We start from the raw sequence: 67,115 nt of genomic DNA, 5'->3' as shown, positions 1-67,115 counted from the left end.
TTTTACAATTTTGACCACTGTCCCTTTATGAGGTTATAACTCTGGAACGCTTCAACGGATCCCGGTGATTCTGACATTGTTTTCTCAAGACATATTATACTTCATGATAGTGGTAACATTCCTTTGATATTACCTGCGTTTATTTGTGGAAAAAAATGGAAATTTGGCAAAAATCTTGCAAATTTTGCAATTTTCCAACTTTGAATTTTTATGCCCTTAAATCACAGAGATATGTCACACAAAATACTTAATAAGTAACATTTCCCACATGTCTACTTTACATCAGAACTATTTTGGAAACAAAAGGGAGTTATAAGGGTTAAAAGTTGACCAGCAATTTCTCATTTTTAAAACACCATTATTTTTTTTAGGGACCACATCACATTTGAAGTCATTTTGAGGGGTCTATATGATAGAAAATAACCAAGTGTTAAAACTGCACCCCTCAAGGTGCTCAAAACCACATTCAAGAAGTTTATTAACCCTTCAGGTGTTTCACAGGAATTTTTGGAATGTTTAAAAAAAAATGAACATTTAATTTTTTTTCACAAAAAATTTACTTCAGCTTCAATTTGTTTTATTTTACCAAGGGTAACAGGAGAAAATGGACCCCAAAAGTTGTTGTACAATTTGTCCTGAGTACCCCGATACCTCATATGTGGGGGTAAATGACTGTTTGGGTGCCTGGCAGAGCTCGGAAGGGATGGAGCGCCATTTTACTTTTTAATGCAAAATTGGCTGGAATTGAGATGGGATGCCATGCTGCGTTTGGAGAGCCCCTGATGTGCCTAAACATTGAATCCCCCCACAAGTGACACCATTTTGGAAAGTAGACCCCCTAAGGAACTTATCTAGATGTGTGGTGAGCACTTTGACCCACCAAGTGGTTCACAGAAGTTTATAATGTAGAGCCGTAAAAATAAAATTAATATTTTTTCACAAAAATGAACTTTTCGCCCCCAATTTTTTATTTTCCCAAGGTTACTAGAAGAAATTGTACCCCAAAAGTTGTTGTGCAATTTTTCCTGAGTACGCTGATACCCCATATGTGGGGGTAAACCACTGTTTGGGTGCACGGCAGAGCTCGGAAAGGAAGAAGCTCCGTTTAACTTTTCAATGCAAAATTGGCTGGTATTGAGATGAGGACGCCATGTTGCGTTTGGAGAGCCCCTGATGTGCCTAAACATTGAAACCCCATACAAGTGACACCATTTTGGAACGTAGACCCCTAAGGATCTTATCTAGATGTGTTGTAACTTGTGAGAGCTTTGAACCCTCAAGTCGTGAAAATAAAAATTCTTTTTTTTTCCACAAAAATTTTTTAGCCCCCAGTTTTGTATTTTCCCAAGGGTAACAGGAGAAATTGGTCCACAAAAGTTGTTGTCCAATTTGTCCTGAGTACGCTGATTCCCCATATGTGGGGGGGAACCACCGTTTGGGCGCATGGCAGAGCTCGGAAGGGAAGGAGCGCCATTTGGAATGCAGACTTAGATGGATTGGTCTGCAGGCGTCATGTTGCATTTGCAGAGCCCCTGATGTACCTAAACAGTAGAAACCCCCCCAAATGTGACCCAATATTGGAAACTAGACCCCCCAAGGAACTTATCTAGATGTGTTGTGAGAACTTTGAACCCCTAAGTGTTTCACTACAGTTTATAACGCAGAGCCGTGAAAATAAAAAATCATTTTTTTCCCACAAAAATGTTTTTTTAGCCCCCCAAATTTTTATTTTCTTAAGGGTAACAAGAGAAATTGGATGCCAGAAGTTGTTGTCCAATTTGTCCTGAGTACGCCCCTCTTTGGGCGCACGGGAGAGCTCGGAAGGGAAGGAGCACTGTTTTACTTCTTCAACGCAGAATTGGCTGGAATTGAGATCGGACGCATGTCGGGTTTGGAGAGCCCTGATGGGCCTAAATAGTGGAAACCCCCGAATTCTAACTGAAAACCTAACCCAAACACACCCCTAACCCTAATCCCAACCCTAACCATGACCCTAACCACACCCCTAACCCAAACATGCCCCTAACCCTAATCCCAACCCTAACCACACCCCTAACCCTAACACACTCTTAACCCTAATCCCAACCGTAAATGTAATCCAAACCCTAACCCTAGCCCCAACCCTAACCCTAAACCTAGCCCCAGCCCTAACCATAGCCCCAACCCTAACCCTAACCCTATTGGGAAAATGGAAATAAATACATTTTTTTAATTTTTTTTATTTTTCCCTAACTAAGGGGGTGATGAAGGGGGGTTTGATTTACTTTTATAGCGGGCTTTTTTGCGGATTTTTATGATTGGCAGCTTTCACACACTAAAAGATGCTTTTCATTGCAAAAAATATTTTTTTGCGTTACCACATTTTGAGAGCTATAATTTTTCCATATTTTGATCCACAGAGTCATGTGAGGTCTTGTTTTTTGCGGGACGAGTTGATGCTTTAAGGGTATGTACACACGTTGCGGATTCTGCTGCGGATTTTTCCGCAGCAGATTTGGAAAATCCGCAGTGCAAAACCACTGCGGTTTTCACTGCGGATTTTCTCGCGGTTTCTTCTGCGGATTCCTCTGCAGGTTTTTCAACTGCACTTTCCTAATGGTGCAGGTTGAAAACCGCTGCAGAATCCGCACAAAGAATTGACATGCTGCGGGAAATAATCCGCTGCGTTTCCGAGCGGATTTTTCCGTAGCATGTGCACAGCGGGTTTTTTTTTCCATAGGTTTACATGGTACTGTAAACTTTGGGAAATCTGCTGCGGATCCGCAGCGTCAAATCCGCTGCGGATCCGCAGCAGAATCCGCAGCGTGTGCACATACCCTTATTGGTAACATTTTTGGGCACGTGACATTTTTTGATCGCTTTTTATTCCGATTTTTGTAAGTCAGCATGACCAAAAACTAGCTATTCATGAACATCTTTTTTTTTTTGGGGGGGGGGCATTTATACCGTTCCGCGTTTGGTAAAATTGATAAAGCAGTTTTATTCTTCGGGTCAGTACGATTACAGCGATACCTCATTTATTTGTTTTATGTTTTGGCACTTTTATACGATAAAAACTATTTTATAGAAAAAAGAATTATTTTTGCATCGCTTTATTCTGAGGACTATAACTTTTTTATTTTTTCGCTGATGATGCTGTATGGCAGCTCGTTTTTTTGCGGGACAAGATGACGTTTTCAGCGGTACCATGGTTATTTATATCTGTCTTTTTGATCGTGTGCTATTCCACTTTTTGTTCGGCGGTATGATAATAAAGCGTTGTTTTTTTGCCTCGTTTTTTTTTTTTTTTTTTTACGGTGTTCACTGAAGGGGTTAACTAGTGGGACAGTTTTATAGGTCGGGTTGTTACGGACGCGGCGATACTAAATATGTGTACTTTTATTGTTTCTTTTTTATTTAAATAAAGGAATGTATTTATGGGAACAATATTTTTTTTTTCGGAATTTTTTTATTTTTTTTTTTACACGTCTAAATATTTTTTTTTACTTTATAACATTGCCCAGGGAGGGGCATCATGTTATAAGGTCAGATCGCTGATCTGACACTTTGCAATGCACTATGTCAGATCAGCGATCTGACGTGCACTGCTCCTGGCTTACCAGCGCCTGCTCTGAGCAGGCGCTTGGTAAGCCACCTCCCTGCAGGACCCGGATGCAGCCCCGCGGCCATTTTGGATCCGGGGCCTGCAGGGAGGAGACTCTCGGTACAAGGTGAGCACATCGCCTTGTACCGAGGGTCTCAGGGAAGCCCGCAGGGAGCCCCCTCCCTGCGCGATGCTTCCCTGTACCGCCGGAAGACTGCGATCATGTTTGATCGCAGTGTGCCGGGGGTTAATGTGCCGGTGGCGGTCTATGACCGATCCTGGCACATAGTGCAGGATGTCAGCTGCGATAGTCAGCTGACACCTGGCCGTGATCGGCCGCGCTCCCCCTGTGAGCGCGGCCGATCGCCATGATGTACTATCCCGTCCCTGGGAATTAAGTCCCAGGTCACCTTGACGGGATAGTACGTCATATGGGATTAAGGGGTTAAAGAAGAAGTTACAGGTGTGCGAGAGCCAGAAATCTTGCATGTTTTTAGGTGACCAAATACTTTTTTTCCACCATATTTTGCAAAATAAATCTTGCCAAATCAGACAAGGTGATTTTCTGGATTTGTTTTCTCATTTTGACTCCCATAGTTGTGGTCTACCTATGATGTCAATTACAGGCCTCTCTCATCTTTTTAAGTGGGAGAACTTGCACAATTGGTGGCTGACTAAATACTTTTTTCCCCCACTGTACATGCATAATCCACAAGAATTTAGTCCACATTTATAGGACCCAGTGGTGGATAACCAATTTCTCCCGTTTGCACCATTTTTTTTTACCTTTATTCGTGTGATCTCTAGAGGAAACATAATTACCAATGGTTGTACCACGTTTAGAGACAAATTTACATGCTTTCTGCGAAATATTTTTGAGTGCTTCAGCCATATATAAAATGGGTAAATTGCTCTTTAGGGTATGTACACACGTTGCATCCTGGTGTGCGGATTTTTCCGCACTGTTTTTGATAAATCCGCAGGGCAAAAACACTGCGTTTTTCCTGCGGATTTACCGCGGGTTTTGTGCGGATTCTGCTGCGGTTTTACACCTGCGTTTTTTTAATATGGAGCAGGTGTCAAACCGCTGTGGATTCCGCACAAAGAATTGACATGCTGCGGAAAAAAAAAACGCAGCGATGCCGCGCGGTTTTTTCCGCAGCATGAGCACAGCGGTTTTTGTTTTCCATAGGTTAACATTACTGTACACCGCATGGAAAACTGCTGCGGATCCGCAGCGTCAAAAACGCTGTGGATCCGCAGCAAAAACCGCAACGTGTGCACATGCCCATATAATGTTCACAATCTGATAATAATTACTGGTTTGTTATCCATGTAGGTTAGTGACATGACAACCCGAGGTCTGCAGCAGCCCCTGTGGTTGTCATAGCCGGACTGCAGTCGGAGCTCATAGCAAGTGAGCATTTCTTCTACATAGAGCAGGGCTGAATCCCTGCTGTGTGTAGCACAAGCGATCGGATGATCACAGCTTCTAGTCTCACATGTCCTCCTTACCCTCTCCCCATGTCAACTTTAGCTAAAGGGGGGAAATTTCTTTCACCACAAATGTTACTCCAATCTCTGAAAGGAGTAATAATTCTGGCAAAGAGTACAGAAGCACAGTCTACTGAGAAGGTGAGTCAAACGTATTAAGTGTCGTGCGCCTGGTAATGAATTTGGCTCATCTTATTTCAGGAGCGGTGATGGATGCTGCAGGAAGTGAGTGCAGCACCAGCCTCCTGTGACGTCCTATTCCAGGAGCGGTGAAGGATGCTGCAGACAGTGGGTGCAGTCCCAGCCTGCTGTGATGTCCTATTCCAGGAGCAGCAATGGATGCTGCAGAGAGTGAGTGCAGCCCCAGCCTCCTGTGACGTCCTATACCAGGATCGGCGATGGATGCTGCAGAGAGTGAGCGCAGCCCCAGCCTTCTGTGACGTCCTATTCCAATAGCGGCGATGGATGATGCACCCATAGGGGTGGAGCCGCATATTCATCACTGTAATGAGTGGTACCACGTGACCGCTCATACAGGACAAGCTGCGGCGCTGAGAGGAAGCATCCCGGTGAGCTGGGTGAGTATTTTAATGCCAGCGGGCGGGCGCACAGGGGGTGGGAGGAGGGAGGTGACCGGGAACTTTATTTTAAACACAAAATTTTTTTAAAAAAACATGATTTTTCATTCCTTCTCTCCAGCGAACGCTGCTGGGGAGAAGGAATGAATGGCGGCTTCAGCACCACACGCTGGGGACAGCGCTTAACTCTAGCGCTGTCTCCTGCACTGTCCGTGTGGTACTCAGTCGGCACACGGCTGCCGCACGTGTGCCACACTGATGTGCCACGTGAGCTCACGGACACCTCCGCTACCGATTTTTCCGGGACCGGAATTATCTGGACGTGTGAGACTGGCCTTAGGGATTAGACAGGGAAAAGTGTAGGGTATTGTGTAAAAAGCAAATTACAAACGTGGTTAGGGTGTAAAGATAGATAGTGAGAAAATGCATTTTAGGTGCCGGATAACCCTTTAATGAATTGAGGCCTTAGGGTATGTGCACACATAGAATGGTCCACAGCAGATTTTTCTGCAGCGGATTTGATAAATCCGCAGGGCAAAAGCACTGCTTTTTTTCTGTGGATTTATTGCGGATTTACCGCGTTTTTTGTGCGGATTCCAATGCGGTTTTACACCTGTGGTTTTCTATTATGGAGCAGGTGTAAAACCGCAGGGGAATCCGCACAAAGACATGCTGCGGAATGTAAACTGGTGCGTTTCCGCGCGTTTTTTTCTGCAGCATGTGCACTGCGAATTGCGTTTCCCATAGGTTTACATTGTACTGTAAACGCATGGGAAACTGCTGCGGATCCGCAGCTGTGGAAACGCTGCGCATCCGCAGCAAAATCTGCAGCGTGTGCACATAGCCTGCTAAGGGTATGTGTCCACGATCAGGAAACGCTGCGTGTTTGACGGTGCGTGGGGCCGCAGCGTCAAACACGCAGCGTCCAGATGTTCCAGCATAGTGGAGGGGATTTTATGAAATCCCATCTCCACTATGCGTGGTAACACGCATCCGTCGGCCCTGCGACTCCGGACATGCTGCACGTCTTTTAAGATCGCAGCATGTCCGTGTTCCTTGCGGCGACGCTGCGCCGCCGCAAGGAATAACACAGGGCCCTATGCGTGGGGTGCGATGATGCCGGATGTGTGCAATGAACACATCCGGCATCATCGCGTCCCAGAAGGGGGCGGGGCTTAGCGCCGAGCGGGTTTGCCGCTCCGACGAAACCGCCGGCCATCCTGATCGTGGACACGTACCCTTAGTGTTCATTCTGTGGACCGTGACAAAATGGTATGTTTCTTTTAAAGGTAGGACTACATAAGTGACATTTTTGTAGTCAGCTGCATTATCCGGTCAGACAGGCTTTATGTCTTTATCTTTGCAGCAAAGCAGCCATCCACAATCAGAAAAAGGGTACGTTTGCTCTTACTTTAAAAGCTATGCCCCCATTATTAAAGATGCTCATTTTCCCTCCATGCATCTGGGTGTATGCCACAAACCTCTCTGTGGGCATTTGCTTTTACTTATCTAATTTTGGCCAATCAGAAAACAATCGTGCACTGCGTTTTACCTGCGGATTATCACGGATTTTGTGCGTTTTTTGTGCGGATTTCACCTGCGGTTTTAGGGCTTGTTCACACTTTGCGGAATTAGCTGCGGATTTTTCCGCAGCAGATTTGCAAAAACTGCGGTGGTTTTCACTGCGTTTTTTTGTGCGGTTTCTACTGCGGATTCCACTGTGGTTTTCCAACTGCACTTTCCTATTGGTGCAGGTGGAAAACCGCTGCGGAATCCGCAGAAAGAATTGACATGCTACTTTTTTTCCGCAGAAAATCCGCGCGGATTTTCCAGCGGAAAAACGCAAAGTGGGCACAGCGGTTTTTGTTTTCCATAGGGTAACACTGTACTGTATATGCAAAGAGAAAAAAAAACAGAAAAAAAAAACACTGTACTGTACCCTGCATGGAAAACTGCTGCAGATCCGCAGCAAAAACCGCAAAGTGTGAACATAGCCTTACACCTGTGGATTCCTATTGAGGAGCAGGTATAAAATGCTGCAGAATCCACACAAAGAATTGACATGCTGAGGAAAATACTACGCAGCGTTTCCACATGGTATTTTCCGCACCATGTGCACTGCGGATTTGGTTTACATGGTACTGTACAACGCATGGAAAACTGCTGCAAATCCGCAGGGCCAATCCGCTGCTGATCCGCAGGCAAATCCGCAACGTGTGCACAGTGCACATACCCTAAAGGATTTACCAAAACTAATGCGAAGACTACATGATGGTGCAGTGACAGCTAGAAAGCAGGTTTCTCCACACTTTTACAAAGGATTCTACTTTTATTTCTTTACCTTGTTTTAGTTGATTGGTGCAGATAGAGACACATTGAAGCCCAAGGGCGGGATTCTACACGAGTGATTGCTTTAATTTCATGACATAGTATCCCTGCACAGCCGGCATCCAGCCACTAGAGGGAGCGCTAGACTGCTCATCACACTTGTCATTAGTAAAAGCAGCTGTGGCGCGGATAGAGCAGTCCTAGGATCGCCTATTAATGACGTCATTACTGAGCGTCTAAGCATGATGACAGAAAAGCGAGCAGATCCCGACTGATTTCTGCATGTGAAAGTGAGCAGCGGTGAGGTCGGCATGGCAGAGCTGGAGATCGGGCAGCACTGTGGTGTGGAGAACTGCGGGCAGCTGGGTAACTGCTGGGGTCACCATGCTGTGTATATATATGGGGGAGCAGTGTTTGTTTAGTCTCCTGCCTGTATAGGCACTGTAAAGCAATGGTGTTAACCACTGAGCCACCGTACAGTGCTAACTTGACAATGGGGGAAAAAAAGAGGAAAGTAGATTGATCGCATTAATGATTCTAGATAGATGTGGAGTGGTTTTCACTCTAGTGTCAGACCTGATGGCCTCAGTCTCGGAGCTCATCTACCTGTTAGCACATGGGATCACTATGTGATTCCTTGCAGGTATTGTGATCCACCAGGTGGTCCACAGTCCTGGGAAACTCCCCAGACTTGCACTCACTGCTCTCAGGCCCAGTGCCCCTGTGTGCAGCCTGCAGCCCCTCACCACACCGTCTGCCTATACTAACATTCGGGCCAGAATGGCTGGTGGTAACCGTCTCACCGTTAGCAGCGCGGTCACTGATGTAACCAGTCAGTTCATGAACTGTCTTAATTTCTAAATATTCTCTTATCAAATGTGAGTGGTAGTAAACTGTGTGAGGAACAGCAGCAGCGCAGCCACGAGGTGACAGAACACTAAATCTTACAGCTCCGGGATACTGAGTGCCGAGGCTCCTAGTGCAGACATGTCTCCAACACCCTGCTGCCCCAATAACTGCAGAGTCCAGGCCTCCTCTGGCATTAACATCACCTGTGCTCTGGGACATGGGATTCCATGGCTGACCTTCTGCATGGAAGCTTTACATCACAAAGCCAAGTGTCGGATGGAGTGGTGTAAAGCCACCAACACTGGACTCTGGAGCAGCAGGAGAGACCATTACCTGGCAGACTGCATTGTGCCAACTGTAAAGTTTGGTGTAGGAGACACAATGTTTGGGGATGTTTTGGACTGGGCCACTTAGTTTCAGTGAAGGGAAATCTTAAACCTTTAGTTATAAGAAAACATTTTGGATAATTCTATGCCTCTGATTTTTCTGGGAATAGTTTGGGTACGGCCCTTTTCTGTTCTCTATGACTGCACAAAGCGAGGTCCATACAGGCACAGTTGGGCGAGCCTGGTGTGGAGAAATGTGACCGGCCAAACAGAGCTCTGACCTCAATCCCGACCAGTGGAGACTGTGAGCCCGGCCCCCTCCTCCAACACCAGTGTCTGACCCCACAAGTGCTCTTCTGGATGAATGGGGTAAAAAGCCCCACAAACGCCCTCCGAAATCTAATGTCTTTATAATGGTATGTTATGAACGCCTGTGTAGGTGTCCTAATATATTGGTCTGTAGTGCGCAAAATACTAAACACACAAAGTGCACATAGCAAGGTCTTCAGTAACTCTTCAGCTGAGTATCTGTATTACAAAATCATTCAGGATGGCACCCAGCTGTGCTCAGACACCCAAACCCTGACTAGCGTCATGTGGTGAATGGACGGTACAAACAATGGTCACGTATCAGTCGGCCTGCGCTTGTCTGATTTGTTCAAACAATTTTGACAATTGCTGCTGATGTCAAATAGGGAAAAGTCATGGCAAAAACGCATTGACGTCAGTGATTTTTCACATATGTAGAAAAAGTCCCAATTTTTCACCAGTGTTCGCACAGCTTCAGTTTTTACCATCAGTGATTTTCATATATGGATAAATAAATGACAAAGCTTCTCCTACACATTGCAATGTTAATCACGGACAGCACACGGATTGTACACTGACGCCGTCCGTGTGCTGTCTGTGATCTTCACAGACCCATAGGGTATGTTTCCACATTTGGGATACGGCAGCTCTTTGGAAGCAGCACATGTCAGCTCTGTCCAAAGTGCTGCTGGCTTTTGTATGTGCGGTGATTCCGCCTGTGTTCATTGAACCATGCAGAATCACCGCGCCCTATACATTGGACGGTGATATTTATCTTGCGAAGACTGAGCGTCTCTGCAAGATGGACATTCTGCGGTCTAGAAAGACGCGCCGCATGTGCGTATACACAGGGAAGCCGGAGATGTCTGTGGGCACATAGTGGAGATGGGATTTCATAAAATTCCCTCCACTATGCTGTAACATCTGGCTGCTGCGGCTTTAGACCACATTCAATCTGCAGCGTTTACTGACTGTGGAAACATACCCATTTTATAAGGGATTTTAATTTATCAATCTAATTTTAAAAAGTCGCTTTTTTTTTTTTTTAATTTGACACTTGGCCCTCAAAAAAAAATAAAAAAAAAAAAATGACAAGACTGACAGGCACTGCCAAATCGGGAAACTAGTGCAAACTAAGAACAGCCATCTCTATACATAACAAAGTTGCACTCTGTAGTTCTAAATCATGTTAATATGTAATATGATTAGCATTACTTCTCTAGATAATAAGAGAAAATGGAGATACTTGGCACATAACTTGGCCAATTCCTGCATGCCCAGCAGCCAACCACAAGGCGATCTCCAGTCTTGCTGGGAACCTAGTAAGCTAGTGTGAGCACCTCTCTAATGCTACAGCCTACATTTGTGGGTAATTAGGATCCTGATGCAACTAAAACTGCCACAGGCTGGAGGGCAGAGTGCTCGGTCAGAGAGCTGATATTTGTGGCAGTTTTAATTTCAGCCTTGGAGAGGTGTTCACACTAGGTAAGTTCCCAGCAAAAGTGGAGGTCGCCTTGTCGTTGGCTGCTGGGAATGCAGGAATTGGCTAAATTATGTGCTAAATATCTTCATTTTCTCTTAGGCTGCCGTCACACTAGCAGTATTTGGTCAGTATTTTACCTCAGTATTTGTAAGCCAAAACCAGGAGTGGAACAATTAGAGGAAAAGTATAATAGAAACATATGCACCACATCTGCATTTATCACCCACTCCTGGTTTTGGCTTACAAATACTGAGGTAAAATACTGACCAAATACTGCTAGTGTGACGGCAGCCTTACCTAGAGAAGTAATGCTATTCATATTCACATGCTTTTCACTACAGAGTGCAACTTTGTTTCTCAAAAAATCACAGACCTGTGAACAGCCCCATAGACTGGTAACATGTTCTATCCGTGAAAAATCACAGAACACAAACACAATTCGCAGACGTCTGAATGAGGCCTTACGGAGATGTCTGTAAGCGTTAATCCTCAGTAGACGGTAATGCCACACTGATACCGCTGTTGGGGGAGAACACAAGCAGCCTAGTTCCTTCACTTTTGTCTTTTCTCCACAGAAATCAGTAGGAAAAGGTTTGTATATAATTGGAGAGAGCGGTATAAGGCCATGTTCACACATCTGGTAATTGGTCAATATTTTACCTCAGTATTTGTAAGCCAAAACCAGGAGTGTGTGAGAAACAGAAGTGGTGACCTGTTTCTATAAGGGCTTGTTTCCATTTGCGAGAAACACGTCCCTGTCTCGCATGTGGAAACCAAGCTCTGGTGCCGGCACTTGGGAGCGGAGCGTGCGGCCGCATAGGAACACACGGAGCTGCACGCTCCGCTCTAGAGTGCCGGCGCCAGAGCTTGGTTTCCACATTCGAGATACGGACGTGTTTCTCGCAAATGGAAACAAGCCCTTATACTTTTCCTCCGATTGTTCCACTCCTGGTTTTGCCTTACAAATCCTGAGGTAAAATACTGACCCAATACTGAACGTGACCTAAAAGTGGGGAAAAAAAAGTACATCTTTTTCTATAGACTACACTTGTAAAAATATTTAAATTGTGTTAACTCACTTCACTGTGTTCATTTACAGATTTTCTTCCCTTCGTGTGTGACGGCTGCTCCCGAGTCTTCTGGTCAGTGTGTCCCTTTTTATTTTACAGCCCTACAAGTGTCACATCTCCGAAAAGTATAATGTTATAACTTTTAGATCACACTTAAAAATTACATCATAATGTCATAATAAAAAAAAAAAAAAATCAAAGTTAATCAGGGGAATACAGACCATAAATGCAGACATGCATGGGTTAGGATATCAAATTACAAGCACACAGATCTGTCAGTTAATATGCAGTATACTATTATACAAGAAAACCTAGTAATGACATGATTACAAATATTAAAAATGGAACAAACTTACCCAAATACCAATGCACCTCAATTCATGTTTCGCCTGCTGCTTTCTCAAGGGGCAATGTTATGTGCATAGCAAAAAAGGCCAGAACCACTGACAATAGAATCAAAACATACTGAATACGTACAAACTAGCATCAATAGAAGGATGGCGTGTAAAAATAAATTATCCAAATAGAGAGAATGTCACAGCAAAAAGCTCAATATTTTATTAGAAGACAAACTACTGGACCATAACATATAATGGTACCAGAAATGTATGTGGTCAAGCAGCGTCTCTTCCCTGATGTGGTGGTTGTACTCTATAGAGTGCCCCTGAAACCCGAACCCAAGGTACACAGCTCCCTAGTGTGCAAGGCAGCGTAAACGGATAATATGCATAAAAGGTGAAATGAATATGAAAAACATGTAGTATCTAGTGATGAGCGAGTGTACTCGTTCCTCGGGTTTTCCACAGCATGCTTGGGTGACCTCCGAGTATTTTAGTGTCCGGAGATTTCATTTTCATCGCCTCAGCTGCATGATTTACAGCTGCTGGCCGGCCTGAGTACATGTGAGGAATGCCTGTTTGTTAGGGGGTTCCTACATGTACTCGGCCTGTCTAACTGTTGTAAATCATGCAGCTGAGGCGATGGAAAAACCCAAGCAACGAGTATACTCACTCATCACTAGTAGTATCTGATCTAGAGAGAACTCTTATCTACACCTTCACAGTGCAGCCCATTCTGTTATGGCTAACCACCGAAACACATCTGTAATGAAAATTCATAACTGAAGGTGTCAGACCTGGGACAAGTTGGGTGAGAGAAGGGGGTCAGTGTGTGACCTGCACGTTTCACAGCTTCCTCAGAGGTAGAGGGGAAGTTATAAACAGTAGGACTTATGAAAAGATCACATGACTACTTTTGTTGAGAGGTGGGACCTGATCGGCTACTTGGGAAGCTGTTCTATTTTTATTTATATATTTAATTTTTTTTTTTTTTGTATTTTTCAAGTTGTAGTCAGAACGTTACTCACAGATTACAGGCTGCAGTAAAACTGTTCCTATAAGGCTACCCCAGTAATACATTCCCCATCCTTGCCTGAATCCCCCACTAGTGAAAATTATATTTCAGTGACAATTGTTGGGGAATTGCCTATACTGAAGTTCACTCATAACTGGCACCAAAATAGGCTTCCATGGGTCATGGCCCCATCATCTAACCGATCACACAAGGGATCGATCATACAGCTGTCTGGAGGTCTGTGTAGTTTTGTATTTCTTTTTGGACTACGGTAATTATTTCTTGTTTTCTACAGACTTTCCTGCTGCATTGATTGATATGAGACCATGTTCTAATAATTTATTTTTTATTTTTCTAAAGCCTCGCACACAGAAGCCGGGATTCCCATGGCTGCCCCGAGGTAAGGGACATTGTTTTCCTAGAACGTCAAACTGTTTTTCTTTCTAGCCTTAAAGGAGGTGTATGGGGATTGACATATTGATCTTTTATCCTTAAGATTGGTCATCAATATGAGATCAGTGGGGGTCCGACCTCTGGATTACCCACAGATCATTGGAAAACCAGACCTGCAGCTGCTGGAAATGAACTTGCAAATACTGGGATTTCATCAGCTCACCGACCAGGACGTACTATAATCCAGTTCTCAATAGGCGAGGGCAGAATGCGGATCACCACCAAGTTCCTGCCGGCCGACTCCCAGGTGAAAATGCAAATCACTCACTTGTCCAGCTCATGCAAATATTGAATGGAGGAGATGAAAATAGAATAAAATCTTGTCCTTTATTAATGCATCATAAAAACAAGCCGACGCGTTTCAGGCAGTACTGCCCTTAGTCATAACAGAATACAAACACAATATATAAAGGCACATAACAAATGGGTACTCAGGTGTTTTGTGGTTTCCGTATACATAACTGAAGAAGGTTCATGTTGAACCGAAACGTTTTGAGTATACTGCAAAATAAATTCTTCTGTTCCAGCCTCCTAAGTTGAGTGCTAAGTTTTATGTTGATTAAGTATATGGCGTGGGAGCCTAACTATAGCACCACTTCGTAGCTGTGCTCATGGTCTTTTCACTTTTGTGGTTAATTGACGTGTATTGTGATTGGTTGTAGCCTCTTGCTATGTGCCTTTTATATATTGTGTTTTTATTATGCTATGATTAAGGACAGTATTGCCTGAAACTCATCAGCTTGTTTTTACAATGCACAAATAAAGGACAAGATTTTTCCCTTCCCCATGACAGCACCGCACTTTGAGAGATGGTATCCGTCCCCCAGGAACAGGAAACCTGTAGCAGAGATAAAAAGAAGGGGGCGGCACCTCTCTCCTCCGTTTTGGTCTCCTGTTCCTGCAGGTGGATGCCTGTACAGATATACCTTCGGAGGGATCCCCCTCTGATGTTCCGGTCTGGAGACTGAGGTCCGGGGGGAGGCTGCAGCTGGGCGCGGTGGTGCGCATCTGTGATCGCGGCCAGACAGCTCCTCATGGCCGGGCTCGTCCCCCTTCCTAGACTACCCGGTGTCCATCAACTTGCAAGTGGCCACTTTAAGTAGCGTTTCTCATGATTGCATAAACCTAGCTATGAAGTTCAAAGCTCAATGAGGTTACAAAACCAAAAAAAGTGCTTTAGTAAGTCAGTAAAAAGTAGGCAGGAGTATTTAAAACAAGAAAATAAGGGTGCCCATACTTATGCACCTGTCAAATTTTGTTTGAATGCAGATTGCACATTTTCTGTTAGTACAATAAACCTCATTTCAAGGCAGAAACATTACTGTGTCCAACAGTTATTAGATATATGAAACTGAAATAGCTGTTGCAAAAAAAAACAATTTTTATAAAACATTAAGCTTAAGATTAATAGGGGTGCCCAAATTTTTTCATATAACTGTATACTCCTGGTCCCCTATTTAGACGACTTTCTTGTTGTAGCAGACAACAAACAAAAATGCGGGAAGGCTGTCGCAATGGTGCTAGAAATACTAACAAATCTGGGGTGGATAATAAACTTCAAAAAGTCAAGATTAGATCCAACCCAGATACAGGAATTCCTGGGAATCCAGTTAAATTCGATCAAACAATGTGTTCTCCCAGATGAAATAGTCCACTCCGTCCTTCAAAAAATACACCAGGTACAGACGACTCAACCCATTTCTCTAAGGTCCGCGATGTCACTGCTAGGAGTCCTAACAGCAGCAACAGCAGTAAAGTGGGCACAAGCCCATACAAGAGAACTACAACACCAGATATTGTCCAAACAGTCAGTGGTTCCATGCAATCTGAATCGGAAGTTTTTTCTATAACCGCAGGTGCAAGAATTGTTAGTGGTGGCTGAGCCTGCAAAATGTAAAAAATGCGGTACCATGGTCAATCCAAAACCTGGTAGTACTAACTACAGATGCAGGGCCATTAGGTTGGGGAGCACATCTGTCAGACCCAGTTCTGCAGGGTCTGTGGGAACCCTCAATGAGAACAGCATCCTCCAACCTAAAAGAATTGACAGCAGTAAGGGTATGTCTCCACGGTACGGATGGGCGGCGGTATCGCGCAGCGGCGAAGCCGCTCGGCGCTAAGCCCCGCCCCCTTAATGGGACGCGATCATGCCGGATGTGTTAACTCTTCACATCCGAGATGATCGCTCTGTCCCATAGGGCCCTGTGATATGCCTTGCGGGGACGCTGCGTCCCCGCAAGGTGTACGGACATGCTGCGATCTGAAAAGACGCGCAGCATGTCCGGAGTCGCAGGGCCGCCGCGTGCGGGTTTCCACGCATAGTGGAGACGGGATTTCATCAAATCCCCTCCACTATGCTGGAACATCTGGATGCTGCTTGTTTGACGCTGCAGCGCTGCGCAGCGTCAAACAAGCAGCGTTTCCTGAACGTGGAAACATACCCTGAGGCGAGCACTTCTTCATGCAGGCAAAAGAGTCAAAGGGAAACTCATCACAATACTATCCGACAACAGTACCACGATGGCTTACATAAAACATCAAGGGGGAACAAGATCAACATCCCTGATGTCAGAAGCCAAACAACTGTTCGAATGGGCAGAAAGCAACCTTTTGTCCTTATCAGGAATACACTTAAAGGGAACAGAGAATCTGGTGGCGGACTTCTTAAGCCGTCATGTATTACGCCAGGGGGAGTGGTCCCTGAACCAAGACGTGTTTGGGAAAATCTGTGGCATGCCGGAAATAGATTTATTTGCCACAAGAACAAACTGATAGGTAAACAGGTTCTACTCCCTCAATCCAAAAGAACACCTGGAGGGAGTAGATGCACTGCTGCATCGGTGGAACTTTCACCTAGGGTATGCATTCCCTCCAATTCCACTGATTCCGATAGTTCTAAAGAAGATTTGAGAGGACAGGGAGCGGATAATCCTTGTGGCACAGTTTTGGCCGAAAAGTGCATGGTTCACATGGCTCAGACCCATGTCTATCTCAGACCCATGGATCCTGCCGGACATCCCAAACCTCATACACCAGGGCCCGGTCCTATATCCTCAAGTGCACAGACTCCATCTTACCGCCTGGAACTTGAGAGGGGACTATTACTAGCAAACGGTTTCTCAAACTCTTTCGTTGACACTCTGCTCACCAGCAGGAGAAAAATAACATCAGACAAGTACCAAAAGATATGGGAAAAGTTCCTGGAATTCTTGGGATGACAGTTGTCCAATACGAGCCAAAAAGTCCCGCTGAAAGAGATACTAGAATTCCTTCAAAAAGGGCTAGAAAAAGGGTTATCAACTAACACCCTAAAGGTACAAGTCTCTGCCTTGGGTGCTCTCTGACCAAAAACTTGCAGATCACCCCTGGGTCTATCGGTTTATCCGAGCCTTATTTGCAGCGAGACCCTCAAAATTGTTACCAAAGGTGGCTCCCTGGGATCTAAATTTAGTCCTAAATGCCTTAATATCTCCTCCTTTCGAGCCTCTTGCTTCTATTTCAGAGAAGGCCTTAACTTTAAAAACAGGGCTCCTGGTTGCCCTGACGTCGGCTCGGCGTATCTGCGAGCCATTTCGGTAAATCCTCCATATACTACCTTTTATGGAGGACAGAGTAATCATAAGAACTGACCCAGCCTTCTTCCCAAAGGTCAATTCAAAATTTCACAGGGACCAGGAAATAATTCTACCTTCATTTTGTGCAAATCCAAAATCTCAGAGAGAACAAGCCTTCCATTGCCTTGACGTTGCCTACTCCAATACATAGAAATGTCAAAACCATGGTGACAGTCATCCCTTTTCGTCTGCTTCCAGGGGGCAAACAGGGGTAAGAGCCTCAAAATCATCTATTGCACGGTGGCTTCGTATGGCTATTTCACTATCTTACTCTTCCTCAGGTCAGACTCCCCCACTCTGTATAAGGGCTCACTCTACAAGGGGCATAGCCACATCTTGGGCTAATGCATCTGTGGAACAGATTTGCAGGGCAGCAGTATGGTCCTCATCATCCACTTTCTTCCGCCACTACAGGCTAGACCTAGGACCCTCAAATCAAGGCTTTGGTAGGAAAGTGTTATCTGCTGTTGTCCCACCCTAGGATTCTATTTCTTCCTCTCTATGTGCAGTGCTGTCATGGGGAAGGGGAAAAAATAATTACTTACCGGTAATCTGATTTTCCAGAACCATGACAGCACCGCATTAGTTCCCACCCTATCTTGGTGATGGTTGTGTGATGCACAAAAAAAACAAAACATATGTATATAAAAAAAAGTGTATAAAAGTGACGTTGTTAATAAAATACTGAAGTACTAATTTGGCGGTTACCTTGCATACTCTGAAACAAAAACTGAGGAGAGAGGTGCCGCCCCCTTCTTCTATCTCTGCTACAGGTTTCCTGTTCCTGGGGGCGGATACCATCTCTCAATGTGCAGTGCTGTCATGGCTCTGGAAAATCAAATTACCGGTAAGTAATTATCAATTTTTTTATTTATTTTTTTTTCTATTGTCATCTCCTCCATTCAATATTTGCATGAGCTGGACAAGTGAGTGACTGGCTGGAAATATGCATTGTATAGGCAGAACACAGCACAGTGCCGAGAACTGCGCTTTCTCCTATTTGTTACATAATTCTGTCCTGAGCAGTTTTCAGCTGATTAGTGGGTGTAAGACCTCATATTGCTGATCTATTGTACGGATGGCCCACACAATATATGTAACTGCCCTTTCATAGAAATGTAGCCATGTATTAGACATGTCAGAAATGTCTACCTGCAAGGGTCAGGGTGCTGAGATCCTAACTGATCACTAAAAGATGCCCTGCTCTCCCTGGGACTGAAGACAAACTTTCTGTGAGCCCGTTGTCTGTCAGTTGGGCTCTTCTGCCCCTTTTTTTTTTTTTTTTTTTTTTTTTTTTTTTCTTGATCGGTTCTGGTCTCAACTCAGAAAGTCGCTGATGAGAACTTCTGACATATCTCTATGCCATGTTTAAAGTTTCTATAATGGAAGCTAAAGATTAAAGGGAACCTGTCACCCCCAAAATCGAAGACGAGCTAAGCCCACTGGCATCAGGGGCTTATCTACAGCATTCTGTAATGCTGTAGATAAGCCCCCGATGTATCCTGAAAGCGGTTAGATTATACTCACCCAGGGGCGGTCTCGCTGCGGTCGTGGTCCAGTCCGGGGCCTCCTATCTTCTTACGATGACATCCTCTTCTTGTCTTCACGCTGTGGCTCCAGCACAGGCGTACTTTGTCTGCCCTGTTGAGGGCAGAGCAAAGTACTGCAGTGCGCAGGGGCCGGGTTTCTCTCTGACCTTTCCCAGTGCCTGCGCACTGCAGTACTTTGCTCTGCCCTTAACAGAAGAAGACAAGATGACGTCTTCGTAAGAAGATGGGAGGCCCCGGACTGCGACACCCATCGGACCCGAACCAGACCGGGACCGCCCCTGGGTGAGTATAATCTAACCTTTTTCTCATCTTTCAGAATGCATCGGGGGCTTATCTACAGCATTCCAGAATCCTGTAAATAAGCCCCTGATGACGGTGGGCTTGGCTCACCTTCGATTTTGGGGGTGATGGGTTCCCTTTAATAATCAGAAAGATGAAAACACGCACGCGCACACTCTCCCTACTAATGAGTTCTGCTATTAAATGGTCTGCTTGTTCCATACTGGAGAAGTAGTGCAGTGCTCGCCCACCAGGGGGCACTATCTCCAATCCTGTATATTATGCGTGCACGTTATTCATAGAAGTGGATTTTATCCTAAAATGAACACTCACGTACAACAGTGAGAGCAAAGCCTCATCTGTTTTAGCTGCTTCTGTCCTTCTGTGGTCGCTTTTGTGACTAGTCATTAGTGCAGTTTCCAGAGATGTTGTCAGCCAGCTTTCCACTGCCCCTGGATGACAAGTCAACATGTATAATGACATGGCTGAGCTGCTTTGTAGCCGCAGATGAGATGGGGCTGGATACCATTGTAGTTTGTCTGATTCTGGTTACTGGATCACAAGGAACTAGAACGGTCTTCCGCTGTGCTGGTCACAGGAGGGAGATTGGTCCTGGGCAGTGAAGCATGTTAATGTTCTCAGTGTGGCAGTAATTTAGCTTGGTCACCATGGAGTAACAGAAAGTTGTGAGGTAAATTGGGAGAATCCAGAGTCTGAAGTGATCCATACTGGACGGTGTGATCCAGAGGGAGCGGCTCCTGTGTGACCGCTCACCGACTGCTTAGGTAGGGACAGTTAACTAGAAATCACAGCATATTCCAGAACATTCCTGTGACTGAGACTACAGATGGACTGGTGGAGACTGAGCTCCTGTATAGCGAGGCTCTGATAACCGGAATGCTATAGAGCTATGTGAAATACTACTGGGACTGATCTGCATCTTCACCTGTATCTGAGGATTTGGTGACCTAGAAAGCTGATAAGTCCAGTTTCCGGACCTCAGAATAACCAGTCCAGTTGTACAGTATATTCTGTCAGGGTGTCTTCTCTGAGCGCTTGCCAAGAGGACAGTGCACGGTGTACATATTGTGTTGGTTTAAGTGATTTGTCATGCAAATATATATTTCAAGGGGAGAACGGGGTACCCGGAATCTCTTGTAATGGAGGCAGATGTAAGATTATATACCTGAGAGGACCATGTGTTGCAGTAGAACCTGTATAGGCCCTATGCTGGCTATGGGAGGGAGTGGCATAGTCTTGGGGTAGTCTTTCTCCGTCCATGAAGCTGGCACTTGGGGTCTCTCGGGCTGCATAATTTGTATTGTGGATTGTGGCCCATATTGTGTTGAGAAGATAAATCCTGTTGCCTGTTTCACAAGTTATAAAGAGAAACTGGCGCCATATCCCATTCTCAAACAACGACCGGCGGTAGCGGCCGTTACAACTGTGTAGTGATGGAGGCTGGCACCGTACCATTCACTCCATGTATATTAATGTCTCAGCTGACTACAGGCAGCAGCAGTGGCGGCGGACAGCCAGAAGGCAGCACCCAGCACCCTTGTACCTACACCGGCTGTGGAGGGAAGGAGCTGGTGGAGGTTTTATGTCCTTTCTGCAAGAAGCATTTTTGCTTGAGGTTAGTTTGGCCATAGACATGTCACAGCGCCTGTCCCTCATTCTGCATTATTCTCAATGTCGCCCTTGTCTTTTCCAGGCATCGTCACCAACCGGACCACGAATGTGACCAGCTGGAGGCTCCAAAGCCGCGGATGGCCGCAACCCAACAACTGGTGAAGGAGATTGTGGGTACGTAAGGCTGTGTCCACACCACCAGTAATTGCAGCATTTTTTTGTTTCTGCAGCAAACACTAGAGGCAGGAAAAACTGCGTACAAAAATGTACCCATTTGATGGGTTGTTTTTCCCATTTGAGTCGGTGGAAAACACTGAAAACTGTCATGCTACAGATCTGGAAACTCTCTGATGGTTCAAATCTGCAAGGAAAAAATAAGCATCATGTGCATGAGACTTCTGAAATCTTTCACTTTGCTGGTACTGTAAAACTCAGTTTTGCTTTTGTTTTTGTTTTTTTGCAAAAAGGTGCAAAAAAAAAAAATGTAGCACAAGTCCCATGTTCATCATCAGTATTGATGGGGGAATGAACCTGAAGTTAAAGGCACAGCACAATCATTTCATTCGTTAAGGGGATTTCTGCCACTGAATAATTCTCTCCAGAAGAATGGAAAAGATTACAGAAAGTCAAGTTTTGGAACTTGGATCAGTAATTAGTTTTTGGAGTTAATTAACAGAACTTCACCCAAATTTGGGGACGTCCCCATCGCCATTCTGTGACTTTATTTTCCGGTTGGCAGAGTTGTAGGTAGATGATCGGTCCATCAGCCGCTGCTGACACTTCCTGATATAACATTAATGTTTTTTTTGTTTGTTTTTTTTTTCCCAGATTCCAAAAAGTCTGAACCGCCAAATAAAGTGCGCAGAGGGGCAAAAAATGCAGCGACTGCAGCCAAAGTGGCGCTAATGAAGCTGAAGTTACAGGCGCAGGGGGATAATTTCTTACCTCAGGTAGGGCATCGGCCATATTTCTGTGTACTCTCTGCATTCTAGCCTCTGTTCACACCAGTGCCATGGTTTCTGTGCAGTTAGGTAGTCGGCAGCACACGATCCCAAAGGAGTGAGGACGCAGTCAACTCTTCTGTGTATGGTTAGCGAAGCTCCCAGAAAAGCGGCTGCATTTGTCTGGGTTGTAAATTATTTAACATAAAGTTGCTAAACACAATTAGCCTTGTGCACACCCGCAATCCTCACACAGATCTGTGGAGAGGTTACACCTAGATGAGATGGGTTTTCAAGGATATAAAGTTTTGTTTTTGTTTTTTTGTTTGTTTTTTTTTTCCAAGATGGCTGCCAATTTTTATATTTTTATTTTTTAAGATCTGCTTCTAACCGCAGTCTAGCTATGCTGGGTCTGTAATCAGATGCAGGCGAATCTTCAAGACTGGGTCAGAGGCTTATTGGAGTTCTACTGTTGACTGCCAGAAGGAGGCGTAACTTGTTGTATTTTTGCTGTCATTAGCTTCCATTAGGATGTATGATATTTTACAGACCCATTAATGCAAGTGTAGACAGACATAAAACTGTTAATCTGCATTCCTTGTTTAAGCCCCCTTCATACACCCTGTACATCAGTCAGCATACGTTTCTATAGAGCAAGCTCAGGAGCTGAGCCTGCACCATACCTGGCAGATGTCAGCTGTTATACAGCCTGCATCTGCCTGTAATATCAATGATCAGAGATGTTTATCTGCCAATATCAATCACAAGCAGCAGTGCGTATGTATGTGTGATCATAAAATATCTCTTGCACCTGTTAAAAAAAAAAAAAAAAAAATTACATTTGTTCAACCTTTTCACCCCCAGGCCATTTTCCATCTGCGTTGCAGCGGCGGGGGGGGGGGTGTGTTTGGGTTTTTTGCTCCCTTTCTTCCCAGAGCCCTAACTTTTTCCGTCAATAGCCAAGTGAGCTTGTTTTTTGCTGGACGAGTTGTACTTCTGTGCAACACCATTATTTTACCATTCATTGTACTGGAAAATGGTGGAGGAAAAAAAAATAAAAAATTCCAAGTGCAGTGAAACTGCAGAAGTGCAACCCCACAACTGTGTTCTGGGTTGTCCATGGTTTTTTATAGTTTATCCAAATTTTAACTATCCTTCTATTATTCTCGTTCACTGTTGCTATTTATTTACTGCAGGGTATTTGCTTGTTTTGTGTTCATCTTGGATTTTCCCTATATAATAAGGGATCACTGTTACAGATCCACCCCAAAGTCTAGAAGCGAGCAGCTGCAGGGTGGATACAAGTTTTTCTCCTTGCAGCTGATGATTCAGTAACTCTGCCAGACATGATTTAAGTGCCATTTGCCGGCAAACTGCCAATATATCTGCAGGTAAATGGCATTTCTGGAGGTGACTGGTTCTCTTTAGAGTGCATAATTACCCAGAATCCCTTAGCTGGTATTGTCCGGTCTATTAAAATAGAAGAATTATTTAAAATGTATATTGAACATTTCTCAATGTAATCATACTCTGAGCAATTCGTTATGACGTGGCAGCAGGCCTACTCTAGTCTGATCATAATGCTGAACTAAAAACCCAATGTTCAATTTTGTACATTTTTGCTGAGCTGCAATAGGTCAGTGGAGTTTTAATGTCTTTCTACAGCTGTGATACATATATTGACTCACTGCCGACAGGGGGAAAAAAAATGGAAATGGAATGGAAGACTTGCATTTTTAACTCACTGCACATTGCCCAAAAAATGCAATAAAAAGCAATCAGAAAAACGAAGAAAAAACCAGCGACAAAAAATCCACATGCAATAAATGATAATAAATTACTATTTTTATTAAAGTGACCAAGTACAAGGGACAAGGGGAGGGGGAAAGGAGAGAGGAAGATGTACCCTCTCACACATGTCCGAGTAAGACAACCCACAGAAACCAAAATATATATATCTCATAAGAGGCCATACAAATATAAGTTATAAAGTAACCTGGGAACTATTCACACATAAAACTCATATGGCCATACAAGGAGAGCAATTCCGGCACACTTCCCTTTGGGAAGGACGCCCACAGTTATACCTCCGGTCTCACTGGTAATTATATTAGCCCTTGTGGCCATGATTTGACTTGATAGATGAAGTGTGCCGGAATTGCTCTCCTTGTATGGCCATATGAGTTTTATGTGTGAATAGTTCCCAGGTTACTTTATAACTTATATTTGTATGGCCTCTTATGAGATATATATATTTTGGTTTCTGTGGGTTGTCTTACTCGGACATGTGTGAGAGGGTACATCTTCCTCTCTCCTTTCCCCCTCCCCTTGTCCCTTGTACTTGGTCACTTTAATAAAAATAGTAATTTATTATCATTTATTGCATGTGGATTTTTTGTCGCTGGTTTTTTCTTCGTTTTTCATGTTATGTGCGACATTCTACTTTATGTCCCTTAACATCACAAGATTGTTACATCTTTTACTATTGTGATGTTTGCTAACATAAGGCCTGTTCAATAAAAAGCAATCCGTAGGGTGGATGTACCACCTGAAAATATCACTGAAAACATAAGCTGCAGGTCCAAAAATTAAACTCTACCTAGATCCATTGACGGGGGAGGGAATAAAAAGCTGCGCATGTCCAGAAATTGGTGGCACAACCCCTTTTTTTTACCATTTTGTGTAATTATTTTACCACAAAAATTGGCAATAAAAGAACTGAAAAAAGGTTGGTATCACCATAATGCTGCCTGGTCACTTTTATTGAAAAGTTGACTAGGTAAAAATAAAACCTAAAATACAATGGCGGAATTGAATAAACATTTGTTTTCATTTACATGTCTGCAGCATGCAGAGCAGTAGGAAAGCTGTGACCTAGAGGCTGTATTGGGTAAAAAGCAGCAGTAACCTGGCTTTCCTACTGCACAAAATTGGGGAGGTGGCGAGTATAAAGCAGCAATTTGGATGAATGGAAGAAGACATTGGAAACAAGCCTAGTAGCGGAGGAGGATGGGATTGCACTGCTAATCCGCTATGAAGATAAAAATGGCAATTGAACCTAACAAGTGAAAGACTCATACAGACAGTGATCTAGACAGATAATAGTCCACCTGTTTTCCTATTGTGCTGTCCAAAGCTTCGATGCTGCAGGAGATGCTGTCTCACTCAGTCTGTGAGAAGCGGCATCAACCTCTGCTGTTCTGTAGCCTTACACAGATCAGTCTTGGCAACAGGCAGCTGTCAGAAGGGAGACACCTAGTGGCCATAACGTTAAAGCAATTTTCACACAAAATACATTTTGGACAATCACCTTTGAAAGTGGCTATATTGACAATGTAATAAGCACAAGTTTGTTGAAACGACTGTGATCATTATCAGTCTGCTAAATGAACGCCCAGAAGGAGCCTCACTTTAATTACTGTACTTTGGCCTTACATTTTGAGCATTTTCCTAATGGTGTGAGATGACATTAATTCTGACTTGCCCTAACATTTCTACCTAGGTATATTATAGGATCTGTAAGGGGCGAGGCTCTTCTCCTCAGCTGTCCTGTAGCTGTAGGTTTCGAGCATCATACCCATAACATTTCTGACACTCCCGTATCATTAAATAGTGTTTTATAAATGTCGAGCCTGTGTCCAAGTATAATGGATGCCGGTAAACTAGATGAGCTCTTGAACGTTGTGCTCACACTTTTTCTGGCTATGCAGACTTACATTTTTGTACATTGCAGTCAGAAAGGGTCTACTTTCAAGTATACTTGCCTAAGGGTGGAAAGGACAAATGCAAAGCCATGTTCTTCTGCAAGAAGTGGAGTATTGGAAAAGTTGTGGACTCTGCGGCTTCTATAGCAAACCTGAAAAATGACAATAACAAAGCCACTGCAAAGGTATGTGAACTCTTCAGGGTCTGTACACTTCTGGTTAATAGTTTAGAAAAACAATATATACAAATTTGCAGGACTAAAGTTCAACTTTTATTCAATATGGGATAAAACATGTTAATATCCAACACGGTAGGCACAGCCGGGTGGCGAGTTTATGCTGTAACCCCCTGATCGTGAGAACAAGGGTCCCATAAACCCCCTTTTTCATTGAGATCTAAGTCATGCATGTGCAGTGCCACTTCATTCAGTCTGTGAGATTGGTGGAGATGGCTCCACGTCAGTCCTATAGACAATGAATTTCATTTTCATTCACTTCATTTAAATGGGGCAATGATATCCCTGTTCTCAGAAATCAAATGTTGGGACCCCAAGTAATCATACACTTACACTTTACTCTCTAGACAGGTGACAAGTGTTTTTTTTTTTTTTTTTTTTTTTTAGCATTTCCTCTACATACCCAGATAAAAATATTAATTTTTGAAAAAGTCCAAAATTCACAGAAAAAGAGGGCGCAGCAGCATTTACCTGCCCAGGACTCAGAACTAGTGCACTCTCCGGATGCAGCAAACCCATGTAGTTTAAAACCCTATGAAGACAAGATGGCCTAAATCAATGGCACTTCCAAACTTAAATATTAACCAACTAGAGCAAGAAGTCTTAAGGCATAAAGTAAAATGCATAAATGTTGTTAATACAAATACATAAAAACATACATGTAAAAGGTGGTTGCCCCATTTGAGGGGATACGTTATTTGTGCACAGGACTGTGTATGATTAATACATCTTGGAGCTGTGATGGCCCTATAAAACGTTATTGTATATGTGCACTAAACCACTTTTTTATAGCTGCCATATGTGTGGTTGCCCCGCTTGAGGGAATACGTTATTTGTATATAGGATTTTTTTTTTTATATATGATTAATGCATTTTGGAGCTGTTATGGCCTTATAATACATTAGTGTATATGTGCACTAAACTATATTGGTGAATATCTGAGGGGTTTATCCCAGATACTTGCTTTGCACCTATATACTATTTATGGTTACAGCATTATATGCACTGTAGGTTGTTGATAGGTTACACTGGATAATTATATATGGGATTTGACATTACCAGGCAGTAATATTGGCCATGTAGTTTAAAGATGGCAGCAATACAGGTGCAAAATACTGATCAGACAACCACCCACAACCTACTGATTTATGGAGGGGGTGATTACTTAGTATTGCACACAAGAGGTTGGTATAGGGCACATGTCACACACGGGTAGTGCAGTGTCTTTCTTGCAACCCAATCCTGACGCCCATACTATTAGATTCGGCTGGCTAGCACTATATATGTGCGCCTGCACCTTGAATGTAAATGGCGTGCACAAAAATATGTATTATACTGTGTGAGGTAGAGGTCACTGCACAGGGAGGAGGTGAGCTGTGACCATTGTCCCTTGTATTTACCTTCCATCATATTGAGTAACTATACCTTTTTAAGCTTTTTTTTTTTTTTTTTTTTTTTTTTTAATTTTCACTGCGCTTATTTTAAACTGGTGGGGTCTGGGTCCTGAGATCCCACTGACTGCTCAAAATCTCCCCTCCTGAGAGATGCACAGCTCGGTAGACGGGATCTCACAGCTTCTCTCTGAGCACAGCACACGCTCAGACCAGAATATGGATTCAATAGAAAGAATGGGCTGAGAAGTCTCTGCCTTTTATTGTATCTATACCGGGAGCTGTGTGCACCTCGGCCCTCAGTCAGGAGCTGTGCTTCTCATGGGGTCAGACCAGTGGGGGGAGTGGAAGGATCAGTGGGGTCTCAAGATCTGGACTCACAATTGTCTACTTGTAATTTGTAAAGGTACTAAAATATGGGAAAAAAAATAAAACTGTAAAGGTTTAGTAACTTTACTAATAGGTTTGTTACCTGTCGTAACTCTCTTGTGATATGGTGATCTCTACAGATCAGGAAGTGTCAGATTTATGTTTAATCTGGTTTTAATTGAGGAGAATTTCAGAACAATCAAGTAACAAAAGATTCAGCAACATGACTATTACTGAGTACAAAATAAATTTCATTTACAACTGTATATCAAGACCTGCAGCCAACAAGTCCCGAAATAATAGAACTTTCAGGTGAAAATTACTTTTGACATCAAGTCCAACAAAATCTGAAAAGGACAAAAATCCATGGCTGCTGTAGGTATCCCCTATTTAGGGTGACTGTATGACCTTTGGACTACTCAGATTAATATGAGGCTCAGTAGTCACAGTGAAAACTGCAAGATTTCAGGATTTTCTGTAATTTGGTAGTGACATAGAAGAATATTTTTAAAAAATATTTTGTGTATTTCCAATTTTCCGATGTGAATTTTTTATTTTTTTTTAATCATCACTTTTGATAAAACTGGCAAAATACATTTCTGAAACTTTGTGAGCACACTTGCATTATTGGATATATACTTAAAGGGGTATTTCCCATCTCCAAGAGCCTATCCCAATATTTAGTAGGTATAATATTAGCAAATGCCTCCAATTAGAAATGTAGTATAGCTTTTTCTGATTTGCTAGGTCTTTCCTCATGTCCAGACATTGCAGGACCTGGGTATCCAGGATTAAGGATTGTAGCCATACACCACAATTGTTCACACATATATTGAACACTGACTATTTTCATCCTCCTTCCGGTGTACAATTGCCCAGCAATCCATCTGGAATAGATACATTCCTGTTAAGTGTGTCCTATTTGTCTTACAGAAGCTTCGGCTGTGCCATGCCGAGACTGGAGCGGCCCTACCAACGGATGGCTCTGTAGATATGTGGCTTTCTACTGCAGAAAATCCTCTACACAATGGAGGAAATATTATCATGGAGTATTTAGATAACGGGTGCAATAAAATTGAAGATCCCAGTGTGTATTTCTCATAGTGCCAGGTCAATCACAGGTATAGATTATAATTGGGTTTATTTTCAGTGCAATAAATTTTATATTTTTTTCTAATTATGTAATTTAGCCTTGACTGGCAAATCATTGTTGCTGCTCGTATCGTCCCCACAGAACTTTTTTTTTTTTTTCTCACTCTAAGCTGAATATGTAATTATCAAGGATGTCATATTTAGTATTTGTCACTTGGCCCCTTGGAAAGTTCACTTACATGGTAAAGAGTAAATCCCACCAAACCAACCAAAGTAACGCTCCTTCTTCATGTCCCATTTTTGTATAGGGCTCGTCGGTATTGGAGCCCGCTGTACACATTGGACACTTGTTGGCTAAACAGCCGTCTGTACTCGCCCTCGGGTCAGCCGAGCGTCCATGTGTGATGAGTGAAGAGCCGGCAGCTTATCTCCCCTAAAAGGATCACGTGTGTTGAAATCCAAATGCCAGTTTTTTCTTTCCTCCGACTTTCAGGAGACTCTCCAAGCTTCATATACATCAATAAAATGAGAGATTGTGGTAAACTGAATTTTAATGTGTACGGTCAGTTAAACAGATCCACAAATTGGCATACTATGAAAAATTAAAGGAACCGAATTGGCATAGAATGAATTCAAAATATATACCAACTATTCTTTTTTTAACCCCTTACTGCTACAGCCAGTTTTAAAAATTTTTTCATTTCTCCCCCTTTCATATGTCTTAATTTTTTTTTTTTTTTTTTTTTTTTTTTTTTTTTCCTGCCAGCACTGCTGAGTTGCAGTTTTGAAAGATCCCATTCATTTTACATATAGTGTGCTGGAAGGTTGGGAAACCATTCCAAGCGCAGATAAATGGTAAAAGAAAATGCAGTTCTGCCATCTGTGTTTTCTTCTGTTCGTTGTGCAACCTGGCAAAATGGTTTTCCAGATCAGTACAGTTTTATACAATACCCAACTTTGTATAGTTTGTTTTTCTTTTGTATTTAAGTGGTAAAAAAAATAAATGTATTTTTCCATTAATGGACCCGTATAAAGACTCGTCTATGGCGTCGCAAGATGACATTACTGGTACAATTTTGGGGGAAAATTACATTGTGTGTATCTTTCGTAGATGCAGCAATACTAAATATACTTGGTGATATGGAAATGTGTGCTCCAAGCAAAGATTGAGTGTTCTTCACAAACTATTTATTAAATATGTTTCTTTTTCTTATAAAAAAAATAAAAATATATTATATTACAGACCAAAAGTTTGGACACACCTTCTCATTTAAAGATTTTTCATGACTATGAAAATTGTAAATTCACACTGAAGGCATCAAAACTATGAATTAACACATGTGGAATTATATACTTAACAAAAAGTGTGAAACTGAAAATGTTTTATATTCTAGGTTCTTCAAAGTAGCCAACTTTTGCTTGGATGACTGCTTTGCACACTCTTGGCATTCTCTTGATGAGCTTCAAGAGGTAGTCACTGGAAATGGTCTTCCAACAATCTTGAAGGAGTTCCCAGAGATGCTTAGCACTTGTTGGCCCTTTTGCCTTCACTCTGTGGTCCAGCTCACCCCAAACCATCTCGATTGGGTTCAGGTCTGGTGACTGTGGAGGCCAGGTCATCTGGCGTAGCACCCAATCACTCTCGTTCTTGCTCAAATAGTCCTTACACAGCCTGGAGGTGTGTTTTGGGGTCATTGTCCTGTTGAAAAATAAAAGATGGTCCAACTAAACGTAAACCGGATGGAATAGCATGCCACTGCAAGATGCTGTGGTAGCCATGCTGGTTCAGTATGCCTTCAATTTTGAATAAATCCCCCAACAGTGTCACCAGCAAAGCACCCCCCACACCATCACCCCTCCTCCTCCATGCTTCACGGTGGGAACCAGGCATGTAGAGTCCATCCGTTCATCTTTTCTGCGTCGCACAAAGACACATGGGTTGGAACCAAAGATCTCAAATTTGGACTCATCAGACCAAAGCACAGATTTCCACTGGTCTAATGTCCATTCCTTGTGTTCTTTAGCCCAAACAAGTCTCTTCCGCTTGTTGCCTGTCCTTAGCAGTGGTTTTCTAGCAGCCATTTTACCATGAAGGCCTACTGCACAAAGTCTCCTCTTAACAGTTGTTGTAGAGATGTGTCTGCTGCTAGAACTGTGTGGCATTGACCTGGTCTCTAATCTGAGCTGCTGTTAACCTGCGATTTCTGAGGCTGGTGACTCGGATAAACTTATCCTCAGAAGCAGAGGTGACTCTTGGTCTTCCTTTCCTGGAGCGCTCCTCATGTGAGCCAGTTTCTTTGTAGTGCTTGATGGTTTTTGCAACTGCACTTGGGGACACTTTCAAAGTTTTCCCAATTTTTCAGACTGACTGACCCTCATTTCTTAAAGTAATGATGGCCACTTGTTTTTCTTGACTTAGCTGCTTTTTTTAATAATAATAATCTTTATTTTTATATAGCGCTAACATATTACGCAGCGCTTTACAGTTTGCACACATTATCATTGCTGTCCCTGATGGGGCTCACAATCTAAATTCCCTTGCCAATTTTCTTGCCATAATACAAATTCTAACAGTGTATTCAGTAGGACTATCAGCTGTGTATCCACCAGACTTCTGCTCAACACAACTGATGGTCCCAACCCCATTTATAAGGCAAGAAATCCCACTTATTAAACCTGACCAGGGCACACCTGTGAAGTAAAAACCATTTCCGGTGACTACCTCTTGAAGCTCATCAAGAGAATGCCAAGAGTGTGCAAAGCAGTCATCAAAACAAAAGGTGGCTACTTTAAAGAACCTAGAATATAAGACATAATTTCAGTTGATTCACACTTTTTTGTTAAGTATATAATTCCACATGTGTGTTCATAGTTTTGATGCCTTCAGTGTGAATGTACAATTTTCATAGTCATGAAAATACAGAAAAATCTTTAAATGAGGTGTGCCCAAACTTTTGGTCTGTAATGTATATCTAAAATAAGTTACAATTTAAGGGGTAGAGATAAAAATAAGAGATTAAACAGATGTCTCCATGCACTTATTTTGACATAAACACTTATCAATCATTATTATTTGCTGCTTTTACAAGATTAAAGTAAACGGTTTGCAGTTACGCAATTGAAATATGGAAAAATAAAGATAAAAGCAAGAATTTCAACAACAAACTTGAGGAATCGGCCAAAGAACTTGCTTAACCAAGCTCTGATGCAACACATTCATCATGAGAACAGGTGCCTTTCACCCATCCTTGGTGGTAACCTTTTAGAGCTTTGCCCCTTTTTTTTTTTTTTCCTTCCCAGAAGATCTGAACTATTAAAGTATAGTATTCATCCCCCACCAATACTTTGGCCACAAAAGAAATGTAAATTTACAGGCAGAATTCGAGATTGATTTCTATAACTGGGTAGGAAAACTTGTTTTCAGCACAAATAAATCAATCCTGTGGCTATAGCATGAGAAATGTTTTGCCGGGTTACTTTTTGGTCAGCAATGTGCACATAGGATGTGCACAAATGGGCAAAATGTTGGTACACTTTTGGTAAATGGTTACAGATCTTGAAACTGATAAATCAGCAAGTGTATTTTATCAAATGACGACAATCAGACCTTGCTTTTGAATTGTGATTCCACATAAATTAAAAAAACTACTGAAAAATGGCCTATCCTACTACTATTAATAGTAAAGACATAAAATAACTTTGACAATAGGAGCTTGTTAAACTAAGGTGTGTCCCTTGAAAGGTTGAAAAGTGGTCACTGTGCTGTTTAATATATCGTGTACCACACTGAACATGGACTGAAGAAAGCGAAGGAGAGCGCGGTCTCAGGAGCTTAGAAAGAAAATTGTAGACAGACATGTTAAAGATAAAGGCTACACGACCATCTCCAAACAGCTTGATGTTCCTGTTACTACAGTCGCACATATTGTTCAGAAGTTTAAAGGCTATAGGACTGTAGCCAACTTCCTTGGACTTGGCCGCAAGAAGAAAATTTGATGGCAAATTGGAGACGGGTAATATGAATGTAACCCAGAACAATTTCAAAAAGAGAGTAGAGGTGAACTCCAAGGTCAAGGTACATTGGTGTCAAATTGCACCATCCGTCGCTCTCTTGGCCAAAATGTACTTCATAGAAGACGACCCATGAGAAACCTTCTGTTAAACTAATCATCTCAAAGCGAGACTGGAATTTGACTATCCATATTGTCAATCCACAAAGCTTCTAGGAGAATGTCCTTTTGGACAGATGCTTAGAGCTGATGTCGCTTGCTTAAGTTTATGTTCATGGATAGAAACGTGAAGCATTCAAAGAAAATACCTGCTGTGAAACATGAAGGAGGCTTGGTTATGTTTTTGGGCTTCCTTGCTTCATCTGACAATGTCCCTTGAATCTGTGCAGAGTACAATGAAATCTCAAAACTATCAAGGCATTGTGGAGTGAAATATGCTGCCCACTGTCCGTTTCACAGGTCATGGGTCAAATAAGACAAGGTGATTTTTCTGGATTTGTTTTCTCAATTTTGACTCTAATAGTTGTGGTTTGATAAGCTTATCAAAAAGGCAAGCTCTGCTGTCGGCTGCAATCTGGACTCTCTTGAGGAGGTAGTGGAGAGAAGAACTCTGAGAAAGTGTAGGGCAATTATGAACAATAATGCACATCCACTATATGAGCTATTCATGAGACAGAAGAGCACCTTCAGTAACCGGCTAATACAGTCATATGAAAAAGTTTGGGCACCCCTATTAATCTTAAGCTTAATGTTTTATATAAATGTTTTTTTTTGCAACAGCTATTTCAGTTTCATATATCTAATAACTGTTGGACACAGTACAATAAACCTCATTTTAAGGCAGAAACATTACTAACAGAAAATGTGCAATCTGCATTCAAACAAAATTTGACAGGTGCATAAGTATGGGCACCCTTATCATTTTCTTGTTTTAAATACTCCTACCTACTTTTTACTGACTTACTAAAGCACTTTTTTTGGTTTTGTAACCTCATTGAGCTTTGAACTTCATAGCCAGGTGTATGCAATCATGAGAAAAGCTACTTAAAGTGGCCACTTGCAAGTTGTTCTCCTGTTTGAATCTCCTCCGAAGAGTGGCATCATGGGCTCCTCAAAACAACTGTCAAATGATCTGAAAACAAAGATTATTCAACATAGTTGTTCAGGGGAAGGATACAAAAAGCTGTCTCAGGCTACGTTCACATTAGCGTTAAGCTAATGTGCGTCGGGTTTGCGTCGGCGACGCATGAGTCATGCGCCCCTATACTTAACATGGGGGACGCATGCGTTTTTTTTGCTGCGTTGTGCGACACATGCGTCTTTTTTGCCGCAAGCGTCGGACCAAGAAAACGCAACAAGTTGCATTTCTCTTGCGTCCGATTTTCGGCAAAAACCGACGCATGCGTCGCAAAACGCAGCATTTTTGCGTGCGTTTTGACGCGTTTTTGCGTGCGTTGTGCGTTGCGTCGCCGACGCAACGGCGCACAACGCTAGTGTGAACGTAGCCTCAGAGATTTAACCTGTCAATTTCCACTGTGAGGAACATAACAAGGACTGTACCTGTGTTCTTCCATTTCCTTACTAAGGCCAGAAGTAGCAGGCCAAGAAAAACATCAGAAAGGCAGAGAAGAAGAATGGTAAGATCAGTCAAGGACAATCCTCAGACCACCTCCAGAGAGCTGCAGCATCAACTTGCTGCAGATGGTGTCACTGTGCATCGGTCAACTATACAACGCACTTTGCACAAGGAGAAGCTGTATGGGAGAGTGATGCGAAAGAAGCCGTTTCTGCAAGCACGCCACAAACAGAGTTGGCTGAGGTATGCAAAAGCACATTTGGACAAGCCAATTTCTTTTTGGAAGAAGGTCCTATGGACTCATGAAACCAAGATTGAGTTGTTTGGTAATGCAAAAGGGCGTTATGCATGGCGGCAAAAAAACAGTCAATTGTATAGTTGACCTATGCACAGTGACACCATCTGCAGCAAGTTGATGCTGCAGCTCTCTGGAGGTGGTCTGAGGATTGTCCTTGACTGATCTCACCATTCTTCTTCTCTGCCTTTCTGATGTTTTTCTTGGCCTGCCACTTCTGGCCTTAACAAGAACTGTACCTGTGTTCTTCCATTTCCTTACTATGTTCCTCACAGTGGAAATTGACAGGTTAAACCTCTGAGACAGCTTTTTGTATCCTTCCCCTGAACAACTATGTTGAATAATCTTTGTTTTCAGATCATTTGACAGTTGTTTTGAGGAGCCCATGATGCCACTCTTCAGAGGAGATTCAAACAGGTGAATAACTTGCAAGTGGCCACTTTAAGTATCTTTTCTCATGATTGCATACACCTGGCTATGAAGTTCAAAACTCAATGAGGTTACAAAACCAAAAAAAGTGCTTTAGTAAGTCAGTAAAAAGTAGGTAGGAGTATTTAAAACAAGAAAATGATAAGGGTGCCCATACTTATGCACCTGTCAAATTTTGTTTGAATGCAGATTGCACATTTTCTGTTAGTACAATAAACCTCATTTCAAGGCAGAAACATTAATGTGTCCAACAGTTATTAGATATATGAAACTGAAATAGCTGTTGCAAAATAAACCATTTTTATAAAACATTAAGCTTAAGATTAATAGGGGTGCCCAAACTTTTTCATATGACTGTACTTCTGAGGTGTAAGAAGGAAAAATTTAGGAAATCGTTTGTGCCAACTGCTATGGGGATGTACAACAATAACATTAGGGTTAAATCATAAAGGGGATTGTCTACTTTATTTCTTCTACTTTTCAGTTCACCCGCTGTGTATGTCCTATTCTAATGTATAATGTCCTTCTGTCAACAAACTGTCATGTCAATTAAGTAATTCATTTTATGATTCTTATGATGTAAGTTGTGCTGCTGTGATACCATAATTTCCCACGGGATCAATAAAGTGTATCGTATCGTACCTATGATATCAATTACAGGCCTCTCTCATCTTTTTAAGTGGGAGAACTTGCAGAATTGGTGGCTGACTAAATACGCTTTTCCACACTGTATATCTATCCTGTCACTCTGTGATTTTGCTGTATGCGGCACATGAATTGCCGACTTTTCAAAGGACACCGGTGCATAAAAATCGAACAGTACCTCACATGGTCCGAGTGCTGTGCAATCATTTTTTTGTTTTTTCTCGCACACATAGGCTTGCATTGGCGAGTCTCGGTGACAGTCGCAGCATGCTGCAATTTTTACATGCACGCCAAATACGGCTGAGAAAATAAACTCTTATGTGAGCTGCCCCATTGATTAATACTGAGTAGAGTTGTATGTGATGTTTTCCTGCATAGTACTCGTCCCTATTCTACAGTAGTGTGACTCCAGCCTAGGAAGCCCTCTTCCTCTACACTCATTACCGTATTAAATGCACCTGTTTGAACGTGTTACCTGTATAAAGACACCTGTCCACACAATCACACTCCAACCTCTCCACCAAGGCAAAGACCAAAGAGCTGTCTGTGAGCACCAGGGACAAAATTGTAGACCAGCACGGTAAGGGCGCTACCGCCGTCAGAGCGCTGCAGGGTCACTGTCAAATGTCAGCGTGACCCCGCAGAGATACTGTTGACACGCGGTGAAAAGGTTACCGCATGTCAGCAGACATTGGCTGATGAGACTACTCCTCCCATCTGGCTATGTCTGCTGTCACTGATAACAGTGACCCGGTCATGTATACTCGTAAAAGCATAGCTGCTGCCAGTCTGACATCACTAGGATCGTGATATCCTCACAAGCAATTATTGCCTTTTTTAATCTGTTACAGTATTCAGCTACCATCTATTTTACTCTTTGGCTAACTTGTTACTCCAAGAAGCAATGGGGAAAATGTCACCTATTGTCACAGAGATTCTATATTCTTGTTAATGTGTTTGCAAGGTCTACTATGTCTTCTGCCACCCAACCCATTGTATCAATTAATAGACAAGATAATCTGTTGTGCTGATTTACTTCAGTTAGATCTGTCCAGTTGCTGGGCTGGGTTGTAGGTGCTAGGAAATTATATGGGTCTTGTCAACGAGGAGTTTCTTTCATTATAGTCCTTGGTTTGCTGGCTAATCAAGGTACCCACAGGTTGTGGATAACTGGCACCAACTCCTTTTGCCGTGTCAACTCTTAATCTAGCTACTAGTGATGAGCGAGTGTACTCGTTGCTTGGGTTTCCCCGAGTACGCTCGGATGATCTCCGAGTATTTGTTAGTGTTCGGAGATTAAGTTTTCATCACCTCAGCTGAATGATTGACAGCTATTAGCCAGGCTAAGTCCATGTGGGGGTTGCCTGGTTGCTAGGGAATCCTCACATGTAATCAAGCTGTCTAGTAGCTGTAAATCATTCAGCTGCAGCCATGAAAACTTAATCTTCGAACACTAATGTGGCACACCAGGGTCCTGGTCATCACAGGGACATTGCTTTCCTCACGGGGAGAGTGATGTTACGCTTGGAGGCAAGGAAGGATAACTTTCATCAGGTAAACATAAGCATGCAACATGTTCACACTCCAGGCCACAAGGGGGAGCTTTTGATCCTATTCCAAGGTGACTCCCCTATATAAATTGTGGTTTGGAGGGAAAGTCAGTCAGTTCCTGTGAGAGAGACAGAGGGGAAGGAAGTAGAGAGGCCATGCTGCCATGACAAAGTGCTGCAGCCCCTGGACCGAGAGAACACCGAAAGCAGAACAGATTGCAGTGAGCGTGTAGGGGAGAGAGAGGCACGGGCGTGGACACCAGGGAGAGGACAGCTGCAAGCAGACTGTCTCCCTGGCAAAGCACAGACAACTGGTAACCAGAACACCAAGGTTGTAAGGGACGCTAAGACTTGCATCAGAGACCGGCAGGACAGCTGAACTGCAAGTTACCTGATCGCCACACACACCTGAAGACACAGTAACACGTAGAGCCCGGGGCGTGATGCAGTCCCTGTAAAAAGGCTCTAGTTTCCTGTCATACAGATATTGTCCTATCCTATATGGGGGACAGAGAGAAGAACTGTGAGGACTTTATCTGAAGCCATAGGGAGTAAGGGACTACAACACCACCACGCTAGAGGGAAGGCTTTAATCTCCACCTGGAAAAGGGGACTCCCAACTTGCCTCTAAGCCGGCCGGACCCTACCTATCCTGTGATCTGTACCCTGGACTGTGGCTGCCTGAAGTCTTCAGTAAACAAGATAAAGAGACTGCAAACCTGTGTCCTCGTTCTTTACTGCACCAATCACCATCATCTTCCTTCCACACACCGGGAGCCCTGGGGATACTCTTCACCTGTGGGAAGTTATACCATCTAGCTGCCATAACATCACCCCAGCGGACCCCTTAAAGTAGCGTCGGTCCCCACTGACCGAATACCACAGGTGGCATCACAAACATAAACTTTATTCAATTTCCCTTTTACATGGGCGCCCAGGGCCACGGACCAGGTCGCCACCATGACATCCCCCCGTGAATACCGGACCCGGTACCGGGTACCCCACGGCCCTGGTGGGCAACTCACTAAAAAATACTTGGAGATCACCCGTGCGTGCTCGGGAAAACCCGAGCAACGATTACACTTGCTCATCACTACTAACTACTTTTGACAGGTGTCTTGTCATTACTTCTGCCCCTGTGGGCAGATTCAAAAAGAATGCAGCTCTTGGGTTGCAAGCTAGGTTTTCCGTCCTCTTAATTGTTCCTTGGATCGTGGGTTGGTGCACGTAGATTTCGCTGCATTACATGCAACTAATAAGTATGTTAGCAGACATTACATACATTAATATACATGTAGATTGATACACATTAAAGGGAATCTGTCTACAGGTTTTTGCTGTGTAACCTGAGAGCACCATGATTTAGTGGAAGAGACTGATTACAGTCACTTACTGGGCTGTGTTTTGCTGTTTCAATACAATTAGTATTTTATCAGCACAAGATTATCATTAGAGAACAACCTGCCTCATGCATGATAATCCAACCCTGTCCCCAACACTGATTATCAGTTCTCTGTTACTATACAATGTACACAGAAAGCTGTGGTGAGGCTGTGGTTATCCAGGACTTAGTTCTTAGGCCCATTGTAAAAAAAAGATAACAGGCTTGTAGTTGCTAACTACCTTCCTTTTCTTTAAGACACTGATCTCTGCCAGCTCGGAGCGGGCACAGACTGCTCCTGCCGGCGTTTTTGCAGCTTTGGCTGAGGTCACATCTACAGAACAGTTTATTGACAGCTGGCTTCCCGCTGCCTAACTGCAGGAAGCCAGCTGTCGATCAGCATGATGCTAGTAGTCATGCTCCATTGACAGAGCAACCCAGAAGAGGAACAAATTGCCCCAAGTACATGTTTCACCACAAGATGCGGCTTCTTCAGGGCGTTTAAAATTGAATTTATATTCTGAACCACTAGTTATAGGTCCTTTCATTTTTATTTGTTGATTTGCTAAGTTGGAAAACCCCAAGGAGCTACCTAGCCTGGGCAGTGTGGCATCTTGGCAACTTCTGCAGCCCTGGCAACCAGTACCCCACTACACATGCATGTGGTGAATGATTTTGCTTGCTTGACTTGTCTTTATTAGTTTTATTGTCCCACATTCTTTTTCCTATCAACAAGTTGTTTGTGAAGGGGAAAAAAATGTTCCTTGTGTATAAATCAAGTCCAGGCCTTGATGTGCTATGTAAAGAATGTATGCCTGTAGCAGTCTGATCACATTGAAATCCATTAAAAATATAAGGGAAATAACATTGGATTTAGATACAAAACAATAAAATGTTACTAGTGTTTGACCTCATAGTGGAGGAAGTGAGCACCCTCATTTGACAAATACAAAAGCAACAAATGGATCAAGAATTACTGGAGCATTACAAATGCAGGCATGCGTGTCTGCCTTGCAAGCGTTAATCGATCACTGCAAAAATGGAAGCGTGTAAACTTGAGCGTGTCGCAAAGAATTGCCCATACAGAAGTATATGTGTGTGTGTGTATATGTGTGTGTGTATATATATATTTATATTATACTGTGGTAGATTGGCTCATTTGGCTGCACACGGTGGTAGACAAAGGAATGCTGTCTCTTTAAGGCTCTCACTGGTTTATTAGGAGTGGTGCATACACCAATGCAGAGTTAGTAAAAAATAAGCAAGGCGTTTCTGACCTAAGAAAATGCATAACATAAAGCAGAGTACGTGCTGTTGCAGGGATCCATCCGTTCAGTCAAAAATCAACACCCACTGGTTCAGTTTCCTTGTCGGGACACAAGGGAATCTGTCACCATGTTAGGCCAATAGGAGGTAATGCCACCACCTTTCAGGCCTGATATCCAGCATTCTATAATGCTGTAAATAAGCCCCCAACCCGACCTGTAAGACAAGAAATGAGCTTTTATTATACTCTCCTGAGGGGCCATATGGTAATATGGGTGTTGATGTTCTTGGTCAGGCGCCTCCCATCTTCTTACGATCACCGCCTTCCTTCTTGCTTTGTGTAGGTGACACGTCTGTTCGTTATCCACACAATCTCCCCGGCATCGCGCTCCTGCGCAGGCGTACTTTGCAGAGGCGTAGCTGGAGTTTCAGCTTACGGGGGCAAATAATCTGAGTGCGCCCCTAACGAGGTACCCCTGACTACAGCGATATGGTGCACCCTAATTGTGAGCATAGGGGAACATCAGCAGATGACCGCACTGCGACTGAAAATACATCTATATACAAAAATAAACACTGATATTACTATATGAGGACCATATATTAGTAGATACCAGTCCTACAGACCATATAAGAGATCACAGCACAGTTATAGATAATAACTTACAGATGACGTTCTTTCTGATGGAATCGTTCACTTTTCTCGTCTTTTCCATATAGCCCAGACCGACATGACAACTTCTCCACCCAGGACTCGTCTGCAGAAATTATGACAACACATCAGACTTCTCACATTTCCAGCCCCATCCCATCTATCCCCTACCTGCACAAACTCCTCATTCTGCTGATACCCCAATACTGAGCCACTGCTGCCATATGTGTCCTACAGCACCTGCAGTGTGGTACAATAATGGTGCAGCCCCACATAGTATAGCCACCACTGTGCCCCTTACATAGTAATAATGATTCCTTTGTGCTCTCTAGATAATAAAATTCACCCCTAGAAAACATTAATGCCCTGTGCTAGTGCCCTCCACATTTTGTCCCTAAAAAGTAATAATACCACATATGAAATTTTGATGGTCTCGGTACTCTGACTGCCCATATAACAAATAATTTTTAAGTGCCAACTTAACATTTAATAATGTCCCCTAAGTAGCCTCCATGTACAACTTGACTATACACAGTATGGTGGGCCCACAGCTTTCCTATACACAGTATAATGCCCCCACAGCTCCCCTATACACACTATGATGATCCCACAGCTCCCCTATACACAGTATGATGAGCCCACAGCTCCCCTCTACACAGTATGATGAGCCCACAGCTTCCATATACACAGTATAATGCCCATACAGCTCCCCTATACACAATATGATGATCCCACAGCTTCCCTACGCACAATATGATGATCCCACAGCTTCCCTATACACAGTATAATGCCCCCACAGCTCCCCTATACACAATATGATGATCCCACAGCTCCCCTATACACAATATGATGATCCCACAGCTCCCCTATACACAGTATGATGTCACCACTGCTCCCTTATACACAGTATGATGAGCCTACAGCTCCCCTCTACACAGTATGATGAGCCCACAGCTCCCTTATACACAGTATAATGCCCCCACAGCTTCCCTACACACAGTATGGTATGCTCACAGCTCCCTTATACACAGTACTAGACTGTGGCCCGATTCTAACGCATCGGGTATTCTAGAATATGCATGTCCCCGTAGTATATGGACAATGATGATTCCAGAATTCACGGCAGACTGTGCCCGTCGCTGATTGGTCGAGGCAACCTTTATGACATCATCATCGCCATGGCAACCATTATGACATCTACGTCGATACTGTGCCCGTCGCTGATTGGTCGAGGCAACCTTTATGACATCATCGTCGCCATGCTGTGCCCGTCGCTGTTTGGTCGAGGCCTGGCGGCCTCGACCAATCAGAGACGCGGGATTTCCAGGACAGACAGACAGACAGACAAACCCTTAGACAATTATATATATAGATGATGGGCCCACAGCTCCCGTACATACAGTATGATGTCCATTAGAGTTCCCCTATGCATAGAATGATGTCTTCATTGGTCCCCCAAAACACAGAATAATAGTTAATAGTGTTCTGACACTGTGTGTCTCCTGCACTGACAGTCATACTTCCAGGAGGAAATTAACTTTATTCCTCACTGCAGCCTCGGGGGCTGCGCCGACACGGTTTCAGTCACTGCTCTAAGTATAGAGAGCAGCAGCTGTAACTGCGCCTCTTAGGATATGTGCACACATTGATGATTCCATTGCATATTTTTCTGTGTGGATTCCGCAAAATCCGCCGGTAAAACTCCCTGCGTTTTACCTGCGGATTCCCCTCAGATTTACTGCGGATTTTGTGGTTTTGCGCGGATTTTGCCTGCATTTTTACACCTGCGGATTCCTATTAAGGAATAGGTATAAAACACTGCGGAATCCGCACAAAGAATTGACATGCTGCGGAAAATAAACCGCTGCTTTTCCACGCGGAATTTTCCGCAGCATGGGCACTGCGGAGATTGTTTTCCATAGGTTTACATGGTACTGTAAACCAGATGGAAAACTGCTGCGAATCCGCAGCCAAATCCACAACGTGTGCACATGGCCTTAAAGTGCCACTCCAGCGGTGAAATAAAAAAAAATACTGGAGTGATGCTTTAAATGTGATGTAGCTTATGGCTTACCCAGCTGGTTAGTATAATAAGTTCCTACCTCCCCATCCCAGAGAACAACTATTACATGTGATGGAGTGCATATAATCTCATAACAAAACCATATAATCAGCCCCCCAGTGCCTGTCGCCCCTCACCCACCTCAGCCCTCACAATAACCTTATCTTCTCACATTCACCCCCCAGTGCCCTGTCCCCCTCCCCCTCCTAAGCCCCACAATACCCCCATCCCCTCACATTTACCCCCCAGTGACTATGACATGCCTATCAATCTAATACATGTTATCCCCACTTACCAATGAAGTTTGCAGCAGGACCAGGAAGTATCTGAGTGAGTGAAATTGCAGGTGGGCACTGGTACCCAGCGTGCCTGCCCTGAGCCAATCCAAGCTTGCACGTGGAGGGAAGAAACCTGCAGCCTGGGAGAAGCTCCTGAGGTCGATCAGCACACTACAGTGCACAACAGTGCCACTCAGGGGTGGATTAAGGGTAGCCAGGGCCCTGGGCTGTTCAGACACTGTGGGCCCCCCGGTCATGTGACGGGTCATGCGACGGGGTCATCATATACCTGAACCAGATTATTCCAGAAAAATAGTTACTGTGTGAAACTATAACCTGTCAAGCATCCATTGATCTAGTCAATTTACCCTTCAGTATATAGTATACAGTGTATAGTGTCACTGTATAGGTAACACTGACTCACCAGTGACGTCTCTAGGTGAAGTCCTTCATCTTTCATCCAGCACAGACCGCCATTACTTCATTCAGCCAGGACTCGTCTCTACAGGAAATAATACAGTTATCTCGAGCTCCGTTTGTAGAACACATTACTTAATTTTTCCCAACTTCTACATTACACCACATTAAGAAAAAGAGGAGACATAGCGTCACTCTACACAGCAACAGGAACGCCCCACCATTTAAAACAGTGTCCTCAAAAAATAAAATAAATAAATCACTGCAGTAATAATATCCCTTAATTAGCCCCTATGGTAATAATAATATCCCCCATCCTGGCCCCGTGTATCTCATTCCTGGCTCCAACCATATGTTCTCGCATCCTGCCCTCATGAGTATCCATTCTGCCCCATATGATCTCCCCATCCTGCCCCATCTGTCTCCATTGTATCCATCCTGCCCCATGATCCAATCCTGTCCCCATGTTTTTCATTCCGCCCCGTGTCTCCAATCATGCCCCATATCTACATTCTGCCCATGTCTCCAGTCCTGCCCCCAGTGTGTCCAGCATACTGCCCCCAGTGTCCAGCATCTCTGCCCCTAGTGTCCAGCATCTCTGTCCCCAAAGTCCAGCATCTCTGCCCCCAATGTGTCCAGCATCCTGCCCCCAGTGTGTCCAGCATCCTGCCCCCAGTGTGTCCAGCATCCTGCCCCCCAGTGTGTCCAGCATCCTGCCCCCCAGTGTGTCCAGCATATTGCCCCCAGTGTGTCCAGCATATTGCCCCCAGTGTGTCCAGCATTCTGCCCCAGTGTCTCCAACATATTGCCCCCAGTGTGTCCAGCATTCTGCCCCAGTGTGTCCAGCATATTGCCCCCAGTTTGTCCAGCATTCTGCCCCCAGTGTGTCCAGCATTCTGCCCCAGTGTCTCCAACATATTGCCCCCAGTGTGTCCAGCATTCTGCCCCAGTGTGTCCAGCATATTGCCCCCAGTTTGTCCAGCATTCTGCCCTCAGTGTGTCCAGCAATCTGCCCCAGTGTGTCCAGCATCCTGCCCCCAGTGTGTCCAGCATATTGCCCCCAGTGTCTCCAGCATATTGCCCCAGTGTCTTCAGCATATTGCCCCAGTGTGTCCAGCATGTTGCCCCCAGTTTGCCCAGCATTCTGCCCCCAGTGTGTCCAGCAATCTGCCCCAGTGTGTCCAGCATATTGCCCACAGTGTGTCCAGCAATCTGCCCCCAGTGTGTCCAGCATCCTGCCCCCAGTGTGTCCAGCAATCTGCCCCAGTATGTCCAGCATTTTGCCCCCAGTGTGTCCAGCATATTGCCCCCAGTGTGTCCAGCAAGCTGCCCCAGTGTTTCCAGCATATTGCCCCCAGTGCGTCCAGCATATTGCCCCTAGTGTGTCCAGCATATTGCCCCCAGTGTGTCCAGCATATTGCCCCCAGTGTGTCCAGCATATTGCCCCCTGTGTCCAGCATATTGCCACCAGTGTGTCCAGCATATTGCCCCCAGTGGGTCTTGCATCTCTGCCCCCAGTGTCCAGCATACTGGCCCGGGCCCCCCGGATTGGCGTTTGCAATAAAAAGTTCTCCTCACCTGTCCGCGCTCCTTTGGTGAAGCTCCCTCCTCGCAGCTGAAGCGCTCACTCACCGGCGACTGACAATGACATCAGACGCTGGCGACGTGCGCGCTGTGGCTGATGTCAGCTGCCAGCCTCCGATTGGCTGTCGGCTGTTAACTATTGACGTGCGGGCGCGGGCCCACACATCAATAGCGTTTAACTGCCGCAGCGCCGGTAGGGGCCCGGTGAGCAGATGAGACGGGGCCAGATGCGGGCCCCCTCTGCCAACCGGGCCCATTCGCCAATCAGGGCAGTAATGCCCTGATGGCGGCGGGCAATCTGAGTGGTAGCCCAGGGCCCCCCACACCACTGGGCCCTGGGCTACCGCCCAGATTGACCTCATTATAATCCGCCCCTGGTGCCACTGTACTACCAGCGTGCAGAATCTCCTTCAGTCAGGAGAGCAGGCATTTTGCTGCTCTCCTCCTGTGCTGTATTGTGCCTTATCACGGAAGAGGCAGTGCCGGCTCCCAGTGGGCCCCTTCATGTGACAGGGCCCGGGGCGAAGGCCCCTCTGTCCCCCCAGTAGCTACGCCTTTTAATTGTAAATAAATAATTTATTGTAGATTCAAATCACCTGTTAAGACGGGATCTTTGCTAGAAGCACAAATTTCCTTATCAAGTGGTGGAAAATGCAGGCATATCCTGTCCCATATTGCAGAGGAGTACTTGGACCATTTGACCACCTCATATTTACATTTCACAACTGTGGTCTACTTTGTGGTCTAAGTTTGGTATTGACAAGCTTATTTGAGCTCTATAATATCGTAGAAAGATTGACTGACCTGCAAGGGTTATCATAGTCTGCAAATGCCTAACCGGTGATAAAACATATCCTTTATTATGCAATTGTTAGAATATATGCATTAATTAGGGGTTGTCATCTATGATAGAGCGGCAAATTTTAATTCTAAAATCTTAAATATATAGTTCATGTCACCTGAAAATGTTTGACTGAATACTCTGTATCTTCAGGGGATGGGACAATGGCATGATGATGCCGAGTATTCTGTGAAATATGTTGGGGGAATATGTGCTATATGTTTATGGTTTTACAATTAATATTTTCTGCTCTATCATAGATCATAGCCCAGAGTGTCATCTTTAACATTAGGAAGAGGTGGGGTTCCTTGCCTAGTTCCTTGTTGTGTATATCAAAAGAGTGTATGGGAAGTAGCATATCTAAACACGTCGGCAGAAGTCCCAGACCAAGTCTATGGTAATTGAGTAAAGATGCCTTTGCATCTCCACCTCCATACCTTATCTCAAGAAACGTGCAGCAGCTGTTTTACACTGGCTGGACCATAATTGTAAATACACACCTGTACTTTGTATCTCCCCCACCTCATTGTAGATTGTAAGCTCTCACGAGTAGGGTCGTCTTATTTTGCTTTAATTATCGTATTGTTAACGTTGTTACTTATGACTGTTGTGTTTGAAACTGTTAAACTGTTAAACTGTAAAACGCTGCGGAATATGTTTGCGCTGTATAAATAAAGATTATTATTATTACACTCCAGAGGACGAGGGAGGTGTCCTTAGACTGTACACTTTACTACAAAATGGAAAATCAGACAGTGATAGTGAAGATGAAAGGGCTGAGTTAGATAATGGTGCATTGCTGTATCAGCCCCTAAGAGCTTGCAAGCAAGGATTTAAGCACGAGAGAGACAGGCTCTTTCACTAGTAGCCACCAAAAACATGACTCGACAAACCCATGACTACAGGACAATTGTTTGCGGGAAAAAGAGAGGAGGATACTGAATCAGATGTACTTCAGTAAACTGGGCATCCATTTAGAGCACCTGTCTTAGTGGCTCCTGTAAGAGTTGCAACCATAGAAGAGTTGGTGCCAAAGTTGTCCAAAACCAGTGGGCCCCTTTTTCACAGTCTAGGGGCCACAATCTAAGAATCTCCTCTTCGACAAAACCCATATGGATTTGGCTAGTACGTAACATTTTTTCTCCTCTACCACATCGTATCGGACCGCCCCTGGGTGAGTATAATCTAACCTCTTTTTCTCATTTTTCAGGATACATCGGGGGCTTATCTACAGTATTACAGAATGCATTACAGAATGCTGTAGATAAGCCCCTGATGCCGGTGGGCTTAGCTCACCTTCGATTTTGGGGGTGACAGTTTCCCTTTAAGATACTGTGGTAGAGTAGATTATGAATTATTAGTGGATAAAATTGGTTTGGGCAGATGACTATTTAGACCCTATAAACACACTGACAAGAACAGAGACCTTGTGTTTTGTAGCACAGGACCCATTAAAGCACAGACTGCGTGAAACGGCCGTTGTCCATGAAGTGTCCAAGCCATTCTCTCACTGCAATGTTTTAAGGATGTAAAATAAATAATATTTTTATATAGACGATGAGTGCCACCTTTCTTTTCTTATTGTGGACATATGTTTACCTTTTTTCTGGTGTGCAACCAAGTTCCCCTTTTGACTGGTGTTTTTGTATTGTCCCATGAGGTGTAACTAAGTGGCAGCGTCAAGGAATTTGGTGATGATTTCCTCCTCTACAATTTTCAGAATTTATAATTTATTGGGTTGAGATCTGCTCTGCAAATGAAACGGTTTCATTGTATGCACACTGAAGTATGTGTAGAGGAATTTGAGATTTTCATCCAGTCGGCGGGCTCCTGTCATGTCTCAGTATTGGAAGCAATACCAATATGCATTAGAAACTTGCCAGTCTTACTTACTTAGCACTACTGACAATACTTTTGCTGATGACATAGCAAACAGAATTGCGCACACACCATTGGAACAACAGACGCTTTCTCTGATCCTTGCTGTACAGAATGTACAGAGTATCTTACCCCGGAACTTCTCTCAGATCTCCAGTCATCTGCATCAGCAGCTGAAGTCAGATCTTAGGAGAAAGGCTGTTTCTCCACAGGCTTGTTTGTAGGACCAATATGGCGCCATTCAGATGGGCGTCCAGTGCCTCCCAGGACTTTGTTCCCTCACCTGGTTCCTATGTCACATGGTATTACTCTTGTCTCAAAAGAAGATGATGGAATTGATAGAGCAGCTAAATACACTCCTAGAGGTACCTAAGTTACACCTACCAATGTGTCTGAAATAAAATGTTGAAAAACTTGTTAATAATACTGTGTGCAAAACTGTAAAGCGCTGCGGAATATGTTAGCGCTATATAAAAATAAAGATTATTATTATTATTATAGATACTCAGAAACATTTGCCAATAATTCGCTTATAGGTTGATTTAAAACAATATCAATGTGCATGAGTGTTGTGAATTAGACTTTTCGGCTCCCTCTTGTGGTTACTAGTGATATGACTCTGGGATTTTCTTCCCTCAGTTTGCACCCAGCTGGGTCGTTACTTCAGGGGTGTTGCTATATTAACCTCCTGGAACCTTAGTCCAGTGCCTGGCATCGTTGTAATCAGACACATTCTGTTTGCTCCTATCTGCTGGTCCTGGTTCGTGCAAAATTAAGCTAAGTCCTGCTTCTTTGTTTTTTGGGTTATTTGCTTGCTCTCATTTTTGTCCAGCTTGTACTAAATGTGATTTCTGATCTTGCTGGAAGCTCTAGGGGGCTGGTGTTCTCCCCCCGGGCCGTTAGACGGTTCGGGGGTTCTTGAATTTCCAGTGTGGATATTTTTGATAGGGTTTTTGCTGACCATATAAGTTATCTTTCTATATTCTGCTATTAGCTAGTGGGCCTCTCTTTGCTAAATACCTAGCTCATTCTTATGTTTGTCTTTTCCTCTTACCTCACCATTATTATTTGTTGGGGGCTTGTATCCAACTTTTGGGGTCTATTCTCTGGAGGCAAGAAAGGTCTTTCTTTTCCCTTCTAGGGTTAGCTAGTTCTCCGGCTGGCGCGAGACGTCTAGAACCAACGTAGGAACGTTCCCCGGCTGCTGTTATTTGTGGTGCTAGGATTAGATATATGGTCAGCCCAGTTACCACTGCCCTATGAGCTGGTTTTTTGTGTTTGCAGACTTAGAAATTATTTCTGAGACCCTCTGCCATTGGTGTCATAACAGTATGCCAGGCCAACATTGAATGTTTAATGTATTGCAGAAGTGGGATAATAAGAAAGGAAATTCTGAGTTTTTTTTTTTTTCTTTCCTCTCTTCCTCCCCTTTACCTTTGAGTGGCTTGTGCTTGCTGCAGACATGAATGTCCAGACCTTGATTACAAGTGTAGACCAGCTGGCAGCTCGTGTGCAGGGCATACAAGATTTTGTTACCAGTAGTCCTATGTCTGAACCTAAAATACCTATTCCGCAATTGTTTTCTGGAGACCGATTTAGGTTTAGGAATTTCAAGAATAATTGTAAATTGTTTCTTTCTCTGAGACCCCGTTCATCTGGAGATTCAGCTCAGCAAGTTAAAATTGTTATTTCTTTTTTACGGGGCGACCCTCAGGATTGGGCTTTCTCGCTAGCGCCAGGAGATCCGGCATTGGCAAATATTGATGCGTTTTTTCTGGCGCTCGGATTGCTTTACGAGGAACCCAATCTTGAAATTCAGGCAGAAAAAGCCTTGCTGGCTATTTCTCAGGGTCAGGATGAAGCTGAAGTGTATTGCCAAAAATTTTGGAAATGGTCCGTGCTTACTCAGTGGAATGAGTGTGCTCTGGCCGCAAATTTCAGAAATGGCCTTTCTGAAGCCATTAAGAATGTGATGGTGGGTTTCCCCATTCCTACAAGTCTGAATGATTCTATGGCGCTGGCTATTCAAATTGACCGGCGTTTGCGGGAGCGCAAAACCGCTAATCCTCTGGTGGTGTTGTCTGAACAAACACCTGATTTAATGCAATGTGATAGAATTCAGACTAGAAATGAGCGGAAAAATCATAGACGTCAGAATGGGTTGTGTTTTTACTGTGGTGATTCTACACATGTTATATCAGCATGCTCTAAACGCCTAACAAGGGTTGTTAGTCCTGTCGCCATTGGTAATTTGCAACCTAAATTTATTTTGTCTGTGACTTTAATTTGCTCTTTGTCTTCTTACCCTGTTATGGCGTTTGTGGATTCAGGTGCTGCCCTGAGTCTTATGGATCTGTCATTTGCCAAGCGCTGTGGTTTTGTTCTTGAACCGTTAGTAAATCCTATTCCTCTTAGAGGTATTGATGCTACGCCATTGGCGGAAAATAAACCGCAGTTTTGGACGCAGGTGACCATGTGCATGACTCCTGAACATCGGGAGGTGATTCGTTTTCTTGTTCTGCATAAAATGCATGATTTGGTCGTTTTGGGTCTGCCATGGTTACAGACCCACAATCCAGTCTTGGATTGGAAGGCAATGTCTGTGTCAAGTTGGGGCTGTCAGGGAATTCATGCTGATTCCCCGCCGGTGTCTATTGCTTCCTCTACTCCTTCGGAAGTTCCTGAGTATTTGTCTGATTATCAGGATGTATTCAGCGAGTCCAGATCCAGTGCTCTGCCTCCTCATAGGGACTGTGACTGCGCCATAGATTTGATCCCAGGTAGTAAATTTCCTAAGGGAAGATTATTTAATCTGTCTGTACCTGAGCATGCCGCAATGCGTTCGTATATCAAGGAGTCTCTGGAGAAGGGGCATATCCGTCCATCCTCTTCCCCTCTTGGTGCAGGATTCTTTTTTGTGGCCAAGAAGGACGGATCTTTGAGACCTTGTATTGACTATCGGCTTCTGAATAAAATCACTGTAAAATTTCAGTATCCTTTGCCTCTGTTGTCGGACTTGTTTGCCCGGATTAAAGGTGCCAAGTGGTTCACCAAGATAGATCTTCGTGGTGCGTACAACCTTGTGCGCATTAAGCAAGGAGATGAATGGAAGACTGCATTTAATACGCCCGAAGGTCATTTTGAGTACTTGGTGATGCCTTTTGGGCTCTCTAATGCTCCCTCAGTGTTTCAGTCCTTAATGCATGATATTTTCCGGAAGTATCTGGATAAATTTATGATTGTTTATCTGGATGATATTCTGGTTTTCTCTGAAGATTGGGACTCACATGTGGAGCAGGTCAGGATGGTGTTTCAGGTTTTGCGTGAGAATGCTTTGTTTGTTAAAGGCTCAAAGTGTCTCTTTGGAGTACAGAAGGTTCCCTTTTTGGGGTTTATTTTTTCCCCTTCTGCTGTGGAGATGGACCCAGTCAAGGTCCGAGCTATTCATGAGTGGACTCAACCCACGTCAGTTAAGAGTCTTCAGAAGTTCTTGGGTTTTGCTAACTTCTACCGTCGTTTTATCGCTAATTTTTCTAGCGTTGTTAAACCTTTGACGGATATGACCAAGAAAGGTTCTGATGTTGCTAACTGGGCTCCTGCAGCCGTGGAGGCGTTCCAGGAGTTGAAGCGCCGGTTTACTTCGGCACCTGTTTTGTGCCAGCCTGATGTCTCACTTCCTTTTCAGGTCGAAGTGGATGCTTCTGAGATTGGGGCAGGGGCTGTTTTGTCACAGAGAGGCCCTGGTTGCTCGGTAATGAGACCATGTGCTTTCTTCTCTAGGAAGTTTTTGCCTGCTGAGCGGAATTATGATGTTGGCAATCGGGAGTTACTGGCCATGAAGTGGGCATTTGAGGAGTGGCGTCATTGGCTCGAGGGTGCTAAGCATCGTGTGGTGGTCTTGACTGATCACAAAAATTTGATGTATCTCGAGTCTGCTAAACGCCTGAATCCTAGACAGGCCCGCTGGTCATTGTTTTTCTCCCGTTTTGACTTTGTGGTCTCGTATTTACCAGGTTCAAAGAATGTGAAGGCTGATGCTCTTTCAAGGAGCTTTGTGCCTGACTCTCCTGGAGTCACAGAACCTGTTGGTATTCTTAAAGAGGGAGTTATCTTGTCAGCCATTTCTCCTGATTTGCGACGTGTGTTGCAGAGATTTCAGGCTGGTAGACCTGACTCTTGTCCACCTGACAGACTGTTTGTTCCTGATAAGTGGACCAGCAGAGTCATTTCCGAGGTTCATTCCTTGGTGTTGGCAGGTCATCCGGGAATTTTTGGCACCAGAGATCTGGTGGCTAGGTCATTTTGGTGGCCTTCCTTGTCACGGGATGTGCGGTCATTTGTGCAGTCCTGTGGGACTTGTGCTCGAGCTAAGCCTTGCTGTTCTCGTGCCAGCGGGTTGCTCTTGCCCTTGCCTGTCCCGAAGAGGCCTTGGACACACATTTCCATGGATTTCATTTCTGATCTCCCGGTGTCTCAGGGTATGTCTGTCATCTGGGTGGTATGTGATCGCTTTTCGAAAATGGTCCATTTGGTTCCTTTGCCTAAGCTGCCTTCCTCTTCCGATCTGGTTCCTGTGTTCCTTCAGAATGTGGTTCGTTTACACGGCATTCCTGAGAATATTGTGTCTGACAGAGGATCCCAGTTTGTTTCCAGGTTCTGGCGATCCTTTTGTGCTAGGATGGGCATTGATTTGTCGTTCTCGTCTGCCTTTCATCCTCAGACTAATGGACAAACTGAGCGAACTAATCAGACTCTGGAGGCTTACTTGAGGTGTTTTGTTTTGGCAGATCAGGATGATTGGGTGACCTTCTTGCCGTTGGCTGAGTTTGCCCTTAATAATCGGGCTAGTTCCGCTACTTTGGTTTCGCCATTTTTCTGCAACTCTGGTTTCCATCCTCGTTTTTCCTCGGGACATGTGGAGCCTTCTGACTGTCCTGGGGTGGATTCTGTGGTGGATAGGTTGCAGCAGATCTGGAATCATGTGGTGGACAACTTAAAATTGTCACAGGAGAAGGCTCAGCGTTTTGCCAACCGCCGCCGCGGTGTGGGTCCCCGACTTCGTGTTGGGGATTTGGTGTGGCTGTCTTCTCGATTTGTTCCTATGAAGGTCTCCTCTCCTAAATTTAAGCCTCGCTTCATCGGTCCTTACAAGATATTGGAAATCCTTAATCCAGTGTCCTTTCGCTTGGATCTTCCGGTTTCGTTTGCCATTCACAACGTGTTCCATAGGTCTTTGTTGCGACGCTACGTTGTGCCTGTGGTTCCTTCTGCTGAGCCTCCTGCTCCGGTGTTGGTTGAGGGCGAGTTGGAGTACGTGGTTGAGAAGATCTTGGATTCTCGTCTCTCCAGACGGAGGCTTCAGTATTTGGTCAAGTGGAAGGGCTATGGTCAGGAGGATAATTCCTAGGTGGTTGCCTCTGATGTGCATGCGGCCGATTTAGTTCGTGCCTTTCACGCTGCTCATCCTGATCGCCCTGGTGGTCTTGGTGAGGGTTCGGTGACCCCTCCTTAAGGGGGGGGTACTGTTGTGAATTAGACTTTTTGGCTCCCTCTTGTGGTTACTAGTGATATGACTCTGGGATTTTCTTCCCTCAGTTTGCACCCAGCTGGGTCGTTACTTCAGGGGTGTTGCTATATTAACCTCCTGGAACCTTAGTCCAGTGCCTGGCATCATTGTAATCAGACACATTCTGTTTGCTCCTATCTGCTGGTCCTGGTTCGTGCAAAATTAAGCTAAGTCCTGCTTCTTTGTTTTTTGGGTTATTTGCTTGCTCTCATTTTTGTCCAGCTTGTACTAAATGTGATTCCTGATCTTGCTGGAAGCTCTAGGGGGCTGGTGTTCTCCCCCCGGGCCGTTAGACGGTTCGGGGGTTCTTGAATTTCCAGTGTGGATATTTTTGATAGGGTTTTTGCTGACCATATAAGTTATCTTTCTATATTCTGCTATTAGCTAGTGGGCCTCTCTTTGCTAAATACCTAGCTCATTCTTATGTTTGTCTTTTCCTCTTACCTCACCGTTATTATTTGTTGGGGGCTTGTATCCAACTTTTGGGGTCTATTCTCTGGAGGCAAGAAAGGTCTTTCTTTTCCCTTCTAGGGTTAGCTAGTTCTCCGGCTGGCGCGAGACGTCTAGAACCAACGTAGGAACGTTCCCCGGCTGCTGTTATTTGTGGTGCTAGGATTAGATATATGGTCAGCCCAGTTACCACTGCCCTTTGAGCTGTTTTTTTGTGTTTGCAGACTTAGAAATTATTTCTGAGACCCTCTGCCATTGGGGTCATAACAATGAGTTTGTATGTGAAAAAATTGACTCAAGTTTCCAGCTGGGCACGAATATCTGTCGAGCACACACTCCAGAAATTTGTCACCTTTTGAGATACTCTTTATTGGAGTTTCTAAGACGTTCTAAGATTATATTCATGACTCTGATCTGTACTTTGGCACATGGAATTTTGACCAATTATTTCATGCAGTTATGTGAGGTGTTGTAGCCGTGGGCGAGCTGCTGTTTCTATACTCCCTGCCACCCCAGAAACACACAATGGTCCATTAGTGTCGTGCTATGTACAGTGCATTGTACTCACTTGCAGGCCGGAGGCCTCTGCTGCATCCACCTCCTTAGGTCGGATCAGCCACATACACACCAGGGGACACCCGGTTAGTTACAGAAATTTCAACTTTTCTGGACAGTTCAAGTACGTCAGTCTTTAACACGGAGTGTCAAGCACAGATCACTCCAGTTCCATTTTCATCAACACAGTACATTTGAAACTCAGCTCAGACTATTCCTATGCTTGATCCTCTTGTCAGCCCCTTGATTTCCCACCAGGACCCCCAAAATCTGTTACATTTCCCTCACACGTTTCTTCATATGCTTCCTCTGTATGGAAGGGATTAAGGCACACTCCTCAGTGTCTAGTTTGGGCTATGGGCCTCGAACATTGCAGGAATATCTGCAAGAAATCTGGTACAAACTCATGCTGCCAGAACGTTATGTATTTCTCATGCCTCCAGCCCACTGCCACTTGAACCTAACTCTTAAGATAACTCTCTAACAACAAACAGGCTCTGCATGCATGTGCTGTGACTGTTTTACAGAGGAATTGTGTGCACAGCTGACTAATGGTGCTCAGGTAGGTTCAGAAAACCATAATAAATAAAAATAGAACCAGTCACTCAACTTAGTGTAAAGATTGTTGGTGATTTTATTCTATCCCAAACAGTAGCATTACAAAACGTTTCGGTCCATACAAAAGACCTTTGTCAGTTGCGCACTGAGGATTGTGATACACATACTATGGCCAACCGTGTCAGCAGCTACAACTAAGACTGCATCCACCCTCCTGTTACCTAGTATATCTGACTACAACATAGCTTCTTGGCATTCACCATAGTGCTATCCTGTGGTTGGCCATAGTATGTGTATCACAACCCACAGTACGCAACTGATGAAGGTCTTTTGTATGGACCGAAAGGTTTTGTAATGCTACTGTTTAGGATAGAATAAAATCAGCAACAATCTTTACACTAAGTTGAGTGACTGGTTCTATTTTTATTTATTATGGTTTGTGCTGTGACTGTGACACAGCTGCAACACATGCAGCTGCATAGCCGATCAGCTGATCAGCCATCAGGACCCAGGAAGCCAGGTTCCCTCTGCAACTTATGCGGTAAGTGCTGTAGCTTGCCGAATAACAGGGAACCCGAACAAATTCGCTCAACTCTAGAGGCAAATAGTGCTTCGTCCCTCCCTAGTCTCTCCGTATGGCTAAGCAGTTATGTACAGCCACATATGGTTGCAACGTTCAGTAGTAATTGTGGGACAACTTATGGTGTCATTTTTACCCACTTCTTGTGTGAAGATGTAAAATCTGGGGCTGAAACAAAATTTTTGTGGTAAAAATGTAATTTTTTTTTCACTGCCCAATGGTATAAAATTCTTTGACACACATGTGGTATAAATATGATCACTGCACCCTTAGAGTTATTCGTTGAGAGGTGTAGTTTGTAAAATGGGGTTTCTGCTGTTCTAGCAACTTGGGGGCTCTGCCAATGGGTCATCGCACCCGCAAACATAACAGTAAAATCTGCACTATAATCTGGCTCTCCTTCCCTTCTAAGCTTTTCACTTTGCCTGAAAAATATTTCCCAATTTCATGTAGGATATTGGCGCATTCAGGAAAAAATGGACCTCAGTTTGTTGTAAATAAAATTTCATATCAGGCCTTAGAAAAATCAAAAACTTCAGGCTAAAACAACATTTTAGTGGTAAAAATGTAATTTATTCTTTCTTCATCACTCAATGGTATAAAATTCTGTTAGGCACAAGTGGGGTTTCGGCATGATCAGAAGAAATTTTCTATCATACAGACCAATCAAAGTCTCTTCAAAGGTGAGGTAGTCCCTGAAAAAATGATTTTTAATATTTTGTTGGAAAAATGAGAAATTGCTGGTCAAATTTGAACCCTTATAACTTCCTAACCAAAAAAAATGTTGTTTCAATAATTGTGCTAATGTAAATTAGACATGTGGAAAATGTTATTAATTAACTATTTTGTGTGACCTACAGTGGGTATGGAAAGTATTCAGACCCCTTTACATTTTTCACTCTTTGTTTCATTGCAGCCATTTGGTAAATTCAAAAAAGTTCATTTTTTTTCTCATACTCTGTACCCCATCTTGACTGAAAAAAAACCCAGAAATGTAGTAATTTTTGCAATTTGTTAAAAAAGAAAAACTGAAATATCACATGGTCATAAGTATTCAGACCCTTTGCTCAGTATTGAGTAGAAGCACCTTTTGAGCTAGTACAGCCAAGAGTCTTCTCAGGAATGATGCAACAAGTTTTTCATATCTGGATTTGGGGATCCTCTGCCATTCTTCCTTGCAAATCCTCTCCAGTGCCATCAGGTTGGATGGTAAACGTTGGTGGACAGCCATGTTCAGGTCTCTCCAGAGATGCTCAATTCGGTTTAGATCAGGGCTAAATTTAAAGGGGTATGACTACTTTCTGTACCCACTCAATATCTCTGATTTAAGGGCATAAGAATTCAAAGTTTGAAAATTGCAACATTTTACAAATTTCCACCAAATTACCATTTTTTGACAAATAAACGCAAGTTATATTGAAGAAATGTTACCATCATAAAGTACATTATGTCATGAAAAAACATTCACATTCTCAGAATCAGTGGGATCCGTTGAAGTGTTTGTGTGGTTTGTGTGGTTTGTGTGTGTGTGTGTGTGTGTGTGTGTGTGGGTGCAGGTAGTGGAGAACGTAATGATGGGGTGATGGAGAGGGCAATAATGGGGGTGGTGGGGGAGAAGGCAATGATGGAGGTGGTGGAAAGAGCAATGATGGGGTAGTGGGGGAGAAGGCAATGATGGAGGTGATGGAGAGGGCAATTTATGGGTTATATCCTCATAAAGTGAAATGTGGTCAGAATTGTAAAAATTGGCCTGGTCATTAATGTGCAAACCACCTTGAGAGATAAAGGGGTTAATATCTGTACTGCCTTAAAATCTGTATTTCCTTTATGGACAGAGAGCCTAAAAATGGTTGCCTGCTAATTCTATAGGTATTTGCAGGTATGTGGGATGGGGAAGCACAGCTATATAGAGTAGTTTTACAGAATAGGTCAACGGATATTTATTTTTAACCTGCAGCACAGGATGATGTGTGTCATTCATTGGGGATTAATGTTCAGGGGCGGACATGGTACCACATGTGCAGCCACTGCGGCTAACACTGAGGGCAATCTGACCTGTTTATCTGGCCCCGAGTCTCCGGGGGGGCCCCTGGCCAGATTGCCAACATGTTTGGCAGGCAGGGTGCATTCCCTGCAGTCCGCTGCCTACAGAAGAAAATGTCAGCACAGCTACAAGAATCTGTCCTGTGCTTCCTGCCCGCACTTCCTGTCTGACACAGTAGTGCGACTGGATGTTGTCAGCATTCAGCGCGCGTCTGTCAGATAGAAAGCTGCCGACTATGAAGATGCTGAGGCTGCGGTGAACGTGCAGAGAGGTGAGAGGTGAGCCTTGGTTTGTGTGTGTGTGTGTGTGTGTGTGGGTGCAGGTAGTGGAGAACGTAATGATGGGGTGATGGAGAGGGCAATAATGGGGGTGGTGGGGGAGAAGGCAATGATGGAGGTGGTGGAAAGAGCAATGATGGGGTAGTGGGGGAGAAGGCAATGATGGAGGTGATGGAGAGGGCAATGATGGGGTAGTGGGGGAGAAAGCAATGATAGAGGTGGTGGAAAGGGCAATGATTGGGGTGGTGAGGGAGTAGGCAATGATGGAGGTGGTGGAGAGGACAATGATGGGGTAGAGGGGGAGAACAGTGATGGAGGTGGTGGAGAGAGTAATGATGGAGGAGGTGAGGAGGGCAATGATTCAGTTGGGGGAGAAAGCAATGGTGGGGGTGGTGGAGAAGGCAATGACGGAGGTGCGGGAGAGAACAACGATGGGATGCGGGGGGAGGAGAACATTGAGGGGTGTGGGGGCTTGGGATGTGAGGAAGGGGGATTTATGAACAGAGGGAGGGGAGGAAGACATTAGACAGTGTCCTCCGTCTCTCACAATTCATTGTGATGCTATCGGGGACTTATAATTTATTGGGGATTGGGGGAGAAGGCGATAAGATGCATAGGACACTTTATGATGAATTGAAAGGTGGGAGAAGACGCTGTCAGGGACTTGTAATCAATTGGGAGGTGGCGGAGGATGCTCAATACCTGATAGCATTTTCTCCCACTTCCAAATTCATTATGATGCTATCAAGGACTTATAATGAATGGAGGGGACACAGGACAGGGACTAAGGCTATGTGCACACGTTCAGGATTTGCAAGAGAAAATTTTGCTGCATGTTCTAATGTGTTGGCAGGAAGAAATTTGGGTAAAATACATTTAATTTTTTTCCACATTTTTGCCATGCTTTTGCTATGTATTTTTCCCCATTAGTACGGGTGAAATATGCTGCAAGAATTGTCATTATGCAGATTTTAATCCGTTGCGAATCTGCCAGGAAAAATAAGCAACGTATGCATGAGACTTCAGGGATCTCATTCACTTTGCTTGTACTGTAAAATCATGCACATTTTACGTGTGCACATAACCTTACAGTTAAATGGGGAGAGTCACAGAAACTGAATAATTTATATTATTGGTAGTCAGAGATTATAGTTAATGGGGGACACAGTGCTGCTTATCACTTTATATTTTTAATGGTGGAGTACATATCTGTATTCGAGGGGAGACATATGTATGTATAGAATGTGTGTGAACTTGTTATTTTCAGGGCTGCATCGATCATCATGACAAGACGAGTCGTGGCTGGAAGATGTCGACATGAAGGTCTGACCAGGTGGAGAACAAATAGGAGAAAGCGGCTCTAATTAGACGAGACGTCAGCGGTAAGTGTCTGGATGTAGATATTATTCTGTATCTGCTCTGTGTGATTTGGAGTGATAATGTTTTTTGTAAAATCCCTTATTCTCCATTCTCACATTTGTATGAAATGTCCGTGTGCTTCCACGTTTTTTTATCGAAAGGCACACAGACTCATAAAATTTTATAGGTCCATTCACACCACACATCCGTGAACATCACGGATCTGAGAATGAGATATGTGAGGGTTAGAAAATATTCTGTTCTAATCCGATTTTGAGGATCAGAATAGGATGTGCTCAATGTGTCTGTAAAAGCAGGCAACACACCGACACTGCACACAGATACAGGAACATAGCCTTATTATGTATAGCACAGTCCCTTAGTATATAGTGTACTCACTTATTCTGTACAACACAGTCCCTTAGTATATAGTGTACTCACTTATTGTGTATTACACCATCCTTAGTTACATAGTTTCCTCTTTTATTATGTATAACACTGTCCCTTATTACGTACCATCCCCTCTAGTTATATATGGTGCCATCCTGTATTATATAGCTTCCTCTGCTGTTATGTACAGTGCTGTCTCTTACATAGTTTATTCTTGTTATTTTTGTTATTCACAGCACCCTCTTTTATCACATAGTCCCCTCTCTTATTACATATAAAATGACTGCTGATGGAGCCGCCGGTGACCAGACGATCAGTCCATCAGCTCCTCCATTAGAAAAGAAGCTTTCCCATGCGCCATCAGCCATCATTGCAATATACATCTAACAAGAGAGAACAGTATGTGATGAAAAACAGGGCTCTATATAATCCGATATGTAAGGGACGGTGCTGTATATAACAAGAGAGGGCACTGTGTAATAAGGTACAGCACTATACATAATAAAGGAGACTATGTAATATATATACATGTATGTGTGTGTGTGTGTGTATATATATATATATATATATATATATATATATATATATATATACAGTGCCTACAAGTAGTATTCAACCCCCTGCAGATTTAGCAGGTTTAATAAGATGCAAATAAGTTAGAGCCTTCAAACTTCAAACAAGAGCAGGATTTATTAACAGATGCATAAATCTTACAAACCAAAAAGTTTTGTTGCTCAGTTAAATTTTTATAAATTTTAAACATAAAAGTGTGGGTCAATTATTATTCAACCCCTAGGTTTAATATTTTGTGGATTAACCTTTGTTTGCAATTACAGCTAATAATCGTCTTTTATAAGACCTGATCAGGCCGGCACAGGTCTCTGGAGTTATCTTGGCCCACTCCTCCATGCAGATCTTCTCCAAGTTATCTAGGTTCTTTGGGTGTCTCATGTGGACTTTAATCTTGAGCTCCTTCCACAAGTTTTCAATTGGGTTAAGGTCAGGAGACAGACTAGGCCACTGCAACACCTTGATTTTTTGCCTCTTGAACGAGGCCTTGGCTTTCTTGGCTGTGTGCTTTGGGTCGTTGTCTTGTTGGAAGATGAAATGACGACCCATCTTAAGATCCTTGATGGAGGAGCGGAGGTTCTTGGCCAAAATCTCCAGGTAGGCCGTGCTATCCATCTTCCCATGGATGCGGACCAGATGGCCAGGCCCCTTGGCTGAGAAACAGCCCCACAGCATGATGCTGCCACCACCATGCTTGACTGTAGGGATGGTATTCTTGGGGTCGTATGCAGTGCCATCCAGTCTCCAAACGTCACGTGTGTGGTTGGCACCAAAGATCTCGATCTTGGTCTCATCAGACCAGAGAACCTTGAACCAGTCAGTCTCAGAGTCCTCCAAGTGATCATGAGCAAACTGTAGACGAGCCTTGACATGACGCTTTGAAAGTAAAGGTACCTTACGGGCTCGTCTGGAACGGAGACCATTGCGGTGGAGTACGTTACTTATGGTATTGACTGAAACCAATGTCCCCACTGCCATGAGATCTTCCCGGAGCTCCTTCCTTGTTGTCCTTGGGTTAGCCTTGACTCTTCGGACAAGCCTGGCCTCGGCACGGGAGGAAACTTTCAAAGGCTGTCCAGGCCATGGAAGGCTAACAGTAGTTCCATAAGCCTTCCACTTCCGGATGATGCTCCCAACAGTGGAGACAGGTAGGCCCAACTCCTTGGAAAGGGTTTTGTACCCCTTGCCAGCCTTGTGACTCTCCACGATCTTGTCTCTGATTGCCTTGGAATGCTCCTTTGTCTTCCCCATGTTGACCATGTATTAGTGCTGTTCACAAGTTTGGGGAGGGTCTTAAATAGTCAGAAAAGGCTGGAAAAAGAGATAATTAATCCAAACATGTGAAGCTCATTGTTCTTTGTGCCTGAACTACTTCTTAATACTTTAGGGGAACCAAACAGAATTCTGGGGGGTTGAGGGGTTGAATAATAAATGACCCTCTGAAAAAACTTTTCACAATTTAAAAAAAAAATAAACAAAGAAATAACATTCTTATTTGCTGCAGTGCATTTCACACTTCCAGGCTGATCTACAGGCCAAATGTCACAATGCCAAGTTAATTCCAAATGTGTAAACCTGCTAAATCTGCAGGGGGTTGAATACTTCTTGTAGGCACTGTATATATATATATATATATATATATATATATATATATATATATATATATATATATATATATATAGCTTTGTCACCATAAAAGGAGGGGGGTCCAGGCACAATTCTTGCAAAGGGGCGTTAAGCTGTCAGTGTCCGCCCTTGTTAATGTTAATAGCTGTGACCTTGTGTTATTGCATCTCAGGAAGGTAAAAGAGCTCCAAGGGTTTACACCTATAATGGGTAATTGGAACATGCTGGAGATGTGTTCCATAAGCTCGTTCCCCAAGCCAGTTACTGAACTTCTTGCTTTTATCTTAATTTTGCAAACAGTGCACTTCCAGCTTGTAAAAGCAGCTATTAATAATGATTGATTTGTGATTGATAAAATGTTTATATATAAATGAAAGGAGGGAGCTGATAAATAAAATAATAAATATCGCTTTTCTCTGATCAACTGTGAAAATGTTTTGAAAACAATGATTTATGACAGGTTTTGAGTCTAAATTATGAGGACAAATGTTCATGTGGCTATCAATGTAAGAACAGTACAAGAACATTATCTCTTATCTTAATCTATCCCTTTTCATTTAAACATTTAGTCAAACTAAATTTCCTTTTTATTCAAATCATCTGTGAAGACTAGATCCTTGCAAGGAGAACACTTTTCCATATCTCTTAGGTGACTAGTGCTTCGGAGCTCTATCAGTATCTTCTGTTGAATCATCTAGACCTCACTATGCAGATGTTGTAAATCTACAGAAATCTCATCTAACTATGACCAGGGTCTGGGGCACCATTGCAGCATTGCATGTTTTACTATGAAACTGCATAATTTCAGGGAAAACATACTTTGAAAAATTGGCCATGGATTATGTGTCTAGGATAACCAGTCCAAAGCAGATCCCAGGTGTCTTATCTTCTCCCAGATCCTTTTAACTGGAAGGTCTCTTCCAAATACAGGTATCTATATAACTGCCTTGTAATGTGTTAATTTCCTGTTCTGTCCAGATGTCACCGTATCCCAGAATTCCAAGCGGAGGAAGTTCACCGACCGCCATATTGGGACACCCGATTGCTCGGTACCGCCAGCGGAACACTGTCGCACCACACACATACACACACACTCTATACGCCGTACGCACCACACACACACACTCACTCACACACACTCTCACACTCACACACACTCTCACACATGCTCACACTCTCATACTCACACACACACATTCACACTCACACACTCTCACAATCTCACACACTCTCACGCAGCCTCTTGCGCTGCACCACAGCGGAACACCGTCGCGAACACGCCGCCGCCATGATCAGCCGAATGACTCACTGACTGCCGCCATCTTTGTACAGGAGGAGCGCATGCGCAGTTTTAATGTGACCGTCGCTATCTGTCTGCACAAAGATGGCAGTGGTCTGATTTACTGTGCCTGCGTGAATTACACACAGGTGCAGTGAATCTTTCTGCTGATCCCGGCGGCAGATGAGCGACGTATCTACAGGCAGAAGAAGCCGGTCACATTAAAGGGGTTTTCCCTTGAACGAAAGTTCTTTTTAAAAATTGACTGTGTCTGACCGATCTTTGAACAAATTATTAAACAACATGTATGTAAGTACCTGGATAAGAATGAAGTGATTAACCAGAGTCAGCATGAGTTTGTAACTAATAAGTCATGTCAGACTAACTTAATTTCCTTCTATGACAGAATCACTGACTGGGTGGATCAGGAAAATGCTGTAGATATAGTATATCTTGACTTCAGCAAAGCATTTGACAAAGTATCTCACACCATTCTTATTGAAAAAATGACTAAGTATGGCATGGACAAGGCAACTGTTAGGTGGATTCATAACTGGCTTAGTGATCGGACCCAAAGAGTGGTCGTAAATGGCTGCACATCCAGTTGGAAGAATGTCTCTAGTGGGGTATCACAGTGTTCTGTCCTGGGCCCTGTATTGATCAACATCTTTATCAATGATTTAAATGAAGGAATTAAGAGTACACTGAATAAATTTGCTGATGACACAAAGCTAGGAGGGATAGCTAATACTAGAGAAGAGAGAGAGAGGATTCAAAAAGGTATAAATAAACTGGGGCAATGGGCAGCAACTAACAGAATGGTTTTTAACAAGGAAAAAGGCAAAGTGCTACATCTGGGCAATAAAAATGAAAAAAGCATAAACAGAATGGGAGGAATAGGTCTAAGCAACAGCACATGTGAAAAAGACTTGGGTATACTGATAGATCATAAACTGAACATGAGTCAACAGTGTGATGCAGCAGCAAAAAAGGCAAATGCAATTCTGGGATGTATTAACGGGATAGGAGGAGACACAGATTAGATATTAGAAAAAACTTTTTGACAGTTAGGGAGATCAATGAGTGGAACAGGCTGCCACGAGAGGTGGTGAGTTCTCCTTCAAAGGAAGTATTCAAACAGAGGCTGGACAGACATCTGTCTGGGATGATTTAGTGAATCTTGCTTTGAGCAGGGGATTGGACCATGTGGCCCAGGAAGTTCCTTCCCACTCTACCATTTTATGATTCTATGACCATGTATGGAGCATACCACATCTCCTGGGCAGGGGAAGAAGCAAAAAACAATACTGACATTAAAGCAGGGGATCACAGTGGATTCATTTTGTGAGGTAAAATATTTTACTGACTGTTTTTAAAAAATATTTTACCTCACAAGATGTATCCTCTGCGAACTCCTGCTGTAATGTCAGTATTGTCTTTTGCTTCCTCCCTTGCCCAGGAGCTGTGGTATGTTCGGTACACGGTCAGACACAGACAATTTTTAAAATGAACTTTTGTTTGTGGGAAAACCCCTTTAAAAAGCAAATATCAATGCTAACATGTCTCCTCCTAAAAAGTACGCCAATGACAATGAAAGGAAAGCAGCAAAGGCACAACGTCGAAGACAACAAAGGGCAAATTAGACTCTTGAAGTTCAACAGCATCGCTGGGACAAAAACAATGCATATAAGCGTAGGTGTCAAGCACATGATTCCCCTGATGAAAAAGTTATTAGATTATCACAGGATGCCATTAGGCGACAACAGCGCCACATGCCTGCCCCCATCGTGACATTATTGCCCTCCTGATGCGATAGCATTGGGCCTCCATCTAGTCTCACATAGGAATATATCTATCTGACTAAATGTGGAGTATTGAGAAGCCGTTGGCGACAAGCCTTGTACTAGACACACAGTACCCGGCTGGCTTTCAAAGTATGTTTTCTTTGAAAGTCAGCAATATTTAATAGTGTAATACTGCAGCCAATGTCTGATTTATGCTGTGTGGTGTGACCATGGTGGTCACATGGTTGGAGAATGTATGGACTTAAGTGGTCTGTGTGCCAGGTCCTGGAAGGCCTCTGTGTTGGGAGGTCCTGGGAGTAGGACTGGATCCCTGAAGAGCACATGGGGAGGCCTTGGACCTGGAGACCTGTGTGTTGGATGGTCCCAGGTGGGGACGGACGTCCTGAATAGCGCACATAGAGGCCGTGTGTGCAGAGTCTGTGATGGCACTGCGTTTGGGGGAGCTACAGCCTGTCTGAGGATCTGGACTGTCAGGTGGCCTGGTGAGCAAGGCACTGCCCGGGATGGTGATCCCAGTTCGGCAGCTTCCCTGAGAGAGAGAGTACTGACAGGAGTCAGCATGCGGTCTCCCATGGTAACTTGACGGAGTAAGGTCCAGCATGTTTAAAGACTGCAAACTAATGTCGTGTGTTGGTACCTGTTGTGTTCCATGGACATTAATCAACTGTTCGGCGTGCGGTCACCCACGATAACTTGACAAGAGGTCTGACGTGTTTAGTGACAGCGTTTCAAAGCCGCATATGATGAAGTGCTAAGGACTATGTGAGGTCTGTGATATGTAACATGGCCTACAGTGGTTTATGCTGAGAATATAATAAACCACATAGACTGTTATGTGAAAAACGGTGCCTGTCTACATTTATCCTGTTGCCAAGCAAGTATTCCCCAACCCGCTAGTGAGCGCTAACTCACAGCTTCTCGATGTTTGGGTCGAATCAATCAGATGACAAGATACTTTTAAGGGACAAGGTTAGCTGATTAATCAACTAACATTGTATAATTAGGAAGATTCAAATCCAGTATGGTATGAGTGTTCTCGGCCTGCTAACTTCTACTCTGGGTGTAGTAGTCCCTTAGACCAAGACCAACTGAAGGTCACTGCAACAATCTGAGTTGAGGAACTAACCTAGAACAGTCTTCGTTCAGTGAAAATGGATGCCAGGGTGTGACAGTGGTGGGTATCGACCCACTGTATCAGGGGCATGACTAAGTGGCTACCTAGTTTTCACTAGAGCCTCTGATGATAAGGATAGGTTTGGCAGTTAGGGTAGCCACCAGGTGCCACTCCAGGGCAGTCTCTGGACCTAAAAAAAAAACGGTATTTCAGCTCACCCTTAAGTCAAATGAGATGGTGGATATCAGTCCGAGCACGGAGACGAAGTATTGCTGCCACAACACTGGCTGACATGTAGAAAGAGACGGTGTGAATCCAGCTCCAAGGATAAAATGCAGAAGTTTTATTTAATCATTTTAAAACGCTGCTAGAACATGACCGGCATGGTAAATGGCGGAGAGCAACCAGCACCTGACTGGACGCGTTTTGGGCAACAAATGTGCCCTTAGTCCTCAGTATGCTGACAAGAACACATGGTTGCAATAAAACAGTTCACAGCAGGTGAGTGCAATTAAAATAAACACATGATTCAAATACAAACGTGATAAACTCAGCAGAAGTGAACATAAAATTACATAAAAATAAGGTTGGCAGAAATATAAATATAAAGAATATATACATTTATATATAAAGAGCGTGCAGTTTCACAGAAAAAATGAGAAAAAACATGAGAAAAAACAAACCACAGAATACTTTAGTAGTGGAGCATGATCTCCTTCCTTAAATTTAACCCTAAAGGAGCTCTGGTGTTGGGTCTGAAGATCCAGAAAGCCTCCCTATCACGCAGTTTCTTTTCCCGATCACCACCACGTGTATCTTTTGGTATCTGCTCAATGGCAAAAGTTTTAAGATGCGTGGTTTGCCTGTTATGAATATTAATGAAATGGTTTGAAACATTAGAGACAGTCTCTGGACCTGCAGCAGCTGATCGAAGGAGTCAGGGGCAGAACACGATGTATAGAGGGCCAAAACAGAAATGTGGTCACACAGTCTGGGGTAAGGGCAGGCAGCACAGGGTCAGAGTACAAAGCCCAGGTCAGGAGAGGATAGATCAGACAGGACGATTAAACAAACTGAGTCAGTAACCGGAGAGAGTAAACAGGAAAACACCTTGACAGGAAAATTAGAAGCAGATTGCAAACTAGAACCACAGCTCAGGCAAGGAGTGGAGGGATTAGCTACCTAATATATGCCCTGCTGGCACTGGATAGGCAAGAGAAACAACTCTGCCGGACACAACAGGATTTAATTCCTTCAGTCTGGCCAAGCATCACTACGGTAAATTTAGGTGGACACAACAGGTAGATGCAGCAGTGCTAGAAGTGCTGCAAGAGGCAACTCAGTGAGATGGCCTAACACGAGGAGAAGCAGAGAGATGACCGCAGTGAGTAGAACGGCGCTGAGAGGGTGTGTGGGTTACTGGAGTGACACAGGGAAAGCCCA

The 67,115-nt window shown here is 43.8% G+C and overlaps 1 protein-coding gene across 4 annotated transcripts; it reads left to right on the top strand.

The window, feature by feature from the left end:
• Window positions 1-8,097: 8,097 nt before the first annotated feature.
• Window positions 8,098-29,654, top strand: ZFAND1 (zinc finger AN1-type containing 1). Of its 4 annotated transcripts, XM_077270731.1 has the most exons (10): window positions 8,194-8,349; window positions 12,050-12,092; window positions 13,734-13,773; window positions 13,870-14,073; window positions 20,772-20,905; window positions 20,984-21,075; window positions 21,730-21,851; window positions 25,576-25,731; window positions 28,476-28,663; window positions 28,943-29,654. In XM_077270731.1, exons 1-9 carry the CDS (start codon window positions 8,295-8,297, stop codon window positions 28,644-28,646), a joined length of 1,017 nt encoding a protein of 338 aa, XP_077126846.1. In that variant the 5' UTR covers window positions 8,194-8,294; the 3' UTR covers window positions 28,647-28,663; window positions 28,943-29,654. The 4 variants fall into 4 exon arrangements, with proteins under 4 accessions (XP_077126847.1, XP_077126848.1, XP_077126846.1 ...); XM_077270733.1 differs by lacking the exon at window positions 13,870-14,073 and having other exon boundaries at window positions 8,185-8,349; XM_077270730.1 differs by having other exon boundaries at window positions 28,476-29,654.
• The last annotated feature ends 37,461 nt before the right edge of the window (window positions 29,655-67,115 follow it).

This window comes from Ranitomeya variabilis, chromosome 6 (assembly GCF_051348905.1).
Source record: "Ranitomeya variabilis isolate aRanVar5 chromosome 6, aRanVar5.hap1, whole genome shotgun sequence".
NCBI lineage: Eukaryota > Metazoa > Chordata > Amphibia > Anura > Dendrobatidae > Ranitomeya > Ranitomeya variabilis.
Note: the sequence above shows the minus strand (reverse complement) of the source record. Positions and strands in the feature narration are given on the sequence as shown.

Coding starts and splice junctions, on each gene's coding strand:
- ZFAND1 (XM_077270731.1), top strand. CDS start 8,295: ATGGCAGAGCTGGAGATCGGGCAGCACTGTGGTGTGGAGAACTGCGGG. Junction 13,774..13,869: donor ATTCCCATGGCTGCCCCGAG/GTAAGGGACATT, acceptor TTTATCCTTAAG/ATTGGTCATCAATATGAGAT. Junction 20,906..20,983: donor AAGAAGCATTTTTGCTTGAG/GTTAGTTTGGCC, acceptor TGTCTTTTCCAG/GCATCGTCACCAACCGGACC.